The sequence below is a fragment of the Wyeomyia smithii genome, chromosome 1 (assembly GCF_029784165.1).
Source record: "Wyeomyia smithii strain HCP4-BCI-WySm-NY-G18 chromosome 1, ASM2978416v1, whole genome shotgun sequence".
Lineage (NCBI taxonomy): Eukaryota > Metazoa > Arthropoda > Insecta > Diptera > Culicidae > Wyeomyia > Wyeomyia smithii.
In genome coordinates, this window is record NC_073694.1 from 198,811,349 (window position 1) to 198,883,020 (window position 71,672).

The 71,672-nt window shown below is 39.6% G+C and overlaps 7 protein-coding genes across 7 annotated transcripts; 2 read left to right on the forward strand and 5 right to left on the reverse strand.

The window, feature by feature from the left end:
• Window positions 1–24,652: 24,652 nt before the first annotated feature.
• Window positions 24,653–28,387, reverse strand: LOC129721146 (ubiquitin conjugation factor E4 A). Its single transcript, XM_055673354.1, has 4 exons — window positions 27,375–28,387; window positions 26,365–27,319; window positions 25,334–26,307; window positions 24,653–25,272 (listed from the first exon to the last, which is right to left on the reverse strand). Exons 1-4 carry the CDS (start codon window positions 28,135–28,137, stop codon window positions 24,914–24,916), a joined length of 3,051 nt encoding a protein of 1,016 aa, XP_055529329.1. The 5' UTR covers window positions 28,138–28,387; the 3' UTR covers window positions 24,653–24,913.
• Window positions 28,388–29,958: 1,571 nt separating this feature from the next.
• LOC129729428 (mitochondrial inner membrane protease subunit 1) lies at window positions 29,959–30,908 on the reverse strand. Its single transcript, XM_055687988.1, has 2 exons — window positions 30,665–30,908; window positions 29,959–30,605 (listed from the first exon to the last, which is right to left on the reverse strand). Exons 1-2 carry the CDS (start codon window positions 30,764–30,766, stop codon window positions 30,060–30,062), a joined length of 648 nt encoding a protein of 215 aa, XP_055543963.1. The 5' UTR covers window positions 30,767–30,908; the 3' UTR covers window positions 29,959–30,059.
• A 5,738-nt stretch (window positions 30,909–36,646) lies between these two features.
• Window positions 36,647–37,129, reverse strand: LOC129717424 (uncharacterized). Its single transcript, XM_055667310.1, has one exon. The coding sequence runs from the start codon at window positions 37,127–37,129 to the stop codon at window positions 36,647–36,649; it is 483 nt and encodes a 160-aa protein (XP_055523285.1).
• A 4,803-nt stretch (window positions 37,130–41,932) lies between these two features.
• Window positions 41,933–43,601, forward strand: LOC129717818 (U4/U6 small nuclear ribonucleoprotein Prp4). The gene has a single exon (XM_055668002.1). The coding sequence runs from the start codon at window positions 42,040–42,042 to the stop codon at window positions 43,564–43,566; it is 1,527 nt and encodes a 508-aa protein (XP_055523977.1). The 5' UTR covers window positions 41,933–42,039; the 3' UTR covers window positions 43,567–43,601.
• A 43-nt stretch (window positions 43,602–43,644) lies between these two features.
• LOC129717819 (3-hydroxyisobutyryl-CoA hydrolase, mitochondrial) lies at window positions 43,645–45,153 on the reverse strand. The gene is made up of 2 exons (XM_055668003.1): window positions 44,966–45,153; window positions 43,645–44,905 (listed from the first exon to the last, which is right to left on the reverse strand). Exons 1-2 carry the CDS (start codon window positions 44,966–44,968, stop codon window positions 43,781–43,783), a joined length of 1,128 nt encoding a protein of 375 aa, XP_055523978.1. The 5' UTR covers window positions 44,969–45,153; the 3' UTR covers window positions 43,645–43,780.
• A 5,619-nt stretch (window positions 45,154–50,772) lies between these two features.
• Window positions 50,773–51,504, forward strand: LOC129717425 (uncharacterized). Its single transcript, XM_055667312.1, has 2 exons — window positions 50,773–51,171; window positions 51,250–51,504. The coding sequence occupies exons 1-2, from the start codon at window positions 50,773–50,775 to the stop codon at window positions 51,502–51,504; spliced, it is 654 nt and encodes a 217-aa protein (XP_055523287.1).
• A 15,891-nt stretch (window positions 51,505–67,395) lies between these two features.
• Window positions 67,396–68,442, reverse strand: LOC129718958 (uncharacterized). Its single transcript, XM_055670224.1, has 2 exons — window positions 67,719–68,442; window positions 67,396–67,653 (listed from the first exon to the last, which is right to left on the reverse strand). Exons 1-2 carry the CDS (start codon window positions 68,205–68,207, stop codon window positions 67,432–67,434), a joined length of 711 nt encoding a protein of 236 aa, XP_055526199.1. The 5' UTR covers window positions 68,208–68,442; the 3' UTR covers window positions 67,396–67,431.
• Between the last annotated feature and the right edge of the window lie 3,230 nt (window positions 68,443–71,672).

Genomic DNA, 71,672 nt, shown 5'->3' on the forward strand with positions numbered 1-71,672 from the left:
AGAAATTTCCTCAAAGATGTCAACTGAGTTTAAAGCTTCAAAAGTCAGTTTAAACATAAATTGACAGCTTCGAAAAACGACAAAATTGGTTAAGCTTAACTATGAAACTGTAATGTTGATCGGGAGCTTCGCATTCTGGTCGTCCAAGCAAAGAAATTGCTGATTGCAGTGATCGATGCAAGAGAAGCAAAACGCTTATGCTAGATACAATTGGATGAGTTGAGTTACGCAGAACACATGACTTAGAGATCTGCTAGGAGCACGGCGGTTTCCATCATTATTAAGACCATATCTGACGATCCTTCTAATACAAGTGACACGACTAATACGAGTAATCTCAGACGTAGAAATCCCCGATGGGACCGTTCAACGATACTGAGCTCGTTTCTTCGTGAGAGGATGCTTGCAGGAACAGGGAAGGTGTGACGATGGCAGAATGTTGAATTGTAATCATCAATTTTTGTTCAAGTTCTGTTTCTAGTTTAATTGGTAGCTAAATTACCTTTTCATCATTCAATGGAGTCTGACTCTGAATAATAGTTTACGCTAAATTTGGATTAGGTTGTAATATAAATGATTATACATTAAAAAAATCACAGGAGGGTTGTGTGCAAAGCCACGACCGCAATACTTTTACAAGAAAGAAAACCCGGCTACTTGCGTGTCAGTCATTTTTTAATTTGTTATTCAATTCAATATCGGATAAGATACCGATCACATCTTGGCGTTACCACTGACAGTGCGAATAAAGTATTCCTTGTGATAAAATAAACAGTGAAAAGCTGATTTAACACTCAAAACTAGACGGCTCATGTGTTGTCAAAATGAGTCAACTTTTCATTGAATACATTTACTAGTGCCCGCTATCGCACAGAGACTGCATTTCACTAAAGTGCCTCACTGCATCAGCTGCTATCGATGCTAAACCCTCTGCAACTGCTACGCTATCCGTAGCCATGCCAATGTTTTGGCAGCTATACGCTGCTATTGGTATCCGCTGTCCCTGCATCAGCTGGCCCAGCTGCTATCGATGCTGAGATCCGCTGTAACTAGTGCACTATCCATTACTATGCCACAGCTGTGGCCGCTATCCGCCTGGTATCCACTGCACTGCTAAGGGAAGACTGCTGTTGTCGCTGTCTAGAACTATTATAAGCGGCTTCAACTGAAACAGGCTCTTATATAGGGATGAAAAACCTATCGATAGTAGTAGGAAATCATCGATAACTATCGATAGCCATTTCAGTCGATAATTCCCATCCTTACTCTTATACAGACAAATAGCAAATTTAAAATGGCAAGGTCTATGATTCTGTCGACCGTGCTTGGGAAGCAATCATATCGACGACTAATCAGATCAGTCGATTTTCGCGCTTTAACAAGGATTGACCATTCTCAATAATATAATTGCTTGTCATGATTTGGACTTGATAATTTTTGAATTTCAATTATGCGAAAAATTATGTTTTTTTGCTGATAATGAAAGCTTTTCGGATGTTGTGCTCATGACTGAAGGAAAAGATATTTCAGTACGTTCTGAGACACGGAGATGAAACCAAATATATATCTGTTCCAAATTTCTTGAAAGTGTAAATTGATTTAAGAGAAAATATTAACTCTCCAATTAGGTTTTTATTTCATCCTGAAAAGAAACAATTTGTTGTTTAATTTAATGTTTGATAAGATGCCGATCACATCTTTGCGTTATCACTGGCAGTGCGAATAAAGTATTCCTCGGGGGAAAATAAACACTGAAAAGCTTTTCAGAACATTCTTTTTATTGGATGCATTTGCGAGTGTGCCTGCTATCGCTCAGAGACAGAATTTCACTAAAATGCCACACTGCATCAGCTGGCCCTGCTTATATAGATGCTGAGACCGACCGCTGCGCTATCCCCGTTGCCACAGTATTGGACGCTTCCGTTGCCATTGGTATCCGCTGCTCTGCATCACCCGGTCCTGCTATCGATGCTGAAACGCGCTCCGCTATCCGTTGCCATACCACAGCTGTGGCCGTTATCCGCTGCACTGCTACTGCTGCTGTATCCACTGCTGCTGCTAAGGGAGGACTGCTCCTGTTGCAGTCTAGAATTATAATGAGCGGCTTCGAGTGAAACAGGCTCTTCTATAGGCCAAATTTCATATTTCAAATGGCAAGGTCTATGATTCTGTCGACCGTGTTTGGGAAGCAATCATATAACGATCAATCAGAGACCGAATTTTACATTTTGACAAGGCTTGACTATTTTCAATAGTACACTAGTTTGAATAATAAAATTACTATTATCTGCGTTTGGGAAGAATCTTAGAAGATTTTTCAATCTATTGCTGCAAGAACGAAGGAAATCCATCGAATACTAACCGATTTATTAGCATTTGAAATTGGACATATTTTTCACTTTTTTCGGTTTTAGATTTTCATTTCACATCCCTATGTAGCCGAACTTCCTGAGAGAAGTATTCTACTTCAAAAAAATCTAGACAAACTCGGGCAACGCAAAATTAACAGTAAACAACAAATGGTATCATTTCTTTTGGAACGTTGAAATCGCACCCGGTTCAACACTTGAGAGCACAGCAAGTAAAACAAATCTTGTCACCATTCTGCGATTCTCATGCTTGAAATCATTAGGAAGTAAATACGAATGTTCTCATGCACGGATACGGATATGCCGTTGCCAGGATGAAATTTCCACTCCGAAAATGGAATCAAATGTACATATATTGCGAGGCAGAAAGGTTAACCAATACATCTAATAAGTTTTCCTCGGAAAGTACTTCAGCATGAGTATGTGCTTCTTCTGTATCGTTACGGAAGCTAAGTATGTGAGCCGAACTTTCAATACCGAGCTGCGCGTCCTGGAATGAGGCTCTTGTCTGAACGTACTTCTCGGTTACAGTTTGCAGCGGAAGACAGTAACCCAGGCAAACGTGCCTCAGTTTGATAAATAAATGAGCAGATGAACGAATCTAAATGCCGCTTCCCAGCGTGCCACCGAAAACTTCAAAAGCTCATCAGATATGAATCTTCGTTCAACAAAATTTTGCATCCTTATCAAGGATGGCGGCGGCTTCCATCGACCAAATCCGACGGGTAAACATCTTGTACCTTAACAAAACAGCGCGGCGTAACGGTGGGTGGTAAGCGGGTGGTAGCTTAGCTGTGCTCTGCTCAGGATTGTACTTCGTCTTCGTCATATTTATCCTCCACGTCATCCTGTTGCCGCATATTTCGCGAATATGCGGAGAGGCTGAGTTATCAGCAGATTAATGTTTGCACAACCATTACTTATGCACATACATTACGTCTGAACGCGCCCACACTGCTGCTGCTGCTGTCGGTGGAGGCTGGTCGTAGATGATGTTCTTATGCTCAACTTTCGCTCGCTGTTGCTGTTTATGTTACATGACTAGATCAGCACACAAACGTGCAAGCGAAACAGTGTTCTCCGGCAGAAGTGGATTGAGATTTATCATGCTGGCAGACGCGCGGAGTTGCATTCCGGAGGAAAGCGCAGCACAGAGCGTGGAGGTAACTTCGTATGAGCAACACCAGAAACTCAACTAGATAAATACCGATTAACAGTTTTAAACTACGTCTTGGAGTGAACACGAGTCAGTAAAATTGAACTAATCTATGCAAAAGTTTCATTGGATAACCGCCCATCATTCAGTTCGAAGATTTTACTCTATTCCAGAGAACTTTCTGTTCATTTCGCTGGCAGTTGGAACCGTTAGTAATTCCATAGCCGTACTCGATTAAGTCGATCAGCAGGATATTAAAGTCATTTCGCGATATCACACGATGATTCGAGAGCACAGCTGATGCAGCCACCATTAAGCGAACTTTATTAAAATATTCAATTCCGCGTCCCTCTCATTCACACTAGGTTGGGTAACTAGAGCAAAAAATAACATAAAAACACTGCCTTCCGTAATTCCACTGAGCTGCACTTTACTGCACAGAAAGGAAAAAGCACAAAATCAAATTCCACCAAATGACACCCAACACGAAAGTGACGATTTGCTCATTACCGAAAGGAAATTAGATTTCTGTCTGAGAACTGCACTGAAACTTTTCGACCGGCACAGCTTGGGAAAGCCCGCTGATGCAGATGAAGTTTTTTATTTTTTCATTTCACCCACTAAAAAGTGTGCAAATCCCATCTCGAAAATAATCTTTTTCAAGCCGTACTCTAGGGAGAGAAATTTGGTATCTGAAATTTGCAAATCAACTTCTAATCATTATTCCCCGCCATATTCTTTTAATGTTGAAAGTGTTTTATATTGGAAAAGTATAATCTGCCATAATTCGTTGCGTTTTACTGAATCGTACGCCACCTGGAAGTCTACAAACAGAAGATGTGTCTGCAGGTTGTGTATTAGTATTTTTTCCAACGCTTGGCTACCTGTCATTTAATTATGTTAATTTTTTTTATTAATTTAAGGACAGAAAACTATATCCTAAATGTTCTTTTCGCTTGGATGGATCAGTTGAATGCCATTGTTCAAAACATAACAAAAACATTTAGAGTCCGATTCGTTTTTAGCACTTTCTGTAAACTATTGTTCTGCAAGCTTTGCACTGTGGACGGGGTAAGAGTTGCGCAACGGTAACAAATTAGATCCGCAACATAAACGTTCTACCACTCGTTCATCGTCTATACCTACAGCTGTTATCAACGTCATCAAAGAGAAACCGAACGAAAAACGCTAGCCCTTCTTGCGGTGTGGAAAACGAGAAGACATCGCGCGAAATTTATTTTATCTGCACCCGGGTTTCCGTTTAAGCGTCATACACACACACAAAACGTAATCCATTCGTTCCGACCTCGTTGCCGTGGCCATCATGGTGTCGCGCCTTCAAGGTTAGCGCAGCGCATTTGCATTCATTGGAACCATAATTTGCCTATCGCCGTGGAGCGTCTGGGGATAATTTGATTCCGCATCCTTACCGACAAAAAGATACGAGAAAAAATTTCGTTCCTTCCGTTATTGGGCTTATTTTGCGATATGTAAGCCCTTTATTCTTTCAGCACAGCAGCAGCAAAAAACGGTTAAACGATAACGAACACGACCGTGAAAGAATATTGGCTGAAAATGGTTTTTTAAAAATTCATTGCTACTCCGGATACGAGAGCTCAACTGGTTTGTTATTTTATTTTTTTTGCGTCAATTTCAACCTCAAATATCAGATGATTCTTCGCACGGAAGACAGAGCTGGGTTGAGTCAGAGCGTTCGATGACAGCCACAGTTCTATCCAAATGCCAATTAATATGAAAGTTAAGAAAAAATCATAGTTTCGGTTTCTCTAAATCATTTCAAACCGTTCTCTACGGTTAATAAATTGTCTGTGAGTTATGTCATCCTTATCGTGGTGACGTTTTGTTTTTCTAACTTTTATAACATCAACCAACTAATTGAACTATGAACAATAGCCGGTAAAATCCAATGTCGAGAAAGCTGAAATTCAACAGGTTAACAGTAAACCGCTTGACTGTAATGCATAAAATACGACACCTCTTCATTTCACATCGTTATCACGCTCCTCTATGGGGGAGTGGGGTGGAAGTGTATCCCATAAAATCACTTCCCGTTTTCAAGCGGGTCTAAACAGGCAATGGATCGAGAAACTGACACATTACACGTTACGATCCAATCATCGCCATCACCATCGGCATCACGATGTTGCTTCTCCAAACAAAGGCTATCAGCAAGAATAAGGAAACTTGATTCGGATTGCGCTCCGAGGAGTGTTCCGCTCGAATAAAGGAATGTGAGAAACTCGAGACAATTACCATAAAAAGTGAATATGCAAGTTCGCAGGAAGCGATCTCCGACAAACGAGTTTGTGTTTTAATGCGATGTTCGATTTTGTTATCGAATTTGAACAGTACAAAAAAAAAATAAAGTCACTGGATGCTGATGAAAAATTTGAAGGAGTTATAGTTTTAAATCGACACACAGTTTTTGTCTAGACTCTATAGAAGGGTCTGTGGATTCACCCCGACAAAGAGTGATATAATCATACATATACTTCCTACCCGTCTCTATTTAGTTAGTTCCAGTTTATCCTCTGTTCAGCCGGCTGATTAGAGAGGCGCAATTCTTTTATTTATATTTGATACCGGTTCATACCAACAGACAGTAAGAAGGCTGTTGAGGCCACGCACAGGTATATGTGGTAGGAGAAAGGGGGGCAGTTTCGGACAGGGCTTAAAAAAAACAAATGGTGCAATTTTCAACCAAACAAAAAATATAAGTGAGTTGGCAGCCCTTCCACCAACAGCTACCAAATAGCTTGACAGCTCTTGGTTGTTTATACCTATGAAAACAACACAGTGCCATTTTTCATAGATGTTATTAACCGTTTGAGCTGGAAGTTGTAAGGATTTCTCTAATTTCTTCGTGAGAGATTTAGAAATTCAAGTACACCACCTTAGTTCGTAACTAATATGTAATGAAAAGACGTGATAACAACGGGGAAACAAATATGTTATTGATTAGATAAAATTAAGATTTGTCTTCGGATGGTGGTGGAGCACATTCGCACATCGTTCATGGGGCACATTCGGACACTTACCAAATTTGTATTTGATTGTTGTTTATTAACAAAAATCGATTCAGACTGATTCTTAGTCCTAAAAATGGTTCGGAACTACAGAAGGTAAACCGATAGAGCAAGCATCAACGAAGATAAGCTGGGAAGAGTTTCTAATGGAACAGTGTCTTTGAGACACGCTTCTGATACCTGCGGAATTAAAGGAAGTACCTTGGTCTGTAGTCTGAAAAATCAAAGAAAAGCTTCTCGTCTAAAAACTCTGATCAACAAGTATTTACGAACGTGGAAGAAACTTTTCTAGAGAAAAAATTGATCGAAAGTTCCCATATGAATTATGAATTGACGTACCGTATACCAAGGCTTTTGGAAAATTGTTTCTCAATGTTCTGGAACACTTAAATAAGGTTCCAAAGCAGCGTAAGTGAACCAATTTGCTGTTGTTTGACAATCACAAATGCCATTGCACTTTGAACCAATCAAATATTACCGAGAAAATGGCATAGTTCTTGTATCCTTTCCTTCTCATAGCCAGTTTGCTCGGTTTTTATTTTATGAATTAAATTTGAAATAAAAGGATGAGTTTCGAGATTGGTGAAACATCTGATCTCAGGCTCTGCTTATATGGAAGAAAGAGTAGAGAAACACAAAATTTTCATTAATCTAGAAAAGTTTTTCAACACTGGCCGAATGTGCCCCAGGACTTTTCGAAACTACCCCACACGCGGGGCACATTCGGACAAATAAGCAATTTTGAAAAATTCAAATAAATCAATCGAAATCGCATCAACGCACACTACTAACACGCTTATATGATACTCCTATGTTCAAGTAACAACCAGAATGAATTCAGATTTTTTCAAAAGTCAACAAAAAGATATTAAAAATCAAGATAGAAAAAGTGTCCGAAACTGCCCCCCTCTCCCCTATATCTCAATGAAATGCAAAATATTATACTGCACGATTCAAACCAACAAGTCATAATAAGTTAGGGCTGCGCTGAAATGTGTGTACTTGAAAGAAAGACAAAAGTTATTACCAACAAAATATAAGAATGTTGTTGGGGCCATGCACGAATGTGTGTGATTCGTTTGGAAAATATCAAAAGTATAGTAAATTGTACGATTTAAAACCGGTTAAGACCAACAGTAGAGATGCACACGTGTGCTTGTTTTGAATTATAAAGGGTGACTTTTTTTGAAATTCGGACAGCTGTCAAAGTCTAATGTACTCAGTTTGGTTTGCCATTTCACCATGAACAGACTTACGCCTGGACAACGCTGACAAATAAACACTTTTTCACCGAAAAATTGTGCTCAGTGACGAAGCTGGAGGCATCATTGGTCCGTACTTCTTCAAAGATGATCAAAATCGCAACGTTACGGTCAATGGCGCTCGCTATCGCGCGATGATTTCTGATTTTTTTTTGCCGGAAATGGAAGAACTGGGTCTTGTTGACATGTGGTTTAAGCAAGACGGAGCAACGTGCCACACATCGCGCGAATCAATGGACATATTGCGAATTGAGTTCGGTGAGCAATTCATCTCACGAAATGGACCGGTGAATTGGCCGCCTAGATCATGCGATTTAACACCGCTAGATTATTTTTTGTGGGGCTACGTTGAGTCTCTTGTCTATGCGGATAAGCCAACAACAATTCCAGCCTTGGAAGACAACATTACACGCGTTTTTCGCGAGATACCAGCCGAAATGCTCGAAAAAGTGACCCACGATTGGACTTTTCGTATGGACCATTCAAAACGTAGCCGTGACCAACATTTGAATGAAATTATCTTTAAAAAGTAAATGGCATAAACCAATTTATCGGCTTAAATAAAGATTTCATACAGTTTTGTAATTTTTATGCGTTTTTTTTAAAAGAAGACCAAATTCTTAAAAAATGACCCTTTAAAATATGAAAATTTCTATATATTCTGAAAATTGTAGAAAACAAAGCAAAAATACTATTTGAATCGCAAATAAAAGAAGCCATTCGGAACAGTATAATGTAAAATCAAAATGATAACCCACCGCACGATTATTTCTAGATAAATGAGAACAAATAGATAAAATAAAGCTTAAAAAGAAATAGATGGAATAGAGCCAAATGAGGCCATCTCCCTATAAGAAGCACACAACGGAAGGAGAGGCAAAGTTCATACATTCGAAGTTCAAAAATTATATAAAATGCATATTAGCACAAGGTATACGGTATACTATCCCAAATCAATTGAAAAAATGCCTAAACAATCATTTACAATTTCATGGTCAATACTGAAAACTTGTGTGCAAACCGTACCTTTCAAAAGCTAAAGAAATGAGAAGCCATCAAACTAAACTTCAATTGAAGTTTCAAGTCTTACTCAATCGTACTAGAATTATGAAATAATTCATCAATAGCAGACCAATTGGCTCCTGAACGGGTCACAAGCTAACTTGAAAAAAAAATCACGGAATGTGCATGTCAAGGCATTGCCACCCATTTCGACACCGCAAAGAGAAAGAGAAACGAAACACATTGAAGTAACCAGAAGCCAGGCAAAACGATAGCGTAGTGAGCAAAATATGCTAAATTTTATAGTGAAAATTAATAATCATCAATTATTATTTTCTATTTTAATTTTAACACCCAATTTGCCTTCAAATCGAAGTACACAAATCTATGGAACCTTTATACAAAACATCTGGCATCCAGTTAGGTGACCGTGGATTTGCGAAAAATATTCATGAATCCAGTGCCCATCTCGCTCTCTGAGAATCTTCAGTTTACCTTATGTCGTGTCTGTCGTGACCAATCCATCCAACCGTTGAATATATTTATTTGCTTCTTTTGGATGATTCAATCAACTGTCTTCTATCATCAAGATATTTCATACGACTGACTTTATTTTTTCTTTCAATCTCTGTCCTCACTTGCATTCTTCCTTTCACTCTCCCTCACTTTTTTTTTACTATTACTCTCACTCTCTCTTTCTTTTTCTCTCTTTCTCTCTCTCTCTCATTCTCATTCCCTACAGCTTACTCAACAAAAACATTTGATTTTGAGAATATGGAGTCATTGCTAATGTCGTATTGTCACAGGGTTGGTTGAATCGGCTTCAAAACATTTCTGTGAAGTCGACGGTTAGTCTTTGTTGAGGCGTTCTAACAGGGCAGTTTGCTGTTCGAAATCGAATATGCTGATTGCCGAAAGCAAATTCAGAAAGCCAGCTGATACTGCCGCAATTCGCTACGCTACGGCTAACTAGGTACACTATTCTGTCTACGTTTTTAGGGGAAGCCAGCAAGCGACCAATAAGAGGACGTAATGCTCGTTTCAACAAGGCTTGAGAATTTTCAATAGTATAATAGTTCGCATAATCAAGCAATATTTTTCTGCATTTGGGCTGTGGGGTATATAACTAACCAATCGATTGCTACAAGAATGAAGGTAATCGGTTGAAAACAAACCGATTCATAAGTGATAATTTTCATCCTCTTTTCGTTAAGGGAGGCCCTACTCTGAAAGGTTGGAAAATAATTAATTTTCGTGATTTTTTTTTTCGGATGGTTATTGATTGAGATATAATTGAAGATGTATTTTGCATGTCGTGGATGCCAATATAGCGATTATTACGCTGTTGCCTTCAACTGGGCTTCAAATGGTGAGTTGATCACAAGTTATATGATTACACTATCATCCGACGATGGCTAAATGAGAAGGTACGACGCGATCATTGACGCGTAAATTATACTTCGGCGGTAGAAAAATTGCTTCGTCAATCCGAGCATTCGTGCACCAAGTGCACAGTGCGGCTCAAAAAAGCGTCTTATCTACATGTCAGGGGCGGCTGATCAACGTTCTGGTGTCAGTGTGGGACTCTAAACAGAGCTGGTACGATGATCCCCCGGCGAGCCGCCCCGGAAAACAATATGTTACAAACAACGAATAGATAATACGAATCGGAACAACCAGCATGGACTTAGGACATGGAACTGCAAATCGCTCTGCTTTCCAGGATGCGACAGGATAATCTACGACGAGCTGCATACACGTGGATTTCAAAGTTGTAGCGCTGCAGGAGCTTCGTTGGACAGGGCAGAAGGTTTGGAAAAGCGAGTTGTGGCATAACAAACGAACCGGCTTCATAGTACTGGGCAAGATGCGCCAACGCGTGATGGGGTGGCAGCCGATCAGCGCAAGGATATGCAAGTTGAGAATAAAAAGTCGGTTCTTCAACTACAGCATCATCAACGTGCACTGTCCACATGAAGGAAAACTCGACGACGAAAAAGAAGCGCTCTACGCGCAGCTGGAGTAGTTCTACGATAGCAGCCCGTGACGGGACGTGAAAGTCGTCATTGGAAACATGAACGCTAAGGTTGGACGGGAGGCAATGTACAGACCGGTAATTGGGCCAGATAGCCTGCACTAATGATTGCAGCAATCGGTGCTTAAACTTTGCGGCCTACCAGGGTATGGTAGTCCACGGGGTTGAACAGAAATACACCCAGTAGCGTTACCCACGGAAGAGCAGCTCGGTGCAGCTACTGTTGAGGATGGCGAAGGGCCATAGGTAGCACTGCTGAAGCGTTACTAGGTACAAGGGCTTGCGAATGCAAGCAGTTATTCGAGGAGAAGAACGCAACACCGTACGAGAGAGAATGTGAAACGATACCGACAGGCACGGAACAGCCAAAACTCTGTCCTCCGAGAAGTGCCAGGAAGAGAACCGAGATCGCGTAGCGATGGCGGTATGGCAACTTATCTTAGAGCACGAGCAGAAGACAACATGATTGACTAGCTACAAAACAATAAAGCTGCTGGAGTGAGCCAACTTCCCAGTGAGTTGTTGAAATACGGTGGAGAAACATTGGCTAGAGTCGTGCACTGGGTCATAGTCAAAATTTGGGAGGAAGAACTTACCAATTACCAGGTTATAACTTTGCTGAACGCCGCCTACAAGGTACTCTCCCAAATACTTTGCCGTCGACTATCACCATTTGCGAAGCAGTTCGTAGGGCACTGCCAGGCGGGACTCGTGGGTGCCCGCGCCACCACAGACCAGATATTCGCCGTTTGGCGGGTCACGCAGAAATGCTGCGAATACAACGTGCCTACACATCATCTATTCATCGACTTCAAATCGGCATACGACACAACCGATCCACCAGCTATGACAAATTATGCACGACTACGGATTTCCGGACAAACTAACGCGGTTGGTTAAAGTGACGATGGATCGAGCGATGTGTGTAGTTCGAGTATCGGGGACACTTTCGAGCCCCTTCGAAACTCGAAGAGGTTTAAGGCAAGGTGAGGGTCGCTCATGGCTACTGTTTAACACTGCCCTTGAGGGTGCGATTAGAAGAGCGAGGGTCAACACCAGTAGCACGATACTCAACTGTTTGGCTTCGCCGACGATATCGACATTGTAGTTCCTTTGTGAAGCTGGCGGAGACGTACATCGGACTAAAGGTCGAAGCCAAACGGATTAGACTGGTCATCATTTCATCGAAGACGAAGTACATGAAAGGAAGGGATTCACGAGAAGACAGTGCCAACCTCCCACCTCGAGTACAAGTCGATGGTGATGAAATCGATGTGGTACCTGGGCTCACTGGTAACTGCCGACAACGATGCCAGCAGAGAAATTTATCAGCGCATTATGGCAGAAAAACGTGCCTACTTTGGACTCCGGAGGTCGCTCCGATCGAGTAGAAACCAAGTTAACCATCCACAAGACGCTGATCAGACTGGTAGTCCTCTACGGCCATGAGACATGGACTATGCTTGTGGCAGAGCTGCGAAATTTCGAAACTACAAAATGAATATCTCACAACAACAATTTCATTCTCCCAGATTGAGACTGATATTGAGTGCCACCCGTGTCAATTCTGATTGAAAATCATGTCACCGAAAAAAATACGATGCAGTAAATGAGCATCTACATTCTCGCACACATAAACATCGCTAGAACAACACAGCGCGTGCGAAATCGCAGTAGTCAGTATTACCACTGTCAACTGATTGAACCTGAGTGTAATTTCATTTCCAGCTCCTTCGTGCTGAAATCGATACTCACAGCCTTCAATTTCAACTGATATTCTGTTGCTGACGGTGTAAATTCGCAGCTCGAGCGAAAGTTGTTGCGTACTATCTTTGGTGGACTGTAGATAGAGAACGGAACATGGAGAAGGCGAATGAACCACGAATTGCAGGAGCTGCTTGGCTGAATATCAGGTGGAGGTGGGCTGAGCATGCCGTAAGGATGACGGACGATAGCCCGGTAAAGATGGTGCTTGAAACCTATCCGTCAGGGCCGAGAAGAAGAGGTTCACAGTGGGCGAGGTGCATCGACCAGGTGGAAGACGACCTACGGACCCTACGCAGACTGCAGGGCGGGCGAACTGTAGCCATGAACCAAGTGGAATGAAGACGACTCTTGCCTACAGCTAAGGCCACACCACGGCTTGGCAAGGTACACTCAAAATATTTTTCACATTATTGTTACGTGAAATTTCCTGTACCTACTTACTCATTTTCTGCCATTTTGCATGATTTATGTGACAAACATAACATCTACGTGAAAATCACATGCACACTATGTGTAATCACGTAGTATCTACTTGAACTTAGCAACTTCAAACAGAATGTTATAGAAGAAGTATCGCGTGAACTCATTGTGTGAAAATATAAGGAAATTTAAATGGCTAAGATGTTGTATGATCAAGTCTCTGAACATAAAAAAGGATTTCTCGATGGCTTACCAATAATCGAGTTTTTTAAAAAAACATAAAAAGGTAACATCGAGTGTTGAGCTTACAGGCTTCATACAGATTCAGTTCAAAGGTCGAGAAGTTACCTGAACATGACCAGTTGCAGCTAACAGTAATTATCGCCGTCGTAAATAATGTCGTTGTATTTGTCAGTTTTTTGTCGTTGATTTCATTTACGAATTGGCGATTTTGCATGCCCGGGCGATTTATCAAGCAACATATCTCGATAATTTCTGAAAACTGTTGCCTGTCCTAAGAATTAGGGAAACCACATTTGAAAATTGCACGTTGTAGCTATCATATAATCAGATGCTTCACTTTACTTCAATGCAAAATATCCACATAACTTTTCTGGTAATTATAACGTGAAAAACATTTTGAGTGTAAGGTACGCTGTTAGCAGCTGGGAACGTGGATTCTCTCTCTAAATCAGTACCTAACTGATGATATATTTTTCTCAGCAACTATTGAACCGATTTGGCTGAATTTCTTTAGCATAAAATGGATTATTTAACTTGCTTCACAGTTGTTTTTGGAAAATTAAGATCGAAAAACTCTGGTCAACTATCTATCTTACGAATATATAAAATACCGTTTCAAAATAAGGAATTTTTTGGGACAACATCAATTGAAAAAAAAAATACCAAAATTGCAGCCTTTCGATCGCTGAAAAAATGCCCTGGAACACAGGTGCAAACTGGTTAAGCGGACCTGTGTGTTGACCTACACCTTTTAAAAACTGTTAAATAGCTTATCATGAAAATTTGTATACACAAAATATTGAATCCGTTTTCGACATCATCGTACCGACAAGAGTTCACAGAACAACAGAATATCACGTGGCAGCAGATTTATTTTTCTGCCTCCCAACCACACTGGAGACCCAATTAGCATCAGTGACTACAAACGTTCGGTAGAAGCGATTACCTCCGACTTCAGTCTTTGCGATCTGGTAATGTTGTTTAGTGACAGTGTAACAAAAATTTACTTTTTCAATTGCCTTGGCTACCACTTTTAGATATTAACGCAGTACCATTCATGCTTATACGTACTCGATATTATTTCGCTTTGTGAAATATACTAAAACCATGCCAAAACAGTTGTCGTAGAATTACCGTTTTAAGCTCAGTTTTTGTCCGATTTAAGATCTGTTTTTTGAAGAAGGGTAAGAAAATACTAATATGTGGACAAATTCTTAGAATTTTATATTTGGCTTCAAAACAAAATGGCGTCGAAAAACTGTTGCCCCTTAAGGTGAAATGTGTTCAAACTCGTAGGAATTTGTTTTTGCGTCAAAATACATGAAAAAATCATACATAGAAGCCAAGGCAAAAAAAATGTTGCACTGTATAATCAGTCAGGTTTAGTATGTTAGTTGCAGTTTCAAATTTCTGTTGCCTTCGGCCTTCGCAGCTCTTCTGGATAGTTTCAGTTTCAGTGAGCTAGGTCTCGGGCAAATTAATCCTGTTGTAAAAATAAATGCTTGCCTATTCGACTTAGTTCTGGCCAATGAATGTACGGTCCCGGTGAGCTGCGTTCGGGAAGCTGCTCGTAGAGTTAACTTCATTTTTCTCAGAAAAAAACGGAACGTTTTTAGTATGCATGTTTTTAAAAGAATTGTAATTGATTCCTTCAAACCACAACTCAATTTATCATCAAGACCATTTCTGTGTCAGATGACTTCACAAATAAATAATAAATGATGTCAGTGTCCCTTTATCTCATTAACGTAGGTGAAAAGGCCAGTAATTTTTTGCACTTTGAACTTGAAATTTGTAAACCGTTCATATTTGTATACACATATTTGTTGGTTTGCAGTCGATGATGCATGCTATTTTTACAAAAATTCAATCACTACAGTGAACACAGAATAAAGTTTTTGTGAATACTTAATATATATTCACATCAAAATACAATATGTCACATAAATTGAATTCATGTACATAAAAGAACCTGCAATGTAGTTCTAACAGGAATATTCCTAAACAATATGTGCTCTTACCACAATCCTAGACATTGTCAATCACTAGCAATACTGAACCGCCCATCCGATCTGATCATCAAACGATGCAACCTACAAGAGTAGCAATAGTAGGTACAAAATGTCATATGTAATCAAACAAACATGGCCCTAGCCACCGGTACTTTCGAGTAAGCCAGCCCGAGTGGTCCCGTTTGGCCCAATAAAATCAGCCTTCCATCGAACGGCGTGCAATTCCGGAATGGTACAGTATTAATTTCCGTCGTCGCGTTGCACACGATACAACAAAGGACACGCCAGGGGCGGTCTCTTCCCGTTAACATATCAACCTATTCGATCGTGACCCCGATCCAGGGAATGTTCAACGTTGATCGTTCGTCGATTGGCTAGATGTGATTAATGTTCACTGCTGCTTTGCTGCTTCGGGTATGGAAGTGCACGCAGATGGAATATATACGCTGTGAAACAGTTCGGTCTTTTCGGTGCATCAGGAAACTATCAGCCCCAACAGAGAACATCTGGTTCCATTTCATAATGATGTTGGCGGGTGATTCTGCTGTACTCTGGCAATAAGGTGCGATGCACCGCGTGATATGCAAACGATAAGTCCTCAGCTTATCTGCTTAACGCACAAGTTAAACTGGCCAACAGCAGCAGCAGCAGATAGAACGGTGAATTCCCGGTGGCGTTGTTTTCCTAGTCGAGACAACGTCCGGCCGTTGTTCATACATTGGCATTTTACTCTCGCAATGAGTACTTTGGGAACGACCGACGCTGTTACTCACACTGTAAGGGGGCATAAGTGGAGCTTTCACAACCAGTAGGATAATATTTGTTCAGTGAATAATGTGGTTTCAATGTTGGAATGCAATTTCGAATCCATTGATCCTGGTGGGAATGACGATCGGAATAATTTTCCAAAAAAAAAGTTGCTCAATTTACAATTTAAAACGGTCATTGACCTGCAACTCAAAACCTTCCTAGGAGTGCCCTTAGCAAAGCCTCAATTAGGCGTGATGAAGCGAACTTTTTGCCGCACTTCTACCCTTCAACGTGAGCCAGCAACGATGTGCCTTATCAACATCACAGCTTGCACCACTGTTACCATGGGGCCACTCATCATCGGTGGCTGGATCAACCGGTCCTTGAAAATGAAAAAAAAACTGCGTCGACGGGACAACTCATCAAGAGCGAATTACGCCTCGAACGTGAGTAATGGGCGGCAAAGGTAATCATAGTCTGAAACAAAGTGCTTCACTGCTCCCACCGGGACTATCTGCCTAGTTCTGATGTTGATAGCCTTGACATGGCTTGCCTCGAAACCGTTAGCCCAAAATGATAAGCCGTTCAGAATTCGGGACGCCAATGACGACGAACGTCATGTTGGAAACTGTGAGTTGAGTTATCTCAGCTGGGATTTCGCTTTACTGATTCGCGATTTTTCAATTGCATTTTAGAGGTAAGTTCAAGTGCACCAGTGAATGAACGACAAGAGGCCTCTACCTCTGGAGAGATGAAAAATTAATAAATGTGAAGGTTTTTTATTGCCACCGACGGCAGGTGAAATAATTTGTTAGAGTTTTTCTTTGTGCTCAACAAACTCTTATGGAACGGATTTTAACGATTCGGAAGGGATGGATCATTGGATGTGAAACTGTTTAGAGTTTTTGGGTTCAAAAAATTTTGTGATGTGCGAGCCTTCCATTCGAACCGACAACAAATACGTCTGTGAAAGATAGAGAGAAGGGTTGAGATTTAGTAAGACACGAAAAAAACCTTCTCAAGAGTGTTTGATACCAGCCACATTCCTTCCGAATGCCAATCAAACTGGAAGTCATTTCACAAGCGTTTTGGTTCTGTTTCCGGTCAACCATCTTTCTTTAAGCTTTATGGTCTGCCTCTAAGTCCAAAATTTGTTTTCACTCATCAGCGATTTTGATCGTCATCTGGAATCGTTTGATAATTTTGCTTTTATTGGACTTTAGAACTATTTGTCAGCAATTCTATGTTATATTGGGGATCAGTGACTTTTACTCTGCTTTTAAAAAGTGTATTGTTTACTCTGATCTAACTTTTCATTTTAATCTTTTTCAATCTTCAATGTTTTGAAACGATTCTGAGTTCAACTAGGAATTATTTTCCATGTAGATAATTTGTACCCTTAAGATGCGTTTTTCAGCGATTCTAAGTTTAAATTTAGATATAAGTCATTCCATCTCAAATTTCCCAACTTCATGTACGCGACCTCCTCAGATTTGGCTCAAATTTTGTGGAATCGTTGATTTAAGGTCATTATGCAAAAATCTTAATTTTGGTGCCTATCGGTCCACCACTCGCCCCGTGAGACCCACCCCATTTTTGAAATATTTGCAATTTTCAAAATTATGTACAATTATCAAAAATTATGTCTGCATTTTGAAGAAAAACAGTTGAGGATTCCATAAAAATATCAATTTTGGGCGATAGTGTTGCCAGATATATTGTTTTTGCATTTGAAAAATGAAATTGCATTTCGGCAAATGAGTGTATTTTAAATTCAAATTAAACAACTCCATCGTGTTTCTGAGAAAATTATACATAAACAACACTTATCACTCCGAGGTATTATGAGCGAAACTCGAGTGATAGTATTTCTTATCGTTATTCTGCTTATAGGGGAACTGCTCCATTATTCATCTCAACAGCCAGCTGCACCTATATTCATCTTATTTCTCTCATTTGTCCAATTTATCGTCAAATTTCTACAAATGTTTGAAAGTAAATCTATTTGCTTCTCGATTTTGTCAAGTGGTTGAAAGTTGTACGTTGAAAATATGGTAAAATTTGACGATAAATTGATCCAAAAGGCGTAATGAAATGAATATAGGTACTGAGATGAATATAGGAGCGGTTACCCTACATATCTCTTAAACTGACTTGTAATTTGAAGAAAATTATTCAAGAAATCCAAAAAAATAACAATTTTGACCGGCAGTGATGCCAGATATGTTATTTTTACAGTTAAAAAATTGACTTGGCTTTGACCGCTTGATTCCTGGATGTTCCATATGAGCTGAATGTCGTACTCGTTTTCGAAAGTTAGAAGGCATAACCAAACGTCCTCCTCGTAGTATCACTCCCTGGCAACAGTACAATTCATTTTGTAACGGGGTGAACTTTTTACTGCATCCCTCTTACGGCCTGTGTTCCTTTACTTCTTCAAGCGTTGGGTCATTCTCTGTATACTTCGATGGTCTATAGGGTTTGCACTATTCATAATCATAATAGTTAATAATGATGCTTCTCCAACGCATTCGACGTAATATTGACAGTGTTCACAACATTCACTTTACCCAACTTTCGATCTACGAACAAGAAGCGTGCCCTGATCCAAAGATCACTTTAGGCGGCTGATGATCTGTTAACAGCAAAAACCCCATTCTTTGCCAGGACTAGCATCCGCAACCAACATTGCTTGATCGTTCGGTGAATAGTATTCCAGCGCTTTCGGATTCACCAATGCATCTTTGATAGGCTGACCAGATTTTCTCGGGATAAAAACGGAACAAATGGGTTCAAAAAACGACACATGATAAAACTCATTTTTGAAAATTTTTACCAACCAAAGCATACAAACAATTATTCATTGATTTGGTTTGATGAACTTGCCCGATAGGGTTGACAAGTCTGGTAGAAACCCGTGAAGTTACATTCGTGTTTACTGCAAAAACATATTTAACGTCATTTGGCAGTTCTGAAATTCTGATACCTACATACTCTCTAATTTGACGGATACGGCGATAATTCTGCTTTTGACGATTGTTCAAACCACCCCTTTGGCATTCTGCCATGTTTTAAGGGTTGACATTTCAACTAGAGGTGGGGAAAACGGTTCACTACAGTGAGCGGATCAAAACTTCACTTCAGTGAGTGGAACAAGTTGTTTTTTTTTTAAGCTCAACTCGCTATTTTCGATCAAAATTTTTTTCGATTACCTAGTTTAGCTTATTATCAGACACATCATGCGAGAGCTATGTGAAAGCTTTACAACCCTTCTATCAAGCGAAACTGTAATAGAACTCCCAGCAACCGCCGGTTGTCCACTCTCCTTTGCACTACCCATCCACCAGCTACGAGAGCAAGAAAAAAATATGATAATATGATCAAAAAAGATGGCAGTGTTGCAGTTTTTTTTTTTTTTCAAATTATTGAAACGTTGAATATTAGATATCCGTCTAATTGTTGGTCTTATGTGAACTGTTACTTTGTAACATAACCTGATACGTTAATTTAATCTATACACAACACACAACAACTAATAACATTCCTGAAATATAATTTAAACTATATTTTGAAGACTTGTTTGCCGTCTTTTATTTTTTTTATCCAGAACATCAGATTATGATAAAAAAACTCACTAATTCTTTTATGCAAGGAAAGTTTTCTGCTGTTTGGAAGCAGTCACTGATATTTTCCGTGCCTAAATCCGGTGACCGGCAAAACGCTATAAATTATCTGCTGGGTCTAAAATGTTTGAGATCATAGTAAGCGGCTACATGCTTTCTCGCAGTACAAAAGCATCAGGAAATATGCAGTTGGAACTAAAATACAGAAAACTATCAAACATCTTCTAGTGTTCAATAACAAGAATGAAACACGTGAATAACATAATGTTGCTCAATTCTTTAAATTTTCTTTAGAGTAACCGGAATAGTTTCTTGCGCCGTTGAAAAGTTTCAAAACAACAAATATTGAATAGTCTCATTTCAAAACATGTTGCAGGTGCTGCTTGGGAATGGATTTCACCTCACCATGTATCTCGCAAATGGAACAGAAAGCTCAGGTAGATGCTATTTACGTCGATTTCAAAGCAGCTTTTGATCGTTTGGACCATACAATACTCTTGTGTAAAATCTCGCGCTTAGGTGCTTTCCACCAGTTCGTTGAATGGCTTAGCTCGTATCTTCGTGGAAGAGCTCTACGCGTAAAACTTATTTCAAGTATATCATCACAATTAACTAGCAAGTCAGGAATTCCTCAAGGAAGCAACATGGGGCTGTTGTTATTTGCACTGTTTTTCAATGACGTGACACTGCTGCTAGGTGACGGTTGCAAGCTGGTGTATGCAGATAACGGTGGCAGCGAAAATAGTCATGTCACCGACCATGTACATTTTGTTTATTGACCTAAAAAAATGATCTGTGCAAAATTTCAGCTCAAGCGGACATTATTTAGGGGTGCCTCAAAGTGTTCAAAGTTTTGATGTTTTGACCCTTGGACATCCCTAATAAAAAATCTAGTTCAAGATGCCTAATAAACATTAAAATGACTCACCAAACCACATGTGAATCATTTTATTGTTGTTTTTAAAAACATAATTTTCTATTAGAAATGTTAATTTTCGAGGGTCATAACACTGAAATTTTGAGCGCTTTGAGGCACCCAAATCAAGTCTGATTGAGCTGAAATTTTGCACAGGCTATTATTTTGGGCAAATAAACAAAATGTACATGGGTTATTCAATTTCATTTTTTTCCATACATCGCATTGCCACCTTAATACCCAAATTATAAACATTAAGTTTAATCGCAAAGTTTTAGCATTGTCAGTTTGCAGCACGAAAGGCCGGCCCATCCTCATGAAAATTTGCTTCAAAACCAAATGACGTCGGAAACTATACTTGCCGTCCATGAAATTTTCGCTTAGATACACAAAGTACCTCACCATTTTTTAGAAGTTTCGACTTGCTATCTGGCATCCAGCGCAACTCTTACAGGCCTTCTCAACATCCCAATCTAGACCTGGCCACCACACCGCTGACCGCCTCTGCCTTTTCATTTTGTTCTTTTTCAGAGTATCCCGTAAGTGCCATCTAAACCATAGAATTACGGAGAAAGATTGAAACCTGAAAAGCGGAACTCGGATTTGTACGGTGCGAATACATTCAACTCTGCGTTCTCTTCATCGTCGTTGGGCGCTTTTCACTTTCAGGAACTCTGGGTTATCCTGGGAGCTACGAATAATTTTAGTCATGGTGTTGATTTCCACTACTGAGTTCAGCACCTTCTCGGACCGTTTGTTGTAAGTTTTGGTGTCGTTTATTCAGACAGGAGGACTGTACAATCCAAATCCAAATCGCTCCGTTGCTCAAACTGTAGAGAGGCTACGCTGGCAGATTCAGGAGACGAAAGCTTTGAACTGCACTGACTTTCTCGTCCGTTGGCAGAATTCCGTTCACCGATAATTGGTATCCCATGCATTTCACTGTTGATTACCCAAATTTGCACATTACCTCGTTGATAGTGAGTTCATTCTCTTCTATGCGATTCACTTGAGCCATATACCATGCTTCTCCTTAGAGGACGCATACACCAGCACGTCATCAATAAACTCCTTTACTCCTTTCCATTTTTGCAGCACTTCTTCGATGCATCGTAGAAAGATCACAAGGCTGAAGCTGAACATGAGCCTCTTATACCGGTAATTCGGGTTATTCGCGAATAAAGAGATTTTGAAGGCTGTTCGCACCTACGTGAACACTCATATGTAATTGTCAAAATGTGCGTGATGACAAAAGCAAAAATATTTCCTTCCTTCTTTTTCGCATGCAAAAACCAAACAAATATCAGCAACACCGTCAACGCGAATAAGCATCCTGAGTGATGGAGGAGATAAATGTCACGTGAGTCAGGCGTTAATTCAATTTGGTGAAATGGCTTCTCCAAATCAATCTACAATTACTAAACATTTGTATCCCTCGAAGAGAGACATTATTTCCGCATAATCGCGCATTACGTCTATATATATGTTATCTTCCTAATCCGGTTTCTATGGTTGAAAGAGGACATTCAAATACATGTATAACACCATGAATTGACAACTTACTAGACATTGAATTAGGTGGTGCCGCTGAAGTTGAAGGCTCCATAATAAAATTTAACGAATTTATTAATTTTAAAACCAAGACACTGGAATGACACAACGTTCTAAATGAATACGAAAAAATGCGAGGGGGCGACGACTGTTCTTTGTTTTTTTTTCTCATAAAGCAAAATGTGTGCTTTACTTTTGTATGCAAACCAGTGCGAAGCAAAAGCGATGTTCAAACGGGATATTGTTAGCCGGAGTTTGATGGTATGAATTTGCTGCTAGTATTTAACACTTCAATCAGTTTAGCGAATATCATGATCATAAATTGAAAAGGGGTTAAATGTTTTTAATATTGTTTTAAATTTGCAGAAAGTGATAAAGTTTGACATAATAAAAAGTTTCATAAAGATTTGTTAACACTGACTGTGAACACTTATTTTATAAATTTTAATTGATAATTTTTTTAATTTTTGTCCAATTTTTTATTTTATTCTTACGGATTGAGGTCGATATCATAAATTTCCATTATTGTGGTGTCATGATTGATTAAAATGAATCCTGGATGAAATTTCAACCTCAAAAATAAAGGAAAAAACTGCTATCGCTTTTTTCACTAAAGTGACAATTTGCGCAGTTTTGCGCAGCAGCGGACAGTATGCATTTGAAAGCTTACGTTTTTACCTAAATTTTGAATGTAGTCACAACCGTGGCAAACTGCGGCAACTAAACTTTTAAGCTACTTTTCTACAAAAAATCACTTTTTTCAATTTTTTTCTAATGAAAAGAATTTGTTTTGCACAACTTTTTCTTTGACTTGACGTCAAAAATCCATTTTTCTTTGACGTCAAAAAAATCCAAGCTATCATTGAAGCTACAGAGCGTTTCAAAGTTATGTACTTTTTTTCAAAAATAGACAAAAAACGTCAGTTCACCAAGCTTTGAAAAGTCATAAAAAATTCAGATTTCATGATATTGCGCCTAAATTTTGGATTTAGATACTTGAATGTTATAGCAATAAAGGAAAAATATTATAAAACAGCTAACGAAAAAAAATTTTTTTGGCTGATGGCCAGCGATTCCCCACTGTGCGTAGGGATAGGCGAACGGCTCACGAGTCGTTCATATGAACCGGTTCTTAGAAAAGAGCGAAAGAACGAACGGCTCACAAAAAAGAGCCACGGTTCTTTGAGCGCACTAGAAGTAATTCGGTTTATTCGCGTTGAAAAAGATTTTGAAGGCTGTTCGCACTCGCCAGATGACAAAAGCAAAAATTTTTCCTTCCTTCTTTTTCGCACGCAAAAACCAAACAAATATCAGCAACACCGTCAACGCGAATGGGTTCGCGCGAACCCAAAGTTTACCGAGAAAACACGAACTGTCAACACTCGTGAAACATTGTGAACCATGAGCCGTTCATATGAGTCGGTTCGGAACGGTGAGTGAGCGGTTCAGAGCCGCTCTTGCAAAAGAGCCGTTTCGCCCATCCCTACACCGACACTAAAGGTTTAAACCGTTTAAACACAATTGATACGTTGCGGCTGCGTTTGCGGCAATTTGACAGTTAGCCCATACATTTCCTGTCAAATTAACGTCAACGCAACGCAAACGTATCCATTGTGCTTGGGCCTTAATTCTGAACACCTTACCGCGGATCTCAAGTAGACCAAGTTCTATAGATGTCGCTTTACTCAAAAGGTTAGCCTAAAAAAGGCCACTATACAAATTTCATGATGCAAGGTTTTGTTCCATGGTGAGATAGCCAACTTAATGATTTTGTAAACTCATAGTTTTCTATCACCATGATTTTTTAATTCATTGTCCGATTTGCACTTTTTGCTCCCAATACATACTTGGGTTTTCAGCCACATTTATGTCCCTCGACTCATCCCGTTGACGTGAGCTCAGACGAAGCATGTCGTTATTTACAATCCAGAACCAGTTGCATACACTTGCTGCCCCATCGTCTGAATTCATTTTCCCTCGTACTTGTTCCAGACCTCGACTTTGTTTAACACATCTTCTTGTAGTGTCCCACAATTTTACTCTTATCACTCGCTTTGGATCTGGCTGGACCCTTTTTGTCTTGGCGAAACGCTCTGTGTTATCGCAGCAAAGCCCAATTCTGCACGTCTCTTCTTATTCACCAGACTCAGCTGCGTTTCTTCCGGTGGCTTCTTCATTTGGCTCCAGTTCCGTTTCTAACACACGACCCTTCTGCCCAATTTTTTGAACAATTTATTTATTAAATGTACTTGAATTATTCTAAATTTGAATACATGTTATTTTTGTGAAACAGTACATTTACCAAAAAAAAACATTGAAAAACCCCTAAAAAATTATATTTGAAATGATCCGGTAATCGAATGCTACTTGAAAGTCTTCTACTAATACTGTTACCTGTAAAGTTAAACTAAGCTAGCTAGGGTTGTCTTATTGGCAGTTCATGTTCTTCACTGATTTAAAAATTCTTTCAATCCTATTGAATTAACCACTAGACTGAGCTGCTTTAAACAGGCTAGGTTTATTCATTGCACTAAAATAATCTAGTCGTCTATTCGCTAACAAAATATCATATGCTTATTATCAGAATCCAAAGGAATCATTTCACTCTAATGGTATAATATATATTTTACACATTTGCCTGCCGAAGCCAATAAAACTACCAACATCCTTACCATGTTACGTTTAAAGAGTACGATTTGTGTGGAGAAAGTGAAAAAAATGGAACAACAATCTTACCTTGTTCACCAGAAAACCTACAGTTTATTCGGAATTAGACGCAGTTTTGGCAGCATGTTCGGCTCGTTTTTCGCGAATCCATTCGTCGATTCGCTCCTTCAGCTCGACGTTCCGCTTGACCTGATCCATCGTCAGTGGGGAACGATTGAACGGATCCGACTGATCGGACAGCAGGTGCCGAGCGATGGTCGAACGGTCGACTGTGTTTCGTGAGCTGGGCAAAATCACCGGATCAGTCATCAGGGATGACATTATAGGATCGAGGAATTCCTCCGGTGGATCGATTAGTGCTTCCTCGTCGATCTTCTGCTGGGCTTCTAGTTGCTGAACTCTAGCGGAAAGTTCTTGAATTTCACCGATCAACTGACCACCACCGATGCGAGCTGAAAGGGTTAAGTTTTTTTGGAAACTATAATTGGAAAACGATATAAATAGTTTACTTACTGAGAACCTGCTCGGCGTACTCGAATAACTGTGGACTGTACGATCGGCCATCCTGTGAAACCGCCAGACAGAAAGCGTCACATTCCTGCAGGTTTACGTAAATTCTGCAGATTTCGAGCACCGTATTGGCAGGATCGAACTCAAATTCTCGCTTGTCTTTGACCTTGAAATTTCCCTTTTTGGGACCGGTCAAGTTTAAAAGGAAATAATTCAGCATGGCCGCTACACGATCGACCATGGACGAGTGGCAGAAAATACTCTTCGTTTCCGATGTCAGTAGTTGTAGGATGTTGATCGTATCTCGACCAAGAATATTGTCAAATCGAGCCAACATTCCTAGATGTCGCAGGTTGGCCACGTTTTGCTGCCGTTCAGCGGCTGGCAGGTTGGTCCATTCACCAGAATCCTGAGCTGCTTGCGACTGCCGGATCTGCTGCAAATTGCTGAGCGATTCGTCAAGTAGAAAGATAGCATCATTGATCAACAAGTTAATGAAGCGTAGGAAAATTGGCGGATCTTCCGCTTCAATGTTGCGGATGGCTTCCTGTTCCAAATTGCGGAAGCACTGCTTCTGCTCGTCCATTTTCCAGAGGTAATCCATTATGGCGTACATTGGCCGCCGATAGTTGAATTTTTGCTCAAACTGCACACTCTGTCCAGTCATTTCTATACTGACGAAAACTTGCAGTAGGTTCGGAATAATTTCTAAGCGGTGTGGATGGTTGGAAAACAGTGCGGCACTGAAGCTAAACCCACCGGACTCGGATTCTTTGGGTAGGAGGCTTTCCAACCCTTCCGCTAGCCGAGCACGCAAGTGAGGATTTCGAATCCGCTGTGAGCAGCCCATAAAAACCAGCGTCATCGTAAAAATATTATTCTGCGCTTCGACATCCACACGAAGCGGTTGACTATCGAAGTGACGCGAAAACTGCAGATAGCCCACTATGTTTTCCATGATGTACTCCGGAACGCATCTAAGGAAATGGTAAATTATAAATAAAATAACCTTCTTAACTGATTGACGCACTTACTTCAAAACCTTAGATATTCCGTTTGAAAGAGGCAGTTTCACGTCTTCGACGGTTTGCGGCGCGAAGCCCTTCGACTTGTCCAGCGCATCAATCCGGTCGGCTTCGCGAGAAGCCAGCTGCGTCAACCAGATAGCAGAAGCTTCGTAGAATTGCAGCAGCAATTGATCGGTTGTAGGTTCGCGAAGTAAATTCTGCAAGCACAAAAACTGTTGCGTCTGACTGGACAACATTTGCATAATGTTATTGGCGACATCCGCTCCGCCACCAGCAAGGCCACCACCGGCCAAAGTGTCCTGGTATGCACCCTGTAATCGATGGAGTTCTCGATTCATGCGGAAAAATTTCTCGATGCAAACACGAAACCCAAGATCGATCGCTTTGTGGGTCATAAAAAAGCATTCCGTCACAAAGTTGTACTTGTCTGCCTCGAGACGAACTTCATTCTCATCCACTGGTAGCAGACAGGTTTCTTTTTCGGTGTCCTGCATGTGCACACCCTTCGCTTCTTTGTCCTGCTGTTTGACGGCGCAGTAGGTCGGATCCACAATCAGCACCTTTAGCTGAGGCTTCAGAAGCGGCTGGCACAAACGAAGCAAAACTCCGGCCAGATTGACACTGAACGAGTCCGGAGCCGTGGACATATTGCCGAAAATACTCTGCGCTTGGTGAGTATTCCAGATTTGGCCACGCGGTACATTGGCATGCAAACATTTTCCAATCCAATCTAAAATTTTGCTTCGCACATCGCCCCCGAGAAGCAAGAAACCCTTGATGAAACGATGCATCAATTCCAGATGCAACTTGGTGTAGTTCCACAATGACGCCGATAGACTATCGTAAGCCGATCGATTCGTAGTCAGTGGATTGTCAAAAAACTCGTACGGTCCGTTCTGATTCCGGGGCATGATCGAAAGGGACAGCAGTTGTCCCAACAAAGACTCGGAATATTTGATACCTGGAACAAACAACCATCAATGAGAAAGCTAACTTTTATTACAAGTAACACAAACCATCCGCTCCCTCCGGTGGAGTTGTAAAGTCCAACAGCACATGGGCCAACCGAGGATTACTTTTATCAGTAATAAACACCTCCAGAAACGGTACGATCCAGCGTTCCATACTAATCAGTGAAGCGGTCCTTAACGAACGCATCACCTCCGTAAACATAGGCGCAAATATTGTCCTCAGCACCACGAATCCTTCCTGCTCACTCTCGGAATCGGCAAAAATCTCCTTTACAGTCTCGGAAACAAACTGCGCCTTCACCGGTTGGTCGTCATCCGTAAGTTTAAAAATGTCGAGTAGCTGATTGGACAAATTCTGTCCCTCGAATAGCTCCGGTTGCTTCAGCGAGGTACACGCATTCCGTAGAATCAACGCTTGCATCTTCTGGCGAGTCTCAATAACGACACAGTCGTTTGGATCGGAAGCTTGCTCATTGCGCAGGAAACATCCGAACAGGTAGAGCATTACCTTGGTCTGAGACACAGTTTCCGTTTCAGCATTCGTCACATTGCTAGGTATCAGATATTCCGACGGATTGAACAGAATTATCCGTTCGAAAAGAGCCTGCTCAAGCAGATCCAGAGTAAGCAGACACTCGCCGTCAGGGCACTGGGCAGCCACCTCCTCCATGTACACTAATTGCGGCCGTGCACGGCCGGTTTGGCCTTTCGGTGCACTTTTTTGCAGTGTGATTAAAAACACCTTCTCGATCAGGGCATTTATTTTTAAATCCAGCGGATTTGCCTGATGCTGCTGCAAGCCCTCCATTGTTTTGACGGAATGATAAGCTGTTTTCGACGATGGTGTAATTTTTTTACGCTTACACAAAAATACAACCCGTTTACGTTGCACAGTAATAAACTAATTAGTCGAAAACATAGCGTTTACTGGAGCCTGTTTCAAATTAAACCCCGATTTTCGAATGGGTGGTCGATCAAGAGGAAAATTGCAATTAAATAAATGAGTTGGAAAATTTTCCTAAACGTCACTGCAGGCTGTGGGCTGTTTGACAGCTGATAAGGAAAAATACACATTAATTGAGGCAGTTCCATTTTTCAGGGTAAACATAGTATTGGACAGAGCTACCATCTTTTTGCTCAGAAAACGCAGCTTTTTGAAATGATATATGGAAACCGGTAAAATTAAACAACCTAGTTGAAGTCATAAACCATAATTTTTCGAAAATAAAATCAGCCGTGATGGCTTAGTTAAAAAACAAAACTCACGAGTTAACACTCCCGGCAAAGTTGACCAATAATCGAAAGTTTCAGAATATAAACGTCCAAAAATATCAACTTTTCAATAGCTACTACTTTGTTCAATATTGTATGCATGCGTGAAAAAGGTAAGCTATGAAGAAAAACAAATTCAATGAATACCTTTCCACAGTAATAAAAAAACGGTGGAATGTGTTCCAATTTTCAATGTTAGGTACCCGAAAAAAAATTACGATGTATTTTGCGGTGAGAACAATAAACGGACAATGTTTTTTTTGTAACTATGAAAACACGGTATTTTTACTGTAACCTGGCAAACGATTGTTGTCATTACCATGTTTTAACAACGTTTTTTTGTTGTTGAATCTACCACCGACAATAATTTTACCATAAAAAACATTGTCAGTGACTCCTAAATGTATGGGAAAAATGCCTGTAAAAGGGTTGTTAAGATACATAACGACCTCCCTTTTTCATGGTAAAAATGGCAGAAACGATGTTTTTCATTGTTCTGGACAATGATATTTGATGTAAAATTGATGTATTTACAATGAAAAACATAGTTAAATTATGGCATAACTATGTACAATTACAGCAACTTTTAATATTTTTTTAATGTTATTATTTTTCGGGTATGGAGATAATAATAATGATAAAACAGTTTTCCGAAGAAAACACAGAGTTACTTATTGTTACTCAACTTTTGTATTAAAAAAATAACAGTATATACCAAAAAAGTAAAAATGCCTCAAAAATCGTTATCAGAAATCAATATAGTTGAAAAAAAAAAAATAAACAAAGAAGTCAAAGAAGTGGAAAAGTTAAAAATTTAAAATACATTTAAAGGAAATGAACAACGACGAAAAAGATCAAAAAATGTCGTAAGGCTGAAGAAGGATAAAAATGCTAAAAAGGAGAACGTATTTCCGAAAATAAAGATTTACAATGTCAAAAAACGTCACAAAAGCCCAGAAAGTTTAACATATCGAAGAGGGATGAAATTGACAAAAAAATATAAAGTTAAGAAAAATATAAAAACGAACGCTTTAAAGGACACACCTCTAATTGGAGTTCGCTAAACAACTTTAACATCGAAAGATCTTTTACCCAGAAGTTCATTTAGATTTATTTTTTCACAATACTAATAAAGATTCAGCTAGAAAGAAATTTTCATCTCTTGATAAAAAGAGAGAGTATATAGAGTATACACTAGGTTTTTTTATGGGAGGCCTACGACGTGCCGCCTAAATAAAATCACCGACTGCTATTAAATTCCGAGTTAGGTACACTGCATTATCTGGCGATCCAATAATATAGAATTATTAACAAAAATAAAAAGATTTGATCCTCTATAATTCGAACAAAAAGACCATTTCAGCATTCAGAAATCACATTTACTATATAAATATACCATCGCGAGAAAAACTCACATTCACAATGCGTAGCCGTAGTGGCCTAACCAAAACTCCTAGTCTAAATCAAAACTTCCGCCTCCGTCAGTGGCCAAACCCGGCAGACGGCTCTACTTTTTACCAATCCGATCGGCACTGGACCGTAATTTCTCGAGTCAGAGCTGTTGTGCACGTTGTCACCTTCGATCCAAAGGTGACCTCGCGGGACCGTTACGACGCTGGTACGCACTTCCGGGTGTTGCTGCTCTTCCGGTACTAGGATCGAATCGGTCACTTCACTTGCGTTTGAATCCATACCAATGGCATCAATGGAGCCGGACACGGCGTCCACCTTTTGGCGTAATTTTTCCGCTGAATGGTTCACTGTCAAAACGGATGTGTAAATTGTATAATTGTTGGACAGTGGATTTAGATTGAAGGAAGCCTTGGTCATGATACGATCGCCCGGCATTCCGACTATCCGCTTGCATACGTGCTGTAATGGGTTCGTAGGACTGCGTGCGATTATGATGTCTCCCCGCTGCAGGTTGTTCAAACGGGGACTGAGCCGATCGGTAATCAGAACATTGTTGGTGTGCAGTGTTGGTTCCATTGATGGTCCAACACACTGGAAGCAGGAATGTTATGGATTCGTAAAAGACAAATCTACTATTCGGAATGACCTACCACAACAAAGTCGCCCAGGTACTCGAAGGTACAGTGAGTTATACAACCGTACTGAATCACATAGCCGCAAAAACCGACGATTTTAGACAGTGTTTTAAGCATGTTTCAAAACTGTGTATCTCAAAGATCAAACTCACTGGCTGGTCATTTTTTCCAGATAAAATTCACGGTTTTTGTCCTATTTAACTATTGAAACAGCTGGGGTATGTTTTTATCTCATTGAACGTAAATAAAAGAAAGAACATCAAAATGTTACGTAACAAAATTTATCTGAGAGAACGTCAAACACGCTTGTAGGAAGTAAAACAAAAATGAGTAATTATTTACTATTCGGCTGGAAGGAGACAGGAGAGCAAGATCGCGCGAAATGACCTATGGTCGAATATCGACCATTTTTGATTTGTATGAAACTTTGCACACGTATTTGGCTTAGCAAACTGAGCATTTTTCACAGATGGAGAGATTTTTTACACCCATGAGTTACATTCAAAAAGAGCGTATGCCTTTTGGCATAGGTTTTATTCGAAGGATTGTAGCCCAGAAACCATTGGTTGTATAGAAAAACTGTCTAAGAATGAGTTGTAGGGAATTAAAAATGCACCATAAAAAATATACACTGTACAAAAAAAATTTTATTTGACCAAAAAATTAAAAATGAACATTAAATTTCAAATTAAAAATAAAGAGTTGAATTTTTTTTTTATTTATTTTTTAAGAAACTTGACGTTAATACGCAATTTTTTTAAAAAAGTCCAGGATGGAGAAATGAAAAATAATTTTTTTATGGTAGAATAATTTTTTTATAAAAAATCTAATTTAAACCTTTTTAAAAATATTTGTATTCTGATGAATTTAAAAGATGCAGAGAGTCATTTTGAATCGAAAAGCTCTTGGTAGTAAACATTTTAAAGGCATTGGTTTTCGTATTATTTTGAATTTAAGCTCAATAAATTATTAATATTCCGGAAAATACACGTTTTTTTTTTAATTTGTCCATAGTTCTCCAGCAAAAACCATACGTTCATTGGAATGCTTGATCAAAAATATACAATTCATTCTTTGACAACAAAACGATTGTATAAATAACTCAAGCGCTAAACCCTAGCCTACCTACACGTTCCCTCTTGCCGAATGTTTTATAAAAAAGTAGGAGGGTGGTATTCAAGACACGACCGCATGACGTTGACTACCGTATTCTTATAAAAAAAAATATTCCATTGAAGCAAATAGTAGAGGGAATTGCAACGCTTCATCTACAAAACTTCTGAAACAAAATTTCGAGGCATCAAAAGGTACCAGTTGCCGATTATTCTCGTTTACTGGTTAGTCCGTCCAGAATTCCAGCCATTTTAGTATTTTGCAGTAGCCATTTATTACTAACAGCCACCAGCATAACGGGTGAAACCGGCACGAAATGACCGGTACTATTTTGTCTTTCCTCCTTTCAGCTGCTAACACCCAGCGCTGTCGTGAAATTAACATCAACACAAACATGCATTTTTGCAAGGTTTTTTCCGCTAGCAGCACCATTTTGTAAAACAGAAAATTCAACTAACCGCTTCTATTATAAAACTGCGAGGCACCAAAAGGTACCAGTTGCCGATTATTCTCGTTTACTGGTAGTCCGTCCAGAATTCCAGCCATTTTAGTATTTTGCAGTAGCTATTTATTACTAACAGCCACCAGCATAACAGGTGAAACCGGCACGAGATGACCGGTACTATTTTGTTTTTCCTCCTTTTAGCTGCTAACACCGAGCGTCCGTATGTATCCGGTACGGTTTAATAATGAAACTGATGGGGTGAAATGTTCGAACGATACGTTTTATACAAAGGCTTCGTCAGATAATTAGAAAAAAGGAGGGGCTACATAGATGATGGAATGGTAGAGAAAAATGTTTCTTGAAAGCTGCGCCGGCCGCTGTCGTAATATTAACACCAACACAAACATGCATTTTTGCAAGGTTTTTTCCGCTAGCAGCAGCATTTGGTAAAACAGAAAATTCAATTAGCCGCTTCTGTACCAAAATTTCGAGGCACCAAAAGGTGTCAGTTGCCGATTATAGTTTCCTGGTTAGTCCGTCCAGAATTCCAGCCATTTTAGTGTTTTGCAGTAGCCATTTACTACTAAAGCCACCAGCATAACGGGTGAAACCGGCACGAGATGAGCGGTACTCTTTTGTATTTCCTCCTTCCAGCTGCTATCACCTAGCGTCCGCATGTCACTGGTGCGGTTTTGGAATCAGAATGATGGGGCGCCGGCCGCTGTCGTAAAATTAACACCAACAAAATGATGCATATTTGCAAGGTTTTTTCCGCTAGTAGCAGCATAAACATCGGAAACAGAAAGTGACAACAACAATAACAACAAAGTCAGATCGATTGTATCCGTTAGTGTCGACTGTGCTTGGGAAGAGAGGTAGTGATTGGCTGCGCGGTATGATTTAGACAATCGATATTAATTACCAATTTTTCAATAGTGTATCTCAAACAATAGTTTGTTTTTGTTACATAAATTTAACCGTAAAAGAATTTCTGATCGATTGATGCCAAAACCTCGAAAACCTGATTATAGATGACTGCAAAATAAGCGCTCAAAACCTGACCACTTTTCTCTGGTTTTCCCTGGTTGAATTACTAGATTTTCAAATTCAGGGGCCTAACTTCGATATAGACGTTAGTCAACGTCAAAAATATGTTTGTCGTGTAACACTACCCGCTTGTTTACTAATAATAACTGTTTGTAAAGTACCCAACTAATAACTACTGAGTTACCTATAATATCTGTTTTCGTATATAAATACGATTGCACTACTCCAGATGTGTTAGTAACAGTTTGCATTTTGTGAAGATGAATAAAGTGAAAATGGAATACACCAAGCCCAAATGCTGTAAACCCTTTCCTGACCATCGGTGCTCATCAAGCTTACGCAAATTAAACGAAAACGTAATTGCAAAATTAAAAATACTGAACAGTCAAGCTCATTTTAATACGTCTTTATCAATTTGTGATTCGTGTAGTTATTGGAATAATAGTCAAGCCACCACTCATCCCTTCGTTGTTAACTATTCAGAATCTGGAACACTTGAGAATATCAGCTTCATCATAATATCGGAAGTACTCCAACATGATACTGTTGCGGTTCAGGTGTTCATTGCCAAATAATGAGTTTTTTGAAAACAACAATAGAGTTGAAAAAAGCGATATTAATGTCTGATGGAGCTGCTGTTCGACGTTATTACGCGCGTAGGTGGACGAGACGAGTTGTGGGATAATTTTTGAATACTTGTAAAATCATACAAAGTCTGTAGTTTCACGGGTTCTCAAATTTTCGATCACATTAAAAAAAGTCACGTGTTAACTTTACGATTTTACTAGCGAGAATAAAAATAAATGAATGCAGGAAGTGGAGTATTTAGTTTCTGTTATTTGGTTACATTTCTTTAAAACGGGCGAGTTGAATTTCGCTCCAAGAATGAATATTTCGCTCCAAGGGGTATTTGCATGGGACGTCCTCGAACATCCTTCCGGCCTTGAGGCGAAGTCTCAATTGGATGGCAGCAACACCAGCTTATGAATCGGTCGTTGATACTGCGTTTGTCCTCTGCACAGTGTTACGTTACGCACAACTCCATTACGATCAGGATGTACTCCAACCACACGAGCCAACTCCCAATAGGCTGGAGGAGAATTTTCATTTTTAACGAGCACCAAGTCACCAAGCTTCAAATTTTCCTGAATGGTCCTCCATTTGTTCCTCGGCTGAAGTGTGTTGATAAACTAAGTCTTCCATCTATTCCAGATTTCACTGACATAACTACGTAGTTTTTGGTACCGGCCCCGACGATTCACAGGAATATGCGACACATCAGGCTCTGGGACTAGATTCAACGGCTGTCCAATGATGAAATGGCATGGTGTTAAGGCGTCACAGCATTCGGTTGACAAAGAGGACAAAGAGGACGTGAGTTGAGGCATGCCTCAATTTGGACCAATATTATGGAAAGCTCTTCGTATGTCAACAGTTCCGTACCAATCACTACCCGCAAGTGTTTCTTCATGCTCTTGACGGCTGACTCCCACAATCCTCCCATGTGAGGAGCGTTGGGGGTAATGAATGTCCATTTGATTCCCAAACGACTCACGTATTGCTCAATCTTCGTGCTTGAAAGTACTGCCTGCAAACTTTCTTGTAGTTGGCGATCTGAACCAACAAAATTAGAGCCATTGTCTGACCATAGTTGGCTAGGCAGACCACGTCGACCGCTAAAACGTTTTAAAGCAGAAATGAAAGCGTTTGCTGTAAGATCAGTGACAGCTTCCACTTGCAACGCTTTTGTTGCCAGACACACAAAAACCGCAACGTGTCCCTTGACTGTTTTAGATGATCGCAGTGTACTCGAGCGAGTAGTAAGTGGTCCGGCGTAGTCCACTCCTACGTTCTCGAAGGTTCTTCCTTCACATATTCTCACTGCTGGTAAACTACCCATCATTTGTTTAGCTGTCTTGGCTTTCCAACGAATACATCGCACACAACTATTTATGGTGGATTTAACGGCTGTATGACAACTAAGCACCCAATAATGTTGGTTTATGGAAGCCATGACCAAAGTTGCACCAGCATGGAGATTTTGCAGATGCACTTCGCGAATCAATAGGACTGTATAACGGTGTAACTTTGGAAGATGACGTCTTTCATAGCATAAGTTTGAATTATCCAACCTGCCCAAAACTCGTAATGTACCCGAACCATCTAAAAAGAAGCAAATCGATTTGAGTTGAACGTTAACTGGTTCACAACCCTTGCGAATTCGTTTTATATCACAACTGAACAGTTCGTGTTGTGCATAGCGTGCAAGTTGGAGATCGCCTTTCTGAATTTCAGAAGGCGTCAAATTTCCCTGTAACTTTGATGTTGCCTTCAATTTTGATAACATGTTTAAATCAAATCGATTTACCGCTAAAACCTTTCTCATCAATATTATGGAGGAGTATCGTTCCATAAGATACTTTTCTACTTCGAAAGATGACACTGTTTTAGCAACTACAGCCATACACTTCACTTCTTGTTTTTCTTCACAAATGTCTTACTCAAGTAACGGGTAGACCTTTCCTATTTTCCACTCTTCTTCATTACTTTTAACCACTCTGGACCTAACCACCATAAAGCATGTCGCACTAAATCAGACGCTAACACACCACGCGAGGCGCAATCTGCGGGATTTTCCTTCGTTGATACATAATTCCACGCACCTCGTGGTAGCAGTTCCATGATTGTTGAGGTACGATTAGAAACGTATGTTTTCCATCTTCTTGGATGCGATGAGAGCCATTCGAGCACAATTCTAGAATCAGTTCAAGCGTAAACAGTAATTTCCAAATGCGCGATGGCTTCGCGAATGACCTTCAACAGTTCAACCAATAACACTGCAGCATTAAGTTCCAACCTTGGCAAAGAAACTTGTTGAATTGGTGCCATTTTGGTCTTGCTGGCCACCAATGAAACGCGTATTCTACCTTCACTGTCTACTGATCTGGCGTACACTACTGCCGCATACGCAGACTCTGACGCGTCAGAATAACCGTGTAACTGAATTCGTTTACCGTAATTCGCAATGCATCTTGGAATATTAATGTCTTCGATAAACGGTAAACTCAGTTTGATACTGTTTCACTCATCATCGACATTCACAGGAAGCGGATCATCCCACGATAGGTCCAAAAGCCATAACGATTGGTACAGAATTTTGATTCGAACGATAACTGGCGATAGCCAACCGAGAGGGTCAAACAATCGAGCGGTGTCTGACAAAATCTGACGCTTGGTGTTCTGCTTATGTATGTTGAGTTTTAACTTGTAGAAAAAGACATCTTTGGAAGGATCCCAGTGGATCCCGAGAGAAGGTCATCGACGTAGAAATTCTTTTCAATTCTTTCAGCTGCTGTAGGTAGTTTTGCATACCTGTCGCTGGCTGCCTGTCGTCATGATTCCATGGCTAAGTATGCTGCACAATTAGTACCGTACGTAACGGTTGAGAGTCTATAGTGTTGTACTGGTTTGTTGGGATTTGTTCTCCATACGATTCGCTGAAAATCTGTATCCTTCTTGTCCATCCTCACTTGACGATACATCTTTTCTGCATCTGCCGTAAATGCCACTGCGTAGCTACGGAACCGAGTCATAACTACAAAAAGATCTTCATTCAAGTTAGGACCAACCTGCAACCGTTCATTTAATGATATGCCTGTCGATGTTTTGCATGAGCCGTCAAATACGACACGTAATTTAGTCGTGGTGCTTGTTGATTTCAGGACGGCACGATGTGGCAAATAGAAACGTTTCTCAGGAGCGACGTTAACTTGCTCTAGCGGAACAAGTTCCATATGGCCGAGATTCAGGTACTCTAGCATAAACGAAAAATACTGTTCCTTGAACGGAGGATCTATTTCGAATTTTCTCTCCATCGCTTTTAATCGCTGTATAGCTGCCGGTAGTGACTTTACCAGTGGTGGTTTAGATTGATCGAATGGCAGACGAACCGAAAACCGTCCACTTTTATCACGCTAGTGTGTTGTTCGAAATGATTCTATCGCTGCTTTCTCGTCGTCGGTTAGAGGTTTCGGCTTACACAGTTCTTCGATTTCCCAAAATTGTCGCAACGTGCGATCAATATCAACGTTAACATGGAGACAGATCATGGCAGTTTGGCAATTTAGCGTATTTGCATAACCGACTTGGCCTGCGACGATCCAGCCAAAAGCAGAGTTCATTGCAATTGGAATTCCGAAGTTATCCTTTACTTTACCATCAGCTAAAATGGAAAGAAACACATCTATACCTAAAATTAGGTCGATCTTACTTGGTTTATCGAAGCCTGGATCAGCTAGCTGCAACGAATCCAAACACTTTAAACGGTTGATGTCGATTTTCTGCTGCGGTAAATTACGTGTGAGTTTAGACAGCACATACGCCTTTGTACTGATGACAGGATTGTAGTCAAATCGGGAAGCAATTGCCAAATCTACTGCTCCTCGTGTTGTTTCGGACGAACTACTCGAAACACCACTAATAAATATCTTCGCATTTTGTCGTTTCAGTCCCAATTCCGTTACACAGCTTTCGGTTATGAGTGAAGCTTGCGAACCACAATCTATCATAGCTCGCACTTCGTAAAATTGTTCGTCTTTTCCTTTTATCCGCACGACAGCTGTGGGCAAGGTGCCTACAATACAGGAACCAAAAGTCGTTCCGATGTTTGCCGAGCACGAAACTACTTGGTTATCCTTTTCTTCGTTTTCCACCGGTTGGTTTTCACTGGCTTGTTCGATTCCTGCGGACACAGCCAAGTATGATGCCGTTGTTTGCATTCGGGTGTCTTGCAAAGTGATTTCGACAGACAATCCTTTGCGAAATAATTTGGTCTTAGCAGTTAAAACAAAGTTTGGCTTGCTGAGCCAATGCCGCCGTTCGTTTATTGATGCTGTCTTGAATTCTGTACACTGATAAATTGTATGATTTCCAGCGCACATCGGGCATTGAAGCTTCTGGGTAACTCCAAAACATTTTAGTTCTTTTTTAAGCGGTGGTTATTTTCGTTCCTCCTTTATAATGTCTCGTTTGGTTTGATCGAAAAATTTGGCACCAAACACGGCACACGTTTCTAAAGCATAGCACTTTCTTTTGAGAAATTTTAGCATATCGTTGAAAGATGGGCTGTCAATATCAACAACGTTTTGTGCCCATTGGGATCGCAATCCATCGTCTAGTTTTCTGAGAATCAGATGTATTAGCCATGGGTCCCTTGACTCGTATTCTTCACCCATTGCTCGAAGCTGCCGCATTACCTCATCTGAGATTGATACGAGTTTCCGCAAATTAGCCAAATTTGCCACCTTGATCATCGGCTGATCGCAAAATTCCTGCACAAGGGCCGAACTGCTTTCTGTCGCCATTGAAAACAGGAAGACTATTCGAAGGAAGTTGCATATCTAGCGGTTCTAGATTTTTTCCACGAAACTGGACAGCTAACTCCTCGACGGACGTTGAAGCTGCAGCTTGTTGTGAAAGCAAAGCGCGTTGCGTCTCTAGTAGCACTCGGACGGCTTCACTGTTGTTGTCCGCACTTATAGCATCATCTACGAAAACTTGCTGTTCGTCTTTCAGCATCGATAAATATTGATTTTTTGTCGCATAGTACACCTGTTCGAAATCCGAGCGAACATTTAATGCTGACGCTAAATCGTCCGGTGGTAGCAATTCTTCTATTTCGGTTTGGTTTTTTTCGAACATTGCCTCTATATCTAGAAGTTTCTGTATTCGATCATGTATCTTGAATACCGGCGGATTTTGATCACATAATCGTTTCGCACCCGCGTACTCCCGTTTAAGCCTTTCGAAGGCGATATTTCTTCTGTTCAACATAACCTCCATAACCACGAGTTCGACGTAATCCGGAACCGAAGGACCAAATGTTCGACGTTATTACGCGCATAAGTGGACGAGACGAGTTGTAGGATAATTTTTGAATACTTGTAAAATTATACAAAGTCTGTAGTTTCACGGGTTCTCAAATTCTCGATCGCATTAAAAAAAGTCACGTGTTAACTTTACGATTTTACTAGCGAGAATAAAAATAAATGAATGCAGGAAGTGAGTATTTAGTTTCTGTTATGTTGGTTACATTTCTTTAAAACGGGCGAGTTGAATTTCGCTCCAAGAATGAATATTTCGCTTCAAGGGGTATTTGCATGGGACGTCCTCACAATATAAAAATAGAAAAAACTTTGCAAGTCTTCGCAAGTTCGAAACAAAATATAACGTCGATGCAGAGTGGCATTTTTTTGCGACTTCTCATGGTAAAGGCCCATGCGATGCAATTGGTGGCATATTAAAACGAATGGCAGGAAATGCAAGTTTAGCTAAAGAACATGAACATCCCATTACAAGCGCAAAAGAATTGTATGAATGTAATAAAAACACATCAAAAATGTCATTTAGTTGGGTATCATTTGAAGAATATGAATCAGGAGTAACAGAATGGAGCAATATTTTCAAAAAATCTATAATAATAGCTGCCACACAAAAGTATTACTCTTTTGTTCCGATTTCAGAAAATAAGATACAAACGAAGCTGTTTTCAAAAGATGACGAAACATTTACTTATGATGTATATAAAATATAAGGTGAAACTAGTTCTGTAAAGTATCTATGTCATAAAAAATATGTTCCTAAGATAATAAAACTCGAAAATAAATATTTGATTCATATATATATTTATATCACTTAGAACATTTAACTCTTTTCTTGAGAACCGTTCGCCCAATCGTTTTGTTGTCAAAGAATGAATTGTATATTTTTGATCAAGCACGTATGAACGTATGTTTTTGCTGGAGAACCATGGACAAATTAAGAAAAACGTGTATTTTCCTAAATAATTATAATTTTCGAGCTTAAATTAGAAATAACTCGAAAACCAATGCCTTTAGAATGCTTACTACCAAGAGCTTTTTGATTCAAAATGACTCTTTGCATCTTTTAAAATCATCAGAATACAAATATTGCTGAAAAATGCTTGAATTAGAATTTTCATAAAAAAATTAATCTACCATAAAAAAATTATTTGTCATTTCTCCATTCTGTACTTTTTAAAAAAATTGCGTATTAACGTCAAGTTTCTTTAAAAAATAAAAAAAATAAAAAAAAACTCAGCTCTTTTTTTTTAAATTGAAATTTAATGTTTATTTTCAATTTTTTTTGGTCAAAAAAATTTTTTTTTGTACAGTGTATATTTTTTATGGTGCATTTTTAATTCCCTACAGCTCATTCTCAGACAGTTCTATACAACCAACGGTTGTTGGGCTACGATGCTTCGAATAAACCTTTGTCAAAAGGCATACGCCCTTTTAGAATGTAACTCATGAGTGTAAAAAATCTCTCCACTTGTGAAAAATGCTCAGTTTGCTAAGCCAAATACGTGTGCAAAGTTTCATTCAAATCAAAAATGGTCGATTGAATTTTCGCATATTTCCAGGCGATTTGAAATGATTTTGCTCAGGAGCTGAATAAATTTCTTTAAAAAATATGTCCGTACTAGTCAGGGGGCAGAAGTGGCTGTCAGATTGCCTATTGAACCGGCGTACCCAACATCGCCTACTTTTGGCACCAACCGTTGGTGCTTTGACGTTTCCTCGCATGCGCAAGCAACAGTAGGGGAGAGTTGATAGCCGCGTTAGCAGCTAGATTTTCGAGTTTGTTTGTTAAGTTATTTTTTCGGGGTATTGAGCATATTATGTGATCTGATGAAAAATGCGCTTTTCATTTCATCCGTTCATTTTGCGTGCAGTCAAGGTTGAATTTAAACTCACAGGTGAATAATACAGCCGCAATTTTGCAAATAGTAAAGGTGTATTCTCATCTCACATGTGAATAATGCAGCTCGTACTGTGTAAAAAACTTACTAATAGTTTAATTTCCAAGATTCCCCACGATTGAACAAAAAAACGTCGGTGGTGCAGGATTATCTCCATCTGCAAATTATGAATGCTTACTTCTGGAAGCCAAACAAAAGCAGGAATCAGTGTTCTTGCCGCTTCTGCACATCTGATTGTATTTTCCGAGTTTGTAACTTGTAGAAAACATCGCTGAGTTCGATGTATCGAGTAGAATATTTAAATGCCAAAAGTGATCCATAATTGTGTATTTTGCAATGAGAGTAATATTTTTTTCCCATCCGATTTACACGCATCAACTGCAGTGAAACTAATTGTTGATCGAAAGTACACATCAAAACACAGAGATAGATAGTGAAGCATTCCTAGTTGATAATTTTTCCTATTTTCTATCCATTTTTGAACATTCAGACAACACGTTGACTGACCCATAATGGGTTGATTAGCTACTCACGGATTTCTGATTGTTATATATCAACTAAAAGAGTGTAATTTTCTAAGCAAAACATGATCTTTTAAAAATTCATATCATGTTCCTACGATTTTCAAATGAAGAATAAAAATCGCTCAAAATCGCTACAATAAGGTCATTTAAAAATCGAAGGACAATAATATAATTCTAAAAATCAAGTTTTGCTCAGGAAATTACGCTCTCTTAGCTCATATAAAAAATCAGAAATTCTTGAACAGTTAAACAATCCAATCGCTAAATTGAGTAATTTTCTCTCTTAGAAAAGTGTGACATTGCTTAACTTCATAGAATGACGTTAAAATTGTTTTCCGTGTATAGTCCAGATTGAAGCTAACATCTGGCAGCCCTGATCGCAAGATAAACATCCAGCAAAACGTTTACCAATCGTTACAAAACTGTAAACCACAGTGCGGTTAAAAAATTGTAGTAATTCAGTTCATTTTCGTTAATTACAATGTCAGACGAAGAAGAATTAGTGTTTGTGAAACGCCAGAAAACAATTCACTATGGATCGCTGGAAGATTCCGAACGGCAACGCCAGCTTAAGGACCCTGGTTCCGATTTGTACGGTAGCGGTGGTGCCAGTGGTTCCGGTGACATCGGTCAAGTGTACACTTCCAGCGAGTATTTCGACTTGGAGAACGAAGTGTCCAAAGATAAGGCTGCCTTGCTGGAGGAGTTTGAGAGGAAAAAGAAGGCGCGACAGATTCACGTTAGTACTGATGACACGGAAGTCAAAAAGAATTTGAGAGCCCTGAACGAGCCGATTTGCTATTTTGGAGAAGGTCCTGCCGAACGTCGTATTCGTCTCAAGGAGCTACTTTCGGCACTGGGTGAAAGTGCCATCCCGCAGAAGAGTGCCAAAGACGATGATAAGAAGCAGCTGCAAAAGGAGCAGGAGTCCACCTGGTATCATGAGGGGCCGGAGTCACTTAGAATCGCTAGAATTTGGTTGGCAAATTATTCGTTACCCCGAGCAAAGGCGAGGCTTGAGGAAGCGTCCGAGTTGTTGAAACTACCCAGTTCTACCAAGGCTGGGCGAATGGTTGAACTGCAAAAGCGGATACAATCGCTAGCCCCTCAGTGCAGTCAGGTTGGCGATGTTCGACCCATAACCAACTGTTGTTTCAATTCGGAATCAAATTTACTGTTGACATCAAGTCTCAGTTCAATGTGCAAGGTGTGGTCTGTTCCGGATTGTAATCTCGTGCAAACACTGAGAGGTCATCAGTTTTACGTGAGCGCCATCGCTTTTCGACCGGACGTATCATCCGATTCAAAGGGGGAAGTTGCTATGGCTTCCGGCTGCTATGACGGCACAGTTAAGCTGTGGTCATTTGATAGCGAGGAAGCTGTGGCCGATATCAATGGGCACGTACCACATCGAGTTTCCCGGTTGGCTTTCCATCCATCCGGGCGTTTTCTAGGAACCGCTTGTTACGATTCGTCCTGGCGACTTTGGGATTTGGAACAAAAGCAGGAAGTTTTACATCAGGAGGGACATGCCAAGGCGGTTCATTGTATTGCATTTCAGATCGACGGTAGCGTCTGTGTCACTGGAGGTCTAGACGCGTTTGGCCGAGTTTGGGATCTTAGAACAGGTCGCTGTATTATGTTTTTGGAAGGGCATCTTAGTGCCATATACGGGGTGGATTTCTCCCCCAATGGATATCATATTGTAACGGGATCGCAGGATAATTCTTGCAAAATATGGGACCTCAGACGACGCCATCCGGTGTACACTATTCCGGCGCATCGGAATTTGGTTTCGGATGTAAAGTACCAAAAAAATGGTGGCCACTTTTTGGTAACGGCCAGCTACGATAACACGGCTAAAATTTGGTCCAACAAAACCTGGCAACCGTTGAAGACCCTTTCTGGCCACGATAGTAAAATTATGAGTGTGGACATTTCACCGAACTCACAGCACATTGCCACCACTTCGTATGACCGCACGTTCAAACTGTGGAGCCCAGAATGATTGCAGTTCTAATAAACATTTGAATTGCAATGAAAGGATTTTGTTTTTTATAACGATGACCGAATTAAGAATAATAAATTAACATTGCTGAAAACTGGCTTCTGCCAAAATTTATTGTAAAACAATATCAACGTTTACCATAATATTGACGCTTTGCGTTTATAAATGCACTTTAGGTGAGGTAGTGTCCTCGATTTTCGATTACATTAGTGATTCACAGGTTCGCCTTCCTTTCGTCGTCAAAAACAAGCTCATCCCCATCGGGCACTGGACCGAAGAACCTATCAACCAAAGCAGGGCTCACTTCGCTTAATTTTGCAGGATTCCATTTGGGGGCCTGATCTTTGTCTATCAGCAGTGCTCGAACACCTTCCTTGAAGTCACTGTCAATTACGCTGTGAACAGCCATGCGGAATTCAAGCTTGAGACAGCTACGTAAATCTGCGTGGAGTCCCAAATCTAGTTGCTTTTTAGTGACCTTCAGTGACGTAGGGGACATCTTGGACAGCGTGTTCAATGTTTTTTGGGCCCATTCGCTACCTTCTTTTTCCAGGTTGGCAAAGATGTCCTCGACAGTGGCTGCATCAAAGCACTTGTCGATCTGCTTCAGATTCTTTTGTAGCACAAATTCTGAACTGTCTTTCACGTTGAATTTTTTAAGAACGTCCCCAACAGCCGTACTATTGCTTGTGGCTATTAGTGCCTTTTCAAGCTCTTCCAGATTTTCGCTCTTAACGAAGTGTGTCGCAATTCCAGCCCGAACTAAATCGATTCCTTTCAAGCGGAATCCTGTCAGTCCTAGATACAGTCCTAATTTCCCCTGCAACCGTGGTAAGAAGTAGCCGCCACCGACGTCCGGAAACAAACCGATGGCTGTCTCGGGCATGGCAAACATAGACCGCTCGGTAGCCACCCGATACTTACCATGCACGGATAAACCAACACCACCGCCCATTGTGATACCATCGACGATGGCGACGTAATCTGGACGGTAAGACGATATCAACTCATTCAGCCGATACTCTTCTCGGAAGAAACTTTTCGACGCTTCGACTGGTCCATTCTCAACTATAGTTCTCACGTCACCACCGGCGCAAAATGATTTCGGTCCAGCACCTTTGATGATGACCAGGTTTTTGCTATCCTTCCACTTTGTCATTGCGGCGTAAATTTGTCGTACCATGTCCAGGTTAATCGCATTCAATGCCTTCTGGCGGTTCAGGGTGATGACTCCCTTGTCCCGGCCCAACTCCTCGCAAATCACCGTTTGTTCCGCTTCCCGGGTGGACATGTTCCGAAATAGACGTGGCACTGCAGTTCTCTGCACCGAACGAAGCAACTGCGAACGTATAGGAAGTTGATTATTCTAATTATTCGACCTAAAGTGAACCCTACTTACCATACTTAAGCTGTTTTTATTGATAGGCTGCGAAATGTAATACGGCCGGAATTGACAGACTGAACAGTAATTTCGGTTATGCAATGTTGTTGTTCTTCTTCTTCTTCTCTCTCTGTTGCGTGACAGCCCTTTGGCTGTCACCTTCGACGTTCCACCTTTCACACGTCATATCTGGCACAGCATGAAATGCAATGTTGTTGATAACACGCGTCGACGGTGTTGCTATGTTGATGTTTTTCCTCACCCTGTTTTTTTGCTCTGTGCAGAGATGCCAGATATTTTTGAAAATTTAAATCAGCAACTGCTTGAGGAACCGGTAAAATCTAGCAATACTCAGAGGGAGAGATATGCGAAGAGAGTGTTGTGAGCCAAACGAACATGTCAAAATTCGAGCCATACGAACATAAAAGGTAACACATTGAAAGGTATTGCAATAAGGGTCGATAAAGAATATATTTATTTTTACACGTTTTTCATGTTTTATTGCTAAAACATGAATTGAGAATGCTTCAAAGTTGCTTCATCACAGTGATTTTTAACTGGTGGTTTACAAACCCTTTGTATAGTCTACAGAATAATGATGAAGGTATATAAAATAAACATAAACACAAAATTTAACACCTTCACGGTTTTTGTGATGCACTTTATTATTCCCCAGGACTTTCACCGTCACCATCAGTTATACGAGCCGAATAAAAAAGTTAGTGAACATTGCGCTCTGAGAAGAGATCTGGCACCTCTGATATGTGAAGCCTGGTGGCCAAATCAGCGGTTTTTTTCATCGCTTTTCTCTCCCTCTGAGGATCTCTAGTAAAATCTGCGCTTGAAATATGGACAAAATCTTTCAGTAGTTCGAAGAAATTGCAAAATCTGCGCACATTTTGAGAAAGTCTTCGAGAATAAAAGGGACTCTGATTAGAACCTGGTGAAAATATGAAAAGTTTCCAAATATCAGCAGATCAATCAAAATCTGCACACGGACTTGAAAGTCTGCATTTTTCAGGCAAATCTGCAGATCTGGTACGCCTGCTTGTGCAAATTCGCCCACCAAGAAATGTACCCACACTATAAAAAAATGTCACGATTACTTCAAGTGTTTTTACACTTGACTCAATTCGTCACATCACACTTCAAGTTGAAGTGATTTAGTGTTGATTTCTCGAAGATTAACACTTTCCAATGGAATGATCTTGCGTTGAAAACTGGTTAATGGAAATCACCATCATAATATAATGAATATCTCTTGTATTATCACCACTGTTTAAATCAATTGAATTACGGCTGCAATTCCAATTGACAAACGTCAAAACCATAAAGCGAAACAAAAATAGTGACGATGGCGAACAGTGCAAGTAGCACATTTACCCACAGATCAAAAATTTATTTGAGCGTAAGTTTTATTGAATCATTTAAATTAAAATTAATCGCTTGATGGAAAATCTTCCTTCATTATCCTCCCATTTTTCGCGATTCTTATGAATCTTCTATGGAACGTTCTACTTTTTTGTACTTTTTAAAGGCTTGTTTATTTTGCAATATCACCAACTTTTAATCACCGGATGGAACAATTAATAGATTAACTTCTAAGCAGAAGACAGAAAGTTTCAAGAAGCGCTTATTGAGCCGATTTGTTCAGTATTCAACTGATGTTGAATAAAAGTCAAATTTTTAAGTTGAAACAGAGCTCAAAAAGCCAACAATACAGTGATGGCATGAGGTTTTTCTACAAGTTTATTTAAACCTGAGCTGATTGCTTATTCAGCTAATATAACAACCTTAATGTTGTGGCAATCAGTTCCACCTGTAATCAGACATTATTCAGCTATTCTGAAATTATTAGCCATTTTATTCAGCCCAAATGTTTTTTGGGTAGTGTCATCGCCAGTAAATGATTATCGCCCAGCATAACATTGACTTCATGTGCTGCGAAACCTACAGGGTTTCCTTGTAAGAGATGCAGTCCTGCTCATATTTGCGCTCAGAATCGCATTATAAGTCGCATCCGCTTCCACCAGTTCGATCACTTCATAAAAATAATCTCTATTATTTAGTTTACCGTTTATCCAACTGGAGGTCCTAATAACTATCACTAGGACTCTTTTGGCAGCGAAGTCAGTAGACTTATAAATAACAAGGCTTATATTAGTAATTGCACTTTGTGTGGCCAAGCAATATACATTTTGCAACTTCTGAATCCCCAAAAACTGCTTTTCTCAGTTGCGAGCAATTTTCCACATCTTTCATTGCTTTACTATGTTCATTAGCCCAGCCAAAGATTGAAATTTCAGCCTGTTTTACCCATTTCTTCTGTTGTATTGATTATCTTGCCTGCTGTTTTGTGGCATTACCGCGCATTATGGTGGTGCAAGGGCTGAGATGGTTGCAGTGTTGCGAGAACACCAAAAATAAACATCGGAAGTGAGCCTGACTGCCAGTTTATCAGCGACGTTTTGATGATTTTTATTTAAATGCACAATAAATGACCGCTGGTGGGCGTTATGTTTCGTTTTTCGTATTTTTTGTTCGACTTTGCCGGTTAGATAAGCCGAAGGACAAATAACAATGACAGCTTCTTTTGAGCTTAAAGCAAAACTGGCAGTATGCGATGTGCTCGAAAACGGCGAAAATCATTCGAATCGAGCTGCACAATGCCACCCCTGCGTTTCCCGTTTTCGAACCCCTTTGTTCCGTTTTCCCCCCGAGAAAATCAGGTCAGTCAATAATTCTCAGTTAGTTTTATGAAATTAATAAGAATTGATTCTTTGATCAGGTGGACTTTACCATCTTTATCCAAAAACATCGCCCTTATTCAAATTCCTAAAATTTTAAACTGCGATGCTCATCGTTTTTTTTTTCATAAATTAGTCACAGAATCACGTTTGAATCACGCAAGGCAAAAACCTGAAGCAAACTTGGAATATATTAAATCTGGCCACTCTTCTCTTAGATAGGAACTTGTGAGTCATTAGTCGATGGTTAGAATCGACGAGCTTGAAATTGAAAACTTTCGGTACAAAAGCTTGTTCAGAAAAAAAGCTTTTTAATTGGAGCTTTCTAGGGTAATGGCAAAAATTTTAAAACAACGATAACCTTCAAGTTTGATTATTTCAGGATAAACGTGAGAAAACGTGTTATTGTTGTCAGAGCTGCGGAATGTCAATATCATACTACTGACATTTCGCAGAAATGATGCAACACCAGAATCAGCCAACTACGATGCATGGTTCATTACAAAAGAGTTTGCGATGTTTCGATGATTCTGTTAGCGTCAACTCTCACTCTCATTTTTTTCTTTCTCCATCATTCGGGTATGGCTGTACTGAGATTGAACCAGCAGAAATATCAAGTTCATTTTGACAGCATGATGTTATTAGGATAGCAAACATAAAATCAATGATTTTTCTTCAATTGATATGTATGATATTGATATATGGTCGGCGTGCGATCAGACTGAACTGAGCGCCGTTTTCTCAGATTGAGTTATTGACACTCAGTGGATATGAGTAGTAATAATCTATCTATTATAAAGTAACGAAATCGTTTGAGCATTTGATAACGATATTATAACAAAAATTCTCTGTAGCAGCTTGCCTACACAGCAATCGCGGCGGTAAATGTCTTTCGACGCTTGGTTCGGTTTGGCTGCACGCCGGCTAAAAGCATTGTCAATAAACAACTATTAAGACTCGAATACACACACGGCGTAATGACGCCTTCTCCATACAAATCATAAGGCGTAAACGCGCCTTCCGTTGGGACGCCTTTCAACCAGAACCTTCTAGCTTTGTCTTCTAGTGAAGAAGGTAGTCGTTCGCCGCCTTCAGCCGCGTACTTGACTGCCTTCCGTGTAGACGCATCGTGCCTTCCACGCGGTCTTGTGTCGCCTTCCTTTGGCGAAGGCGCTGGCACGCCGTGTTGTATCATTTTCCGCCTGCTGGTGATTCTAGAAGTGTGTTGCCTTATTTTTTCTTCCAACAAACATAAACAAACATGAATTAGGTGGCATGACGGCAAGAAGGTTAGCGCACGGCGGAGTTCGAGACGGCGTGATTGCTCCTTCCGTGTAGACCAGTGGAAGGTGGCAGATGCTAGAAGGCACATTAAAAGGTTTCAAGAAGGTACTGACAATTTTCGTCAGGAAGGCGTTGTCACGCCGTGTGTGTATTCGGGCCTTTTCTTCGTTTTGTAACTGAGCGTATTTAAGTTTGGTACATTTTGAATCTGTATGATCATTCATTCTTATTCTCAGTAGAGAATATGCTCTTTAACACCAATTGTAATAAACACAACACCAACTGTAATAAACAAATTCTATTAATTTTTTTCGAATGATCTCATATCTGAAAAATAATATTCCATTTTAGTTGCTCTTTGAGTTTATGAATTTGACTCTTGAATATCGTGCTTGTCGTAGCTTAAACCAAAAACAGTGTTAGTTCGCGGCAAAAAATGAATCGCGGGTGGCAAAACAGAAAACTTTAAACTATGTATGGGTATGTATATTTATATACAGATCCTGTTAAATTTTGGCACGGTTCAACTTTGAAACTGTTTAATTTCAATTTCAGTCATGTTTGGTTTTGTAACAAAATCTAGTTATACAAATATTAAATTAAAATCGATCATCCAAATTAATCTCATTTCAATGATCTTACCAATGGCAGAACAAACGCTAGCGTAGTTATCCCAATACAGCAAAGCAAATCAAATTTAAAAAATCCTGATAGCAACAAACTTCAAGCTGGCTCTGAAATAATCACGCTACTGAACCGATTTTTGATGTTCCAAAAATCACCTAGATTTGCATTGCAGTGATATTTCCGAGTAAACTCTGTACATTCACGACGGTTGACAATGGAAACCCGAAAATGGCAACAAAAGAGACAAGATATTGATTCACTTGTCGGATCTCCACGCTTACTGTGATGGTTACTGGCTATTCATTAGAGAAAAAAACGAGTGCGATGATATTTTCTTTCTCGTCATAGTCAACATTTTGCTTGGATTAATCGCAGCTCTGATTGTTGTTATTTATTCTTGTTATTTAGGTTTCTCTAATGTCTGATTTTTTCATTTTGGATGTTTTTGCCATATATGTCATTTTAGCATTTATGTGAAGGTTGATGGCACGATTACATTGGACGTAAGTTTGTTTCATTAACTCATGGGAACAATATACGTTAAATTTCGTTATTTGGAATGAGCAGATTGGCAGTGTGCTCCAGTAACAATATAATAATCAGGATTGATTTCACGATTCCTTCGTACTCGTAGTCGTAAAATAAACAGAAAAAAAGAACACGCCGAAATATTGAGTATTAACATATTGTCCCTATCTGCAAAAAGAACCATAAAGACAGCCGTAACTTAATTTATTGATTCGGAAAGCTTTACACAATGCAAGTAAAAATTGATATTTTCGCTTTTAGATGCAACAACCTTTCAACTTCGATGCAAAACATCGCCTTCAAATTCAAATGAAAGCTGATACTTGTACTTGAACAATTCCCATTTCATCGTAACGTCAGCTGATTTGGGATAATTTCGTCAATTTCACGCCGACTGCACTCCGTATGCACTTTAGCAAGACATTTTTACCTCTTTCTACCTCTTCTAATGTGATAAAAGCGGTGACAAATTTGGTTTGTTAAATCATGTTGCTGGAAACGATTTACTCCCTTACATATCTGCAATCGGTAGTGCGTTGATTTGCTGAACCTTGACAGGTCTCGGTTAATGTTATCGAAAGTAAAATGTTTTAGGCTGTCGGTTCCGACGGTTAGTTTCAGTCAGAGCGTTGCAAAGTGATGGCGGAACATCTTCTGCAAAGGTTTGCCGCCATGGCCAGCACTAGTACTGCAGGGCCGCCTTCCTCGACAGCTACGTTAAGTCAGCGTGTTCATCACGAACCATTCGGCAAGTATCCAGTGTACGGCCCCGGATCCGGTCCGGATATATATGACGACGGTGGAGAGTTCTGGCAAGGTGAAACTGGTGCAGGATTTTTTCCCGGAGGTGGACCTGCATTGCCACCACCACCACCACCGCCAGCTCCGCCTTTTCCCTATCGTGTTCCGTACGGAAAATTCGGCAAACCTCGCTTCAAGGGAGCATCGGTTGCAGTGCTTACCTTCATTGGATTTCTGTTCTTTCTCAGTGTACTGCAGAATTACATTCGTGATTACTCCACTACTAATACGCCTACGGTGAGTATATTGTGCAACCTCGTGTTTTCGGGTTAGCCAAACTCTTACCAATTGGTAAAGCTTTTCGATTCTAAAAAGGTGATCGTTGTTTCATCCGGAGCGACCAAAGAAAACCCACAGCAATATCCGTTTCTTCAGAAGGCCGACTTGGAGCTCAGCCAGGAGTCGGATGATGATGGTTACTCAAGCTACAAATTGAAAGCGCCTCAACATTCGCATAGCAAGCGTCCGAAGAATCACAAGCGACAGTCCCACAATTCTGTGAAGACAACATCGAAACAGCCTGCGTTCTCCGATTTGATCAGCGTAGGCGGGCAGGACAAGAGAAAATAGAAACGTGCCGCGTTGTGTGTTTATTAATATTTTATTAATATTATTTATCTAGATTAGAAATTGTTCAAATAATATGATCGATATAGTGTAGTACGTAGTGAAGTGAGTTTGTTTTTTATTGTTTGTAATAGAAATGTTTTGTAAACGGAAAGTAATGTTTTCGTGGTTTCACCATGCATGTGTTTGGTTTACGTGCCGAGATTCGGGGCAGACATTTTTGGCTATGGACAAAATTTGTGGCAAGGTGAAACTGTTTCACAAAGTTCGGTTTTTGACCGCCATTTTTCAATCAAACGCGACACTGCCATCTTTGTTGACAATTTTTCGTTCAATTTTCGAGCAAAACGAATAACAATCGAATCGAGGTTTCAAATTTGGATGTACTCATTTGCTTTTCAAGTTTTTTTTGAAGTGAATCAAATCGTTGTTATCATCAATATCCGGTTTTCTTTCTCAGCAGAAAAGAGAGAAACAATACTTGTGAAACTATACTCGTTTTGAAAGTAAGCGTACTCCATTCATGCAAAAAGGTAATTTTTTTTCGATCTAATGAAAAACGAAATTTTCACTTTGCTAGAAACACTGTTTCAATTTAACGAACTCGAAGGCCATGATGACATTTTTTTCACATGGGCAAGTAGCTGGCGAATAGTTGACGTTTGTGTTCTGACGGTTTCGTTTAATTTTTACTTCGCTCGAGATGTAAACTCAAGGATTTCACATCACAAGAACTGTTAACAGCACTGCCGTACTACGCATATTTGTCCCATGTTCCAAATCATGCAAACGAGAAAAACGATGTTAAAGTTTTACAATACTTTTACGCATTGTGTCAATGTGACAAGTGCAATTATGGGCTTCTAACCAGTTTTACCTTGTAATAAACTGTTTTCAATAAATCTAGTTGAAGGTTTTTCGATTTAACACTCTTTTCCATAAAAATACCCACTGGGACAATAATGCCGAGAAATTTGCCTTCCAATATGTATTTTCTACGCATATCAGTCCCACCACGTGCATTCGATGTTTCCCAATACAAAGTTCGTACTGGGGATACAAGGCTGTTTAACCTTTCACGAAAATGATCACGCTAATCTTGTTGTCTTTATACGTAAGTGATGATAGTCGAGATGAAAGTTTAGTTAATTAAATAAGTATCAGATGACTTACCATTACAAAGGGAATTTGTTCTTTAGATTGCCCATTCCTATCATATTTGAACGTTGTTGGGCTTTCACCATTTTGGCTACACACAAAAGACAGTTCTTACAACTTCCAATTAGTATGAATCTCATGCGTTTATCTTCTTTTATGCTCGAAAAGGAAGAGCATTCATATTACAAACCACCAAACATGGCTTAGTTATTCCTAACAAAGATATGAACGTACCGCCTTTAAATAATCAAGCAAAGTTTTTTTCGGTACCGAATTTCTGAAATCTGTGATGTACCAAACGTTGTTAGGAGAAGTCTTTAGTGCTCTGTAGCTCTTCCCAAGTTATAAATGTGGGAATTAGTGGTTATTGGGATGAATTAGAATAGAAAAAATCTAGTGGGACAAATATGTGTAGAAAATCATCGATGGGACAAACAGACTTGGTATAGTTTTTCAAGATTTTCGGAACAAACAATGTTATTTTTAAAAGTTTTTCAAAAATATACGCTAAAATAGACTTATTGGTGATAAAAAACGAAAATCGACTAAAAGTAACATGGGACAACTATGCGTGAAACGGCAGTGCAGGCTGATGAAATACAATCGGGTTTTCGCGGCAGATATTCTCCATCAGCTCCTCGTGCTCCAAAACGAATTAATACTAGTGATACCGTTTCTGTAGGTTTGTAAGGTGCGAGTTTATGTACATGGGAATCAAAAATCGCTCTCAAATAGTACTTTCATATGTACAGGGCGCGGCAGGAAAAAAATGCGAAAATCGATGGTATTTTTTCAAATCTCACTTTCCACTACTTCAAGTAATAATATCAGCATTTCCAATTTGAGTTATTTTTATGACATCATTCCAAACGAATTTTTAGAATGTGTCCTTTTAAATGATCACGGTAGAACCACTTTTCACTGTGCTAACGGTCTTCTTTTTCCTCTGCCGGTGGCAAGGCTTTGGGTTAAAAACCGTCCGAAATCTGTCCACGTGGTATGTGGATGGGCCCTTACCTGTATGGGACAAAGCAGCAAATGGATCGGCCTAGTAGGACAGAAGGTGGACGCCATCCGACGTTGTTGTAATCCGGAAACGGTAGAAGAGTTGAGGAGTTTCCTTGTACTTATCATCAGGCTTGGTAAGTTCATGCCAAATCATTCTACCATAACTGCGTCTTTAAAAGAGCTTTTGAGCCACAACATATGCAGGACTTCGAATCTGTGAAGAAGGTAGTAGCGTACCCAAAGAATCGGGGATACTAATCTCCTTATGACGATAGAATTCTGATCGCCAACGCCAATCTAGTTGACATCAAGAAAAGGACGGGAAAAAAGGGGGCTGTTTGCTACAATACAAGGTTCTATCGCAATATAAACAAGTATACGCGCAAAATGAAGAGGAGGTTCTGGCACTCGTGTGGGCTACGAAGCGATTGGAGTCTTTCTTGCGTGGTTATGAGTTTAGGTTGGCGACCGAACATGAACCACCTAAGGTGATCTTTGATTCTAAATGAAAGTAGTGACCAAGGATTGAACGTTGGGCGTTGCGGCTTCAATCATTCAGGTAAAAATTGTTCATATATCTGGGAAAGCAAACATAACTGATCGATTATCAAGATTGCCAAGATTTAGAGAGTGTTCCACATACGATCAAATAGACTTTCCTTTACGAAAATAACTAAGAATTGCGAATGAGATTGTCATGAGAGCTGCTTGAATTGCAGTGCCAGTGAGGCACGTAAACGCATACTGAAGCTGTCTCACATTGGTCTTCCTGGGATTGAGCGTACCAAGCAACGAATTCGCAGCAAAGTTTGGTGGAGACGTGGAGACGTGTCTGGAATACCAGCTAGTGAGTCGCTACCGCATAACAAAGGTTCTCCAATCAACTACCAACGAAGACATTGCTGATAGACTGGACAAACTATTCATGAGAATGGGTTGTATTAGGATTTTGCTGTCGCACTACGCACGGAACTTCTCAAGTAAGAAAATGGAACCATTCTGACTCAAGTATGAGATCAAGCTGCGGCATACTACTCCGCATTGATCTCAAAGCAATGGAGACGTCGAGCGTCAAAGCCGTAGATACTGAAGATTGCAGAGTAGGGTTGCTGATATTTTATCGATATTTGATATTATCGATATTTGCCTTTCACGATATCGATATTTTTAAACGATATTGGCGCTTTTGATATTATCGATATTTCGATATTGGGACTCGATATTGCTGTCCGATATTCTCGGTTGCCTTCAGGGGAGTGCTGCCGTCGAAATTTTGCCTACCAATCATAAATTCATCATGGCATCAAAATTAAATTCAAAATGCTCACTCTGTCGGAATCTGAAAGAGAAAATGTCTCAACTTCTTAACTTACTTGACGAAATTTTCTCGTCGACCAGTGTCGAAAATGCTGTTAGATCTTTCCAGCCTTTAAAATCTGCAGGTGTTGACGGAGTGTTTCCAGCGTTACTTCAAAAAGGTGAGGCAACTCTCATACCGTTACTAACCAAGATTTTTAAGGCCAGTGTAAGATTTAACTACATTCCATCGAAATGGAGGGCAGTACGGGTTATCTTTATACCAAAAACGGGAAATAAAGATAGAAATAACCCCAAATATTTTAGACCCATAAGCTTGTCTTCGATCCTGCTGAAGATAATGGGAAAAGTACTGAAGGAATATCTATATGCAACAAACATGCTTGGATACCCTTTATCTAAATCTCAATTTGCATATCAAACAGGTACCTCTTCAGTTACAGCGCTCCACACGCTGGTAACAAAAATTGAAAAATCTCTTTCAGCAAAAGAAATAGCATTATGCTCTTTCCTGGATATTGAAGGTGCTTTCGATAACACGACCTACTCTTCCATGGCAAAAGCGATGAAGAAGAGGATGTTTCACACGTGCATAGTCAACTGGATTCATACCATGCTTGCACAAAGAATAATCTCTTCGGAGCTGGGGGGAACATCTATAACTGTAAGAGCCACGAAAGGATGCCCTCAAGGTGGAGTACTTTCACCACTCCTGTGGTCTCTAGTTGTGGATGACCTCCTCTGCAGCTTAGAAGATAAAGGTTTTGAAGGTGAAGGCTTCGCAGGCGACATTGTCATTATGGTAAAAGGAAAGTTTGACAATGTTGTCCCGGAAAGAATGCAACTTGCTTTAAACGTAACTTATCTCTGGTGTAAAAAAGAGGGTCTGAACATCAACCCGGCAAAAGTAACAATAGTACCTTTCACTAAAAAGAGTAAACTTAACCTAATGCCTCTTAAGCTTGAGGAAAGTTCTATCCAGTTTAGCGAAAGGGTTAAATATTTAGGATTAACTCTAGATGCGAAACTTGACTGGAACGCCCATCTCGACATTGCAGTAAGCAAAGCGGTCAGTGCGTTCTGGTTATGTTCAAAAACGGTTGGTAGGAAATGGGGCCTAAGACCAAAAATGGTCAGATGGATCTACACATCCATCATACTACCGAAAATAACATACGCTTCTTTAGTGTGGGGGGCTAAAACAAAAGAGGCTACTGCAAGAACAAAGCTAGCAAAGCTTCAGAGACTGGCCTGTATTGCCATAACTGGAGCAATGCGCAGCACTCCATCGAAAGCGCTGGATGCAATTCTTCACCTGCTGCCTCTGCATGAATTTGTGCAGTTAGAAGCGGAAAGGAGCGCCTTGCGGCTCAAACGTCTTAAAGAGATCTTACCTGGTGATCTGGTTGGTCATCTGAGTATTTTGCAACACTTCAAAAGAGGGCCTTTGTTGAGTATGTGCGGAGACTGGATGAAACCTTTGGACAACTACGACATTCCCTACAAGGTGCGTGAAATATCGCGCTCCGACTGGGAGTGCGGAGTTAATATGGTCCGTCAGGGGTCAACGATATTCTTCACGGACGGCTCAAAAATCGGTTCGAAAACTGGAGTGGGAATCTTCGGTCCTGGTGTACAGATATCAGTGGCAATGGGCAACTGGCCTACTGTATTCCAAGCGGAAATTTACGCTATAATCGAATGTGTCAACGTTTGTCTGTAGAGAAACTACAAACATGCGAATATTCTCATTTTCTCTGATAGTCAAGCGGCACTAAAGGCTCTTTGTGCTCACAAGTGTACGTCAAAAATAGTGTGGGAGTGCGTTCTCTCACTGCGGAGGCTGTGTCGTATGAACTCTGTCAATTTGTACTGGGTTCCCGGGCACAGCGGTATAGACGGCAATGAAAAAGCAGACGAACTGGCCAAACAGGGCTCCAACTCGCAATTAGTTGGTCCGGAACCCTTTTGCGGTATCTCAAATTGCACTATAAAAATTGAACTTAAATACTGGGAAGAGCAACGGGTGACAGCCAACTGGAGGGCTGTCAGAGGGTGTCACCAGTCGAAAAGGGTAATTACGCCAAACGGAAAAATTACTTAAAAGCTCCTAGAGCTCAACAAGTGGGCTCTTTCTACCTACACAGGACTAATCACTGGGCACTGCCCGGGTAAGTATCATTTAAAGAACATTGTTCGAGTTCAGGATGACACTTGTCGCTTCTGTAATATGGAAAGCGAAACCTCGGAACATCTACTATGCAGCTGCGGTGCATTATACATGAGCAGAATCAAATTTCTTAGCAAGGGCTGCTTGCAACCGGGTGAGATCTGGTCTGCCAATCCTGGTAAAGTAGTTGGCTTTATTAAGCACATTCTACCTGACTGGGAGCGCGCCGAGGTAACCGGCCATTCACTCGATCAATAGTGGGTGTCTGGTTTTCTACATGGTACGTATAGTAATGGGGATATACTGTAATAGTTCTAAATAATGGACGCAGAAGCCTAGTTCCACTACAAAAAAGGACGTTTACTCTATTTCAGCTATTTTAGGGCAAATCAACTAAAAAGTATAGGTACCAGAATTGTTGGTACTAGAATCAATAAGTGATAGATGGAAAATGTGAGCAGTTCGACAGAAATATGGTTGCCATATCTCCATTTTTATTGACAGCATGCTTAGAGCGAATTTCCAGAAATTTGGGTGTGGAACTTCTCGGGGCAATAACCACCACATTAAACCGATCAAATGCGATGCCTTGGTGTTGCATTGGGATGGCAGAATCGATGAATTTTGGTAAAGAATCGGTGTTACATAAGCGATAACATGAATGTTCAGGTAGGATGCTTCAGTAACTGGTTGGTGATTAGTCAATGGATCAGTGACGATTAGGAGACGCGGCTCACGAAACGTCGGTTTAATCTGATTGGAAAATGCACCTTGCGTAAAGCGATGAAATAGCAAACACTTTACCGGAATATTCAATACTAAGGCATGAAACATGCTGAACGCCAACGCGACCGATCGGGTGAGATTCTTGCCGTAGGTTAATGAACAACTCTACTCACGGCTGTTTATTAACCTTCGGCAAGAATCTCGCCCGATCGCTCACGTTGGCGTTCAGCTTGTTTCAGGCCTAACAGAAAGCCAACCCGGTGGCATCACTGACGTTTACGTTCAACATGAGTGAAGCCAGCATTAGCTGGATCACTGGATCAGTTTTACATGTAATTTCACAGCTGATTCATCGAAACACGAAAAAAGCAGTATTCATACGTGCATACAGTATCGGTGATCAGTGGCAGTGTGCTTTTGTATTGTTTTCGGGTGATGTATTTATTGCACGAAACGTCGAGTGCTTTGCTTGATGAAACAAAAAAAAAAATGCGTTGCATTATTTCAGAATGTACACAACGTTTATTCTTGCCGCATGCAAACGGCGGTGTTTCTTGCAGGCAGCTGACATCGCGCGATGATTTAAGGAATAACATTTCAACGTGGGGAGCTGCGTAGCCGCAAGGTTACAGAGTCCGCTTTGTCAAGCGGATGGTCATGGGTTCGAATCTTAGTAGAATCAGGCCATCCGTTGTCAAAAAGGAATTAAGCATGGGTTTATTCTCAGGCTCCCCACCAGTTACCCTTCCTTTACGCTGAAATCTACAAATACCTTTGCGTGACTTCCTCTTAACAAAAAATAAGTCCCTCTTATCAATAAAACTGGCCAGAAGGACGCACGACGAAACTTCTCCAGGGAATTATAATTGGTGATATTTGGCAAGAGGAACGAGTATCGGTATAGTAGAACAGTAAGCGTGTAAGGAAGAGTAGCACATTACACACAAGCACTGATGAACAATAATTATAAGCATGCCACTTCTCAATAGAGGTATTGCTATTAACAGAAGTGCGGGATACAGCAGACACCCGGGCATATCTCACAATAGATCTACGATTCTGGTCGTAGTGAGGAAGCCCATACAGGAAAAAAAAAAAAAACATTTCAACGTACGTGTAAATGAGATAGCATATCAGCGCCACTTTAAAACATTTACAAAGCTAAGCTAAGCTTTTTTTTAAATAATTAAATTGATTCAAGCGCATAACTCTGTGCAACACTGCTGTGTGAACAAACCTTCAAAAACATAAATGAGATTAGCGCCACTGTCGTTCAGAGCTTCAGGAAACAAGGCCGATGCTGAAAGCCAAACAAAAAATATACACTAAAGTCGCTTTTTACGCGGGGGTTACGTGCCACGTAAAAGAACCGCGTAAATTCCGGAATCCGCGTAAAAAGCGAGCTTAGTGCATAAGTAAAAATATCGATAAAATATCGATATTGGCACGCAATATCGATTTCAATATCGATGCCGCTTTCAATATCGATAAAGCAGATATCGATATTATATTTTTAATATCGACAACCCTATTGCAGAGCTGGATGGAACCGATTAGAAGAAGGATTTACAAGAGGCCAATAACATATACTCCCTTTTGCGTTGGACCTCCAAAATGTGAAGCAAAACGGAATTGCTAGGTTAATGGAAATAGAATCAAATCGTATAAAGCATCTGAGTAACAACGTAAAAGAAACAAATTTACTACAGGGTGAAATAATGAACATTCTTCAGGTTTCTGCACAAGTGAAACGTATTAAATTATCGAAAACGATTAAGCTGTCTGACGAAACACAAATTATTACTGATACACATACTTTAAAACGCAAAGTATTTGACTATTACACTGCCGCTTTTTTGTTTGATGCAAATTCATTTGAAAGGAACAGTTCGACACTACATTGATAAAACACTGAATGATAATGACCGAAATCGGTCGATGAAGCCGATTGATGAAAACGAAATAAAATCTGTTCTCGAGACTTGTTCGTAAAAGAAAAATCCGGGACCAGATGGGATAAACTACGATTTTTTTTAACCCACTTCGATACCTTGAAAACTGATTTAGCTGAAATGTTTACCAGTTACTTAAATGGCTCGAAACAGCCATCTGCTAATTTCACTGATGGGATAATATCATTGATACCAAAAAAAGTGGTAATAGCTTATCGTTAGACGACGATCGGCTTATAAGTTTAATAAACTGTGACTATAAAATATTTATGAAAATTATTGCTGAACGGATAAAAACGAACATATTAGATGAACTTGTAGGAAAAGGACAAACAGCATGTGTTAATAATATGTCATGTATCTGAGAAGAATACTGACTAAGTACTGCAAAACTAAAAGTTTCAAGGTTAGTCTGGAATTGAATAAAGCCTTTGACAGAGTAGACCATAATTACCTCTGGAAAGTGTTAAACAAATTCGGTTTCCTATCACAACTGACTGATTGTTTAAAAACTTTGTACAGAAACGCTAAATCGCGAGTCTTAATTAATGGAATTTCTCACGTCAGAAATCGACATTAATTGCTCCGTTCGCCAAGGATGTCCATTGAGTATGATACTTTTTGTGTTATATATAGACCCTTTTTTAGGGAAAATATTGGCTTTCATTCCAGCTGTCCTAGTGTATGACAAATTCATTCCGGTAATGGCGTTCACTGACGATGTAACAGTGTTCATAAGAAATGATGAAGAATTTGACAGATTGCTTGAAATATTTGATTCATATTCTAAATTTGCTAAAATTAAGATTAACTTTAAAAAATCAGAACATTTTCCATTCTCTAGCTGAAGACGGAACTGTTGAAGAAGATTTTTTTTAATTATTTTTGACTCTCATTAAAACCTCACGCGCTATGCGAAAGAAAGATAGCTGAGGGGAAATATGTCAAAGAACATTTTGATCTAACAACACAAAACTGTTGTATCGTAATTTTTTGAATTCAATAAGAGAGATTCCAAATATTAAAAACAGTGTGTCTGCTGATTGTAGAGTAATTTGGGGGAATCTTTCTCACACTTTTCTTTCCATCCACGATCGCTCGAAAGTTTATGAATTTGTGAACGACATAATTTCGAGCCGTGAAAAACTGCAAGCTTATAACATTGGAAATATAACTTCTGTCTGTGGCTTGATTGATTCCGATCAACATCGATTGAAACAATGTTCAGAAGCAAAAAAGTTGGGGAATGGTGCAGCCATGTTATCAAGTCACGATTTGGAATAGTTTGCCGTGATCTGGAAGATCTCCTTCAATTGGAAATAAACGCTAAAAACAAAAATCGAAAAGCTGCTCTACGGCTGACAATAAAAGGAAACTGCTCCTAACTTAAGAGTAACAGAACCTTCGATATACAATTTCAAAAAAGAATTACGGGAATTGAGATGGAATAATAAAAAAAAATAGTTTTCAGTTTGAAAATCTACTTAATATTTGTTAACTAATTTATAACGAACTATGTAATACATACTTCCTAATAAAAAAAGAAGCACGTTAAACATTTAAACCTTTGAAATAGAAGATTGTAAAATTAAGGCTACTACCAACACTGTAAGAAAACCTGGGAAAAGGAAGAGCAAAGAGAGCAAGAAAAATAAACATAGTAAAACCAAATGGTTTCACGTGAATTTTCCTTCGGGAAGGAAATAGATTTGGTCGCTCGTTTCCTCTCACAACAGGGGCCACAAATCTCTTGACTTAAATTCCAAGTTTTTTATCAGCCATCGTTGGGTCTGATTTGACGTGTGACATGGTGTCTCATCCTGTCGTAGATAGATTTTGTGATGATTAATTGAGAAGTTAGCCTGCAAAAGGTCGAACCTCACTTCCTGGTTTTCACTGTTTAGGAATAACCTGGCCAAGCTTTCTGATGTAATAAACTAAAACTTAATGGCATCCTACTATCATGGTAAACTCCTGCAGCGTCTTGTAGGCAAGCAGCAAGCTTATAATCACTTCTTTGAGCTAGATTTTCATAAATTTGCATTCGAAAGAAAACGCATACAAAGGCACTATATACAGAAATAAGTCAATAGTTCCACAAATTTTCACATTCTCGCATTATTTGTGCCGCACCCTGTACCGCAAAATATGTTTCAACAGACCATCGCACCGAATCTGCCCACTCTTACTTTTTCGACAGATAGTGGTAACTTGGTTGAAGTTTTGGACTTTGTGCTTTTCTCTAGTGGAGCAATCGTGCGGGTAATGTGCTGGATCGGAAACCGTACACCTAAGCACATGATAATCTTCGACGGTCAATATAAAATCAAGAAATCACATATTGCTTTAAACTGACATGTTTACTTATAGGTCTACTTATATTTTATCACTATTTTCAAGCAAAATGATTAGAACCACTCTGAAACTCGAAAAAATCATGTTTGAATAGAACTTGTTTTGAATCGAAATCCGTACGCAGTTTTTCGTCTAAATCGAAAGCCGTACACTTTTGAATCGAAATCCGCACGCACGCTATATAGACTGAATCGTTGTCAGTACAGCAATGAATCGAAATCCGTATGGATATAGAAGTACAAAAGTGAATTTTATTGTTAAATTTATCCTTAAATTTACGAATAAATATATTTTGAGGGTCAATTGGTTCCGAAAGTTTCACACGGTTTTGTAATTTTTCATATCAGCTAAAATAGTGCAATTTTCTGTGTAAAACATGATCTAAGACATTTCGATCAGTTTTTTTTATTCTTCGTTTAAGAACCGGAGAAAAACGATAAACTTTTTTGAAAACCTCGTTTTGCTCAGAAAATGCGGCTTTTTAAAATGATATATAAAAACTGGTATAGCTTTTGATCTCAACAACCAGCTACAAGGCGCTTTCTTCCAGGCCCAGATTTAGGGAGGGGGGGGGGTGCAAATATCCCGGGCCCCCGATTGCTAATTGCTATGCCCATGCATAGCACCCACTTTATGATCCTATCTTTCTCTCCAGGAGTGAAGGTTGGTGGAGCTTTCTTTGATTGAGATTCGTAGCGATTCGTTACGGCATCCCTTATCGTAGTCACCAGAACGCCGGAGCCTCTCGAAGCTTCCCGATACGACATCTCGCACCTCAGTCACAGCTCTTCGAAATTGTTTGTTGTATATTCATGATGGTTTTCTTCCATAATATGCTGGAAACAAAGTAAAAGTTCAACAATATATGTATGATGCACACACTGTACGGATTTTGATCCAAGCGATTAACAAGGATCAAAATCCGTACGGCACAGTTTTTGATGAATAAATACAATTTACACTATACACCAGACAGTGTCCAACTGGAAATTAACAAAGACTTACCTTTTCAATCGAATACAAAAAGATTTACGGAGTAAAACACTTATATCCCACTTGAAAAAGGTTTTTATCTGAAGAATGCGACGAAATGACAACGGATACGCGATAGATTTTTTATTTTAAATATTTTTATTTCATGGCCTACTTGCGCATAGTTTAATTTAACAGAAGGCCAACAGTTCAACGGACATGTACATGTAACTATGATATGAATTTTCATTTTTATAATGCCTAAAATTGAAGAAAAACATCAAGCTGTACGGGTTTCGATCCAGCACGGTTATTGAAAACACGCACAGTTTTATTCGAACATTTTTTTTTATTTTAATCACGGATACCGGATTATTATATCAAACGCTCACTGAACAAACCTCGTAACATGTCTTCCACATCAGAAAAATGTACACACATTTTACATTTCCATCCTAAATCAAATTAACCAAACTAAACTAAATTAACTAAATCGGGTTCCATTCGGAAACCGATTTCGGCAGACATGTAGTCTTAAAGTTTAGTTAAATAAAGTTTTTACGGGTTTTTTTTAAATTTCAACATGATGATGAAAAGATTATTATTGCTTGAGAATCACGAATAATATTTGCGTGAACTATAAATTCAGTTTTTCACAAGAAATAAAGGAAAAATTTACCTTGCAGATTAATCCAAAAATCTTCTGAACCGGTTCGCAACTGTCGCGAAATCTTTGTCATCGTACAATGAAATATGCATTTAAAACAAGTCTTTTAAACCAAAACAATGAATAGTGCAACCTTTCAATGGCATTTTCAACCGTCTCGACCCCTAAGTTACTACAGCTCTGTACAGCAGAAAATGATACGCGTAAGAGTTATTTGTTGTGCAGACTTTGTAAATAGCCAGACTATTTAGAATAAGAACCACGCCATTAATGAAAGCCAGAATGTACACAGAAACTGTTACCACTAGTCCGTGTTCCCGTCTTCAACGGACAGTTGTAGGTACCTACGTTAGCTGCTGCTAACGTGCACCTACTTTTCCATTCCGGCTGGCTTGCCGCACCAGTCACTTCGCTTTCGGGTACGGTCTGGCGCCTCGGAAGACTGGCCCGCCCGCTAGTGGGGAGAAAAGCTACCCGATCAGAAGAGCATAACTAAAAAATTACAAAATTCTATCAACGGGAGATACAAATAACACATTTTGATACGATTTTGTATTCTCCCATTTACTTTGGTTAACAAAATTGAATCTGAATGAGATAACAACAAATCATGAAATGGAGTTGTTCTGAAACAAATCTAACAATTTTTTCATCTCTATCAAAACCTGTTGTTTATAACAATGGTTGTTATTAACCTGTTATATGTGCTATCTAATTTAGTTAGAAAGCTGATACGTTAGTAACAAAGTTTGATATGAGTTTGATATTAGTAGAATATTTTTTGTTATGATTTCTGTTATTTTAACACCTAACGGGATCAAAATTTTAGTGGTCCCCGTGGCTCTGTGGTTCGCGATGTCGGTCGGCTAGCTCTCCCACACGGTTGTGATATCGGGTTCGATTCCCGATCGAGTCGAGGATCTTTTCGAGCTGGAAATTTTCTCGACTCAGCACTGGGGCACGGTGCACATGCAAAATGTGCCAAAAAACAATGTCGATAACGAATTCTCTCAACTAATCTAGTTGATCGAGACCGCTATTAGCCCCAAGGCTGAGCGTGCGATATTGATATTGTTCGGGATCAAAATTAAAACACAACCTGAAAGGTTTTTCACATAACAAACTAACAGCTTCTGTTACATTTTTGTTTTGTCTTTCTGATCGGGTAGCGCTTGTACCTACACTTTTTGGGCGACGACGGACGTTTGCGATTCGAGCAAACTGAGTGACTAATTGACACACTCCAGGGAACGCTGAAATTTCTGTTGATTAGCATTTCTGAGCAGCCTCATCCTGGCACGGTGGTGTAACGGTGACTGGCGCTACTCATTAGCCGCGGTACCGGACGAGTGTCCCGTTTGCTTTGTAATTGCATACTTGTGCTCGCTGTCGATCACGGTACAGAGTCTATATTTGAGAACACTATTGTGTGTTTTATAGCAAAAACAAAATTGTAAAATGTTACGGTGTACATTCAGTAAGTTTTCTAAAATTTTCGAGACAACTGTTAGAAAAACCTAGTTGTTTTTTGTTTTCGTACATCGATTGACGGACACATGCGATGGCTTAAAAAAACGCTACGTTTTTTAAACCCCAGAACGCAGCCGGCTGGCTTGTAATGATATTTGCTTCTTGATATCTCAATTCAGGTTCATCCAGAATCATCTCCCGTACCCTTGGCGATATCAGTAGTGGCGACACACTCGCGTGCTAGGCGACCATTTCCAGAGTCGTAAACCAGCGATTCTCAACCCACCACACGTTAAAACAGTAAATCAAGTTTATCTTTACAGCTCTCGGGAATCAGTAGACCGATTCATACTCGAGGTAAATCATATCCGGTTATTGGATTCGTGTGTGTCACCTCTAGCTAAGACCCAGTTGTCGGGAATATACGTGCAACTAAAATCCGTGAAAATCCCTTAAGGCGTCCATTTAGACGTGAGCTAGTTTAAGAGTAATCATTTATAAATCCGCTCGCAAAGCTTCGGATCAGACAGGTTTTGAATAAGACTATTTTGCACGTTTAGGTGTCACAGAGCGAAACCTGCATATTAAAGTGCTTACGTTATCGTCCTTGTAATCTTGTTTGCCCCATATCTGGGCATGCCATAAAATTACTTTATATGGAGCTAACTGTAAACTGTATCTAGCAAAATTAAATGGCAGTTTAAACTTTTATATACTCGCAATTGTTGAATATGAATTAGTTTTATACTGATGATGAACATTTATTGATATGAAACAAATATTCTAGGTTACCAATTTTTCCTCAGTCACTTCTTCCCCTCACCTTAGTATAAAATCACCGAGTCCAAAACCACCTGATCTCTCATCTCCAGTGCTGATAAAAGTCATTTTCTCCAGCAAAATTCTTCGAAAATTACAGCCAATCATTTTCAATTTTCACTTCCAATGATCGCAGCACTCTTACAGATACACTAGATTTTCGTCCTAGTAACGTGCTGTTTTACTCAGATGAAATATATCGCGCGCATCGTTCCCGGTTACGAAATAAAATTTGACGATAAATCCAACCAAATGATCTTCACTTCAAAGCGGAAAAGAAAAACAAACAGTCCACTCAACCAAAATGAACCTCACTAATCACTTTTTCACTGACACTGACCGATGCCTTGACAATCTTCGTTAACTGATAAACTGATTTTGTTGTCTTGCTTCCATCGCATGAAATATAATGAGGTGTTTCGACAGTTCACTTCCATGCAAAAAGCGGGAAGGGAGAACTCTGAAAGGATTGTAAAAAAATAACGTTTATGGATGCTTTTTTTCACTTTCACTCAAGAGTGTCAACAAATATCAACCCTTCACGGTTTTCTGGTGTGTTTCACAAAATTAAGCAAAACCAATGCAAACACAAAAATCGTTTTACACTACAGCCATGGTATGGAGAAAATTGCAAAAATAAACCTCGAAGATTGCACCTAGCGTTCGAAAACAAATTTCGGTTTTCAGATGAAATCCGATTTCTGTGTCTGCTCTCCTTTTTTTTGACCACTCCCGGCCGAGCGATTACTTTTCGAGTGCCGACTTTTCGGCCGTTGTTTTTATTTTTAATTCAAACAAACATATTTTCTGGCAAATAAACTGGACCAGTTCTTCGATGCTGCCGGTTCGAGTGTGGCGAAAGCACCCGGATCAAACAGGGGGCCATGCGTGCACTCGAAGGTCCTGTTACGAGCACCCTTGGTAGCATCGAACACGAACAATCGTGCTCGTGCTACCGGGACAACCGCCGAACAGCGGGAAAGAGAAGCTTGGATATGAAAATTTGCACGAGGCTTTGTTTGTTGTGGTTTGAACAGTGTACACAGTATTTGGTTAGCCAGAAGAATCTCTGTTTTTTTAAACTTTTTCAACAAACAAATTTTGCGTTGATTCTGAACTTTTCGACCGAACTGTTCGTTTGATATACCTACTAGCCGCTTGGGTTGGTAGAAAAAAAACATTGATTTTATTATTACTTGATATCGAAAAATGATTAAATCGCAAACAGATGCTCACATATCCGGAATCGGAGTTCAAAGCAAATTAAACTGAGCTCTCATGTTATGTTTATTGGACACGAGTTTACATGATTCCCACTAGTCATCGTAGTAATTATTGTTCCGAAATCGTAGAACAGCATCCGCATCAGATTTATAAATTCGGACGGGTTTGTCGTTAGCAAATGTGCTTGGAGATTTTGTCACAAGACGGTACTTCTCGTCCGGCGTATCGTACTCTCCAGCCATTTCATCAGATTCTATTAATGTCACTTTATCGTTATCTTTCCGGCGTGTAGCTCCGGCAGTCATCACCATAACCTGCAGTAAAAAAATGATACATTCATCAGACGTACCCCTCTAATGCACCGTAACACTCATCCTACCGTTGGATTCATTGCGTCCATGTGCTCTTTCAGGCAGCCTTGCAGCATATTCAGAAAGTACAGAAATGCGAGCAATGTTAATGCGGAAAGTGCCGCTCCTTTTCCCTTCTTCATCTTGGAAGCAGGAAAGTGGAAAGGCACTGGATGTGGGTGTGAAATATGCGCCGGTGCTGCTGGTGGCGCATGGTACTCGTAGACTGCTCCTCCCGACGGATGAGAAGGTCCTGGGGGCCCATATGAAGAACCATAACCGGTGCCATCACCCCCGCCGTACTTCAAACTGTACTGCTGGGACATGTCGGCGTATGGAGATCCAACCAGTGCCGGTCCAGATGGATTCCCGTACGGGTTGAATCCGGGGGAGTACATAAAAAACGGATACGGATAAGTACGAAAGAACGAATGCTGACGATCGATGGAACCGACGCCGCCGGACGAATTAGCCACTGTAGTGCCGGCAGGTGTACTGCGAATTGCGTTGATAACCATTGCTGGTGCAGCCTGATGCCAAGCTCTGGCACCGTTAGATGGTCGTGGGACACTAATCGGAGTAACATTGAGTCTTGTGAAAAGACACCATTTCGGATGGGAGTAATTATGCAAGCCATGCTCGGGTGCACAAATGCAGCTGACTGCAGTGACATTGAAAGTCAACCGAGCATGACGGTGGGTTTGTGGAACAAACAAAGTGAGTCGGTAGAAACTGTTCTACATTCAGATGAAATAAATGTTGTAGGTACCTGCTGCAGATGATTTTTACCGAAAAAAAAAATTTTTCACAAGTTGGACATAATGTTATTTATAGCATTTTTGTAGAACATTTCGACTTTCTAAAAAAAAATGTTTTCAGGTTTCCCAAACGTGATTTATGAAAAAAAAACTTTTCTAAGCTACAAAACCACTCTTTTGCACTTAATTCAAACCTATTAAATTCCTATATTTTTTCATATATTTTTGTATTTTTGTGGGATTGTTTTTGAATATTTTGCATGGTTTAGTTCAGCATCGCATTCAAATATTTGATTCACAGAGCTCATTGAACATTACAAAAAATAATTTTTCTCATAATTATTAGATACAACCTTTCAAAACACATATAAATTTTTTTTGATCAAGAACTGAAATTTTAACTGCAAGACGAAAATTTACATGAAAAAAGATCCTTGATATCTTATCGGGGCTGAGATATTGGCGTTTTTACATGTGATGGAATACTATGCATTTTAACAAAAATGCCACTAAAGCTCAATATCTCCATTGCACAGTGTTTTATTTTGCCGTTTCTGTGCGATTAATTGGATAGTGATGTTGATAATAGCCATTAGGTATGTTCGGAGAAGATTCAGGGTATTCAAAAATGCATCTTTTAATATATAAAGATGGGGGATCAATCAATCAATGTGTGAGATGAAAAATTTACTTTTTAATCAGAACAAAATAGACGCAAGGTGTCTTCGACAAAGTTTTAAGTTATCTTAACACAAGAAACTTTACCGCAGACATCATTGTTTTTATCTCTTACATATTACGAGCAACAAAAATGCTAATGTCTCAGCCTCCCGATAAGATATCAAGCATCTTTTTTCATGTAAATTTTTATCCTTAATCTCGCTTTGCAGTAAAAATTTCAGTTGTTGATCAAATTTTTTTTTTATTTCTGGTTTGAAGGAATTTATCTAAAAATTATGGAAAAAAATAATTTTTCTGTGATGTTTAATGGGCTTTGGGAGTCAAATAACTGAATGTAATGCTGAATTGAACCATGCAAAACATTCAAAAACAACCCCACGAAATTAAGGAATCGAACAGAATTGAAAAAAGTGCAAATTTGGGGCTGAGCACCTTGACTTTTTCAACATCGATTTTTTGAGTCACCCTACTGCAACGTGCTTTTAAATAAAAAAATAAATGTATGTGGACTTGTCTAGTTCAGGACACAAGCTAATTTGCAAATGAAAAAATTTGCGCTGCTTCTCTCGGCTTATCGGACTGTTTTCGTTCTCTTTTTTCAGTTCTTGGGTCAAAGTTTTAATATGAATTATTTGTGCGAGAGCCAGACCAGAGCACAATGGTCCAATAAGGTAAAAAGTAGAACTTAATTCCATAGCGCCTTACAGCTTCATCCTAGCTTAATGGTGTTTTCAGAACAATTGTTTGTATGAATGACCCGCATAATCGAAAATTATCGAAAAATTTGAAAAATTTACTATACTAAAAATAAAAAAATTAACATTCTTGTGTCAAGAGATAGAGGAATGGTTTATTCAAAAAAGTTGTAGAAGGTTCAAAAATATGAAACTTTGTTGAACAAATGAAAATCCTACCTTTTTTCGGTACAAAGTTATGAAGTACATTATATGGAATTTACTTAAAAGTTAGTTTTTTGTACTTAACTTTTGTTGGTTGCATTGTGCACGAAAGTATTGTTCGGAAGAATTGTTAAGGCACACAAAACACACATTTTTGCCAAAGACCATAAATCTCCAGGGCTTTTCCTTACAATGTTATGTCATATTTTAGCTTATTTTCTCGATAACTTCAAGAACGTATAGGTTAAAAAGGGACAAGTGGAATCGTGATGTCAATACTTTTCCTTGAAGTTAAGCTGAAGTACTCTTGTAGGTTCCATTTGTCCCAATCCACCCATATTAGAGTACGGCGAGAATATGTTACAGTAGGTTTTCATATATCGAAAATGCTAACTTTTTTTGTTGTAAGAGATAGAAGAATGACTTATTCGGCAAAGTTTTAGAACGTACAAAAATATGAAACTTTGCTAAACAAAGAAAAATCCTATCTTCATTAGGTACAGAGTTACAGAAAGTTTTCTGTAAAACTTACCTAAAAGTTAGTTTTTTGTACTTAACTTTTGTTAGTTACATTTTACAAGAAAACGTTGTTCTAAAGAAGCATTTGGGCATACAAAATACACGTTTTCGTTGGAGGTCACACATCTCCAGGACTTTTCTTCACAAAGTTATAGCTTATTATAGCTTATTTTTTCGAAACATTCAAGATTTTGACGGCATTTTTCGAAAAAAAAATTCTTCAAGGAACGTTTTACCCCAAATGGCGTATCTTCTGGTAAAGTAGGTAGTTCTAGTAAGGTAGATTGATAACCCAAATTTTCAGCAAAATCTATTAAGTCTAGCAGAAAATATAGTAATTTTAGTGATTTTGACGGTTTTTTGAGAAAAACTTTCTAGGGCCGTTTTACCCCATTTGGCACACTTGGCTTATACATTACATTAAAGCTCTGGAGTTACTCTACAAAACGTTATATTCATATATTTTTTCTAGCGATGTTCAGAAGAGTAGGATGACCCTGAAAATTGACAATTCTTAAAAGAACAATGTAGTTTTTTCGTCATGTTACCTCTTTGCCCTATATTGTGACCATGCGCTTTGAAGTACTCTAAGTGTACAATAAATCCACAAATTTTCAGAGAAATCCATCAAGTCTAGCAGGAGTTATTGCACTTTTCAGTAATAGGACATTTTTGGACATATCATTTTCAAGGGCCGTTTTACCTTACTTAACCTCAATGCAAAAAATTGAAATTTTGCAAAATTGCCTACCTTGAATAGACAAACAAACGCTGAAAATTTCAGCTCAATCGGAGAACATCAAAACAGCGTCCCTCAGAAAGGTGGTTGCGGCTCGGCTCTCGCGAACTGGCTCTTATAGACCGTTCCGTCAATTATAAATACACTTACGATCAACCGTCATTTTAAATAACGTGCAGTATTCAACCAAACGTTGGCTGCGTCCTGTTGTTTACATCCTGAAGAAACAGATGCTGTCATTTTTTCTAACATTTAGTGCGAAATTTTGAAAATGTGTGGCCTTTCTCCCGAGCAAAGAAAGCGAATTGTGCACAAATGGGGCACCGTGAGTGGTCTTTCTAGAAGAAAATTAGCCAGAGAAGAAGGTATAAGTGTCGGAGCAGTTCA

What these genes read in the sequence shown, in the direction of transcription:
- LOC129729428 (XM_055687988.1), bottom strand. Translation starts at nt 30,766, where the DNA reads ATGCTTAAAACACTGTCTAAAATCGTCGGTTTTTGCGGCTATGTGATT. An exon ending in ACCTGGGCGACTTTGTTGTG is followed by an intron (nt 30,606 to 30,664) that starts GTAGGTCATTCC and finishes TCCTGCTTCCAG; the next exon opens with TGTGTTGGACCATCAATGGA.
- LOC129717818 (XM_055668002.1), top strand. Translation starts at nt 42,040, where the DNA reads ATGTCAGACGAAGAAGAATTAGTGTTTGTGAAACGCCAGAAAACAATT.
- LOC129721146 (XM_055673354.1), bottom strand. Translation starts at nt 28,137, where the DNA reads ATGGAGGGCTTGCAGCAGCATCAGGCAAATCCGCTGGATTTAAAAATA. An exon ending in GGAATATCTAAGGTTTTGAA is followed by an intron (nt 26,308 to 26,364) that starts GTAAGTGCGTCA and finishes CCATTTCCTTAG; the next exon opens with ATGCGTTCCGGAGTACATCA. An exon ending in GTACGCCGAGCAGGTTCTCA is followed by an intron (nt 25,273 to 25,333) that starts GTAAGTAAACTA and finishes TAACCCTTTCAG; the next exon opens with CTCGCATCGGTGGTGGTCAG.
- LOC129718958 (XM_055670224.1), bottom strand. Translation starts at nt 68,207, where the DNA reads ATGGTTATCAACGCAATTCGCAGTACACCTGCCGGCACTACAGTGGCT. An exon ending in TGGACGCAATGAATCCAACG is followed by an intron (nt 67,654 to 67,718) that starts GTAGGATGAGTG and finishes TTTTTACTGCAG; the next exon opens with GTTATGGTGATGACTGCCGG.
- LOC129717425 (XM_055667312.1), top strand. Translation starts at nt 50,773, where the DNA reads ATGGCGGAACATCTTCTGCAAAGGTTTGCCGCCATGGCCAGCACTAGT. An exon ending in CCACTACTAATACGCCTACG is followed by an intron (nt 51,172 to 51,249) that starts GTGAGTATATTG and finishes GATTCTAAAAAG; the next exon opens with GTGATCGTTGTTTCATCCGG.
- LOC129717424 (XM_055667310.1), bottom strand. Translation starts at nt 37,129, where the DNA reads ATGGAGAGAAAATTCGAAATAGATCCTCCGTTCAAGGAACAGTATTTT.